At 42.4% G+C, this 62354-nt stretch overlaps 1 protein-coding gene across 1 annotated transcript; it reads right to left on the minus strand.

Annotated features, from left to right (window-relative positions):
* Positions 1–9251: 9251 nt before the first annotated feature.
* On the minus strand, positions 9252–60279 carry SYT13 (synaptotagmin 13). Its single transcript, XM_078782910.1, has 7 exons — positions 60102–60279; positions 53479–53638; positions 50361–50562; positions 21409–21546; positions 13710–14017; positions 11764–11887; positions 9252–10060 (listed from the first exon to the last, which is right to left on the minus strand). Exons 1-7 carry the CDS (start codon positions 60110–60112, stop codon positions 9759–9761), a joined length of 1245 nt encoding a protein of 414 aa, XP_078639036.1. The 5' UTR covers positions 60113–60279; the 3' UTR covers positions 9252–9758.
* Between the last annotated feature and the right edge of the window lie 2075 nt (positions 60280–62354).

Genomic DNA, 62354 nt, shown 5'->3' on the forward strand with positions numbered 1-62354 from the left:
CAGCCTTCTGTGAGGTCTTTCCCTTCAGCCTTCTGTCAGGTCTTTCCCTTCAGCCTTCTGTCAGCTCTTTCCCTTCAGCCTTCTGTGTGGTCTTTCCCTTCAGCCTTTTGTGTGGTCTTTCCCTTCAGCCTTTTGTGTGGTCTTCCCCTTCAGCCTTCTGTCTGGTCTTTCCCTTCAGCCTTCTGTCCGGTTTTTCTCTTCAGCCTTCTGTCAGCTCTTTCCCTTCAGCCTTCTGTGAGGTCTTTCCCTTCAGCCTTCTGTCTGGTCTTTCCCTTCAGCCTTCTGTCCGGTTTTTCTCTTCAGCCTTCTGTCAGCTCTTTCCCTTCAGCCTTCTGTGAGGTCTTTCCCTTCAGCCTTCTGTCAGGTTTTTCCCTTCAGCCTTCTGTCAGGTCTTTCCCTTCAGCCTTCTGTGAGGTCTTTCCCTTCAGCCTTCTGTCAGGTCTTTCCCTTCAGCCTTCTGTGAGGTCTTTCCCTTCAGCCTTCTGTCAGGTCTTTCCCTTCAGCCTTCTGTGTGGTCTTTCCCTTCAGCCTTTTGTGTGGTTTTTCCCTTCAGCCTTCTATCAGCTCTTTCCCTTCAGCCTTCTGTGTGGTCTTTCCCTTCAGCCTTCTGTGTGGTCTTTCCCTTCAGCCTTCTGTGAGGTCTTTCCCTTCAGCCTTCTGTCCGGTTTTTCTCTTCAGCCTTCTGTCAGGTCGTTCCCTTCAGCCTTCTGTGAGGTCTTTCCCTTCAGCCTTCTGTCCGGTTTTTCCCTTCAGCCTTCTGTCAGGTCTTTCCCTTCAGCCTTCTGTGAGGTCTTTCCCTTCAGCCTTCTGTCAGGTCTTTCCCTTCAGCCTTCTGTGAGGTCTTTCCCTTCAGCCTTCTGTCAGGTCTTTCCCTTCAGCCTTCTGTCAGCTCTTTCCCTTCAGCCTTCTGTGTGGTCTTTCCCTTCAGCCTTTTGTGTGGTCTTTCCCTTCAGCCTTTTGTGTGGTCTTTCCCTTCAGCCTTCTGTCAGCTCTTTCCCTTCAGCCTTCTGTGTGGTCTTTCCCTTCAGCCTTCTGTGTGGTCTTTCCCTTCAGCCTTCTGTGAGGTCTTTCCCTTCAGCCTTCTGTGTGGTCTTTCCCTTCAGCCTTCTGTCCGGTTTTTCTCTTCAGCCTTCTGTCAGCTCTTTCCCTTCAGCCTTCTGTCAGCTCTTTCCCTTCAGCCTTCTGTGTGGTCTTTCCCTTCAGCCTTCTGTGTGGTCTTTCCCTTCATCCTTCTGTGTGGTCTTTCCCTTCAGCCTTCTGTCAGCTCGTTCCCTTCAGCCTTCTGTCAGCTCTTTCCCTTCAGCCTTCTGTGTGGTCTTTCCCTTCAGCCTTCTGTCAGCTCTTTCCCTTCAGCCTTCTGTCAGCTCTTTCCCTTCAGCCTTCTGTCCGGTATTTCCCTTCAGCCTTCTGTCCGGTATTTCCCGGTCCGTTATTTCGTTAATCGACCGTTTTCATTGAATAAATAATGAATGACATGACTTCATGGTGTTTTGGCAGCAAAATATGATAATAATAATAATAAATAAAAAACATGGAGAAAGGCCTTTTTCTTGATGGCCAAATACAATTTAAATGCAGTAACTATTTTATTGACATTATTTTCTCATAATTATTTATTTAATCCTCACTCGTTCCTCATGTTCAATATCTCTTTTTGTATCTGTATTTCCATCACATTTTGACCAAGCAGAGCACTCAATAAATAAATAAATCTTCTCAAGCTCTTGGTATTTGTTTTCATTCACAATTATTATCTTTTCTAATTCTCGACTCCCTTGGTATGAGGAGTGCGAATCTGACGTGGATCGTGTTTCTCAATTTCTGTTTTCACTTTCCTTCTTCCAATTCTTTCATATTTCTCCATTCCGTCACTACCTGTGTGTGTGTTTCTTCTACTCGATCTGTGCACCGCAAATCAGGTATCATCAGTGCGAATCTTTACTCGCAGACCTGTCTGTGTGGTTATTCAGATGAATTGGAAGAACGAAAAAAAAATCATTACCGGACATAATCTTCCTTTTGGGTGGAGAAAAAACAGTTCGATTAGAAAACGGACACGTTACGCTTCACACACAATGCAAACAGGTTCGGTATATCGTGCTGGATGGAAACAAAATGGCTTCCAATTGCAAGTTGTCACAACTCCAACAACAGGGACTCGCTTTTGGCCTCCCTCCCCCCCCTATTTACCGCACGCACGTACCACGTACGCACCACGTACGCACCATTCCTGTCCGAAACGCAATATAATCCAGACAGGTAACGAGTCAGGTCGGAACACGCACAGACGGACTATAAACTATTTAATAGATTAATTATATTACATAAATAAGTAATCAATACATAATTGACTAGCAGACAACCCGGTTCCACCGGAATATTTAGGGAGTTCGATAGGAATGTCTTTTGACAGAATAATTAATGGCGGCCGTCCGTGGAAATTCCACATAATGGAAAATGTGACTTCGAGCCCTCGATCTCTTCCTCTCTTCCCACATCGCAGCCCCAAGTCCTCAACCCCACTCCCAATTCCTCAACCTTTCCCTTCCAACCCAAAGACTTCAATCCCTCTGCTGCCCTCCAGACTCCAAGCCTCCATACCCACTCCCATCAACCCCCTCCCCTCACCACAACTCCTCAACCGAGGGTCCTCAACCCCCCTCCCATCCCGCCCCCCTTTTCCAAAGTCTTAACCTCCACCTTCCAATACTTTGCAATCTTTGCTCTGACCGGACCCCAACCACCCCCACCCCCCACCCCTATAACCTCCCCTTCCTTTAACCTTCCCCCCCCCCCCACCCCTCCCCTCTTCCTGTTACCCTCATAAAAGTGAAAGCACATTCTTACATCAGATTAGATAGACAGGCAGTGAGACAGGCAACACAAAATTGCATTACACAGACAATACACAAGGCAATTTTTACAAGAGACAGATAGATAGATATACAGATAGTTAAATAATCAGACAGACAGATTGGTGGATAGACAGACAAAGACAGACAGACAGACAAGACAGATAGTATAATGCTTCATCCAATCTATGAATTTTTTCTCTGTAACTGTTGGTCTGACGGACATACAATGTTCACCATCGGAGCGCTTCCCCCTGTAGAATATTGTAATGATAATTATGACGTCATAGGTCATGTGGTACAGGCGCCATCTTTGAAAAACCGAAAAACGTTGCACCTCCATATCTCCAAAACCGCTCCATGGAAACAATTGAAGCATGGCTCATTGTAAATAACTCCATATGGGGAATGGGTGTTGTTAATGATGACGTCATTGGTGCATTCATTATGACATCATAATTTGACAGGGAAAAGACTTAGTCTGATCAATTTGAAATGTATTGAGGTGATCTACACAACAATTATATTAGAGAATATTAATTTATGATGTCATCACACGTGGTCTGGCAGCCATATTGGATCAAATAAAAAAACCTTCAAAAACAGAAGAGTTGGCTCACACCAAGTTGACTGTGCAGTGTAAGTATTCCATGAATACCATCTAGTTTGTTCAGGTTACCGGGGATAACTTGCCCACTCTTTCACAACAGACCGTCGGCCCTATAACGGTTTCCAGATGGGACAGCTGGCTTAACATACGCCCGAGAATGCAAAACACTGCCTGCTTACGCACCAAGCCGACAGTTTTATAGTCGGGTCGGGAATCGAACCCGGACTTGACAGCCCAAAGGACATGATGGGTTGGTCAGTTATGATGAGGTGGAGTTGTTGTTTATCCAGGCAGACCATTTTTCAAAAAGACGTGTCCAACGCCAGGCAAACCAACGGTTTCCGACAAAGTACGGCTGGTGCTCCTGCCTCACACCTAGCTCGTCTTCACCTGTTGAAACCAAAGCTTTCAGAATCATTGGAATCTCCCGCGATGAAGCTAACTCCGAGGGCCTTTCACTCACTCACTGCAGGCAGGTTGGTGGTCTTTCCGTCTTCTACCGACTCCTCTCCGGCCTTGCCCCCCCCAGCCCTCTCTGGGCTCTGTCCCCCAAATATTCCGACAGGTCGCACAAGATCTGCCTGCAACCCTCTTATGGTCAAACTGCCAAAATCAAGACTCTCTGCTCACCTTCACTCCTTCATTCCTCTTTTCTCCCGCCTCTGGAACAAACTCCCTCACTCTCTTCAATCCCACTCCTCCCTCCAGGTCTTTAAAACGGCTGTTCACCCCCATCTCTTATCCTCCCCCATCCAAAACCTTGAACTTTTCTACCCCCGTTAATTCACCCCAGATCCACTTTTTTGAAACACCGACTTCTTTCCTGGAAGTCCTTGCAGTGTCCTTGTTTTTTATACCTCTCCCTCCCCCCTCCCCCCCCCCCTTCCCATGCCTCCTCCCCCAAGCCCTCTCCCTCCCACAGATCTCCCGATGTCCCTGCTCTCAAATGTTGTACTTGTGTGGTTCTTTCTCTCTCCCCATCTTGTCTTCCGCTCCTTTTATTGTATGTTTTGTGTGTCCGTTTGTTTCTTTGTGATTGATATTAGCTCTTACATGAGCCTCCATCTTGTATACAAAAAAAAAAAAGTAGGCCGACAAAGCATGCCAGAGACAATGTCTATACATTTTATAATTCCATTGTTTTAATCACAGGTGAACAATGAAGCTTTGTACACACAGTGTTTCAAATTGTTTTTCACTCGAACGTGGGATGTTCCAGTCAAAAACATCGCACGGATAATGGATGAGTAGGGGGAATCGGAATATTGTTTGACATCAAGCACAGGGAAATACTCCAAACAACAGCTTGCTCACCTTGATACCATGGAGACCAAGGACCTTGAGATCATCGGTACCTTCCACGATGAAGCTGAGTCTATGGGCCTATCACTTACCGATCGCAGACAGGTCAGTGGTCTCTCTGTCTTCTACCACCTCCTTTCTGGTCTTGCACCCTCTGCTCTTCCCATGCTTTCTCACCCCCCCCCCCCCCCCCCAAGCTATCTGCAGGGCCCACATGGTCCACCATCAACCTCCTTCTGGTGACACTACCTAAATTCAGGATCAGAACTCTTGTTTGTTCCTCTTTTCTCCCACCTGTCTCTTCAATCTCATTCTTCCCTCCAGAGCTTTGAGACACCTGTTCATCGCCATCCCAGGAGATCTGCCATCCACAACCACGGTCCATTCCACCACCATTAACCCTCCCAAAACCAACCCATTTCCGGGTTTCTTGCTAGGTCCTCCCCCCCCCCTCCCCCCACCTCCATTTGTTTTGTTCTCATTCTTATTCCATTTCTGCTTCTTCCCACGTTTTCCCTTCCACTTCTGTGATCGAGTTGCCAGGTGTATCGATCTTGTTTACTCCCTCTGTCCTTCTCCATGTCCTTTATTCCTCACCTCTCCCTCCATTTTGTCCCTCCTCTCTTTCTTGCGTTATCACAGAGGATATGTTTTCACCCCTGTCTGCCTGTCGATTTTCTGTGAACAGGTGTTTCTGTATATAGCACCATTTCTCAAAAGGTTGTGAGCGAATTCGGTGGAAACGTTTGGTATGAGACAAGGACGAAATGATTCGATTTTGGTGAAGATCAGGATCTGTGATCTGAGAATTTTTAAGTGATTCTTCACCACCGAGAGATTGGGCTAAAACCGAGATATATATATATATATATATAGCATGACATCTCAAACTTGGTGGACAGGTTGTGTGTGTAACAGGGATGAATTGATTCAATCCTGGTGAAGATTTGAATCTGGATCCACATATGATAATTACCCTGCGCTCGCAAAGCGAAAGGCAGGGTTAAGCATTCGGGTACGTACGTGCGTACGTGTCTGCATATTAAAAATTCATTTTCTCAGCAACCGTTGGTCCGATTGACATGAAATTTTCACCATAGGAGGGCCTCATCTTGTAGAATATTTTAGTGAATATTTTGACGTCACAGGTCACGTGGTATAGGCGCCATCTTCGAAAAACCAAAAACATTTGCACCTCTATATCTCAAAAACCCCTGCACATAAATAATTGAGACAGGTCTCATTGCAAAGAAATCTCCATGCGGAATAATATATATGAATGATGACGTAATAGGTGCCGCCGTTATGACGTCATAATTCGACAAGTAAAAAACGTTATCCGATCAGGATGAAATTTCTTGAGCATCTACTCGGGATAAATTGATGCAAAAATAAAATTATAATGACGTCGTAGGTCACGTGGTTCGGATGCCATATTGTTTTGAGTGAAAAGCCTGAAAAACCACTGAAATCCAATTTTCTCCTAAACGACTGAACAGATCGAGGCCAAACTTTGCAGGCAGAATCGCATACCCATGACGAACAAAAAAAGTCACCGAACATGACGTCATGCATCACATGGTTTCGGAGTTATGACGTTTTTAAGCATAAACTTTTAAAACCTAGCTCCTCCCTCATTTTTGATCCTTTCGAGGGGAAACTTCACATGTTTGTTCAGCATGTCAGTCTACTAAAATTACCTTTTGGATTTTGCAAAAGGTGACGTGGTTTGGCAGATATACATAATTAAACGAAAATATTAAAAAATCTATAACTCTTGAACCGTTTCATTGATCGACGTGAAACTTTATATTATAGTAGAGGTAATGTAGTGCAATAAGTGTGCAAATTTTTAAGATGATTGGATGTACGGTCTGGAATCTAGAAGTTGTTATTGCGTGAAGAAGAAGAGTCTTCAAGCTTGGGCATGGAATTAATTATCACACTGCAAATAACGAGCAGGCAAAGTACGGAGCGACCTCACGGGGTCATTTTGACCTCAAATAAAATTCTGATTTCAGATTTGTTGATCGCTGAGGTATATTAACACACGACCAAAACAGATCTGGCGAAATTCCGACGATAATATAACATTTGTGTCTGCATTTCAGTAAAGTAAAGTGTGTGCCGTGTCAGCATTTTAAAAATTGAAACGTGGCTCATTGTAAATAACTCCATATGGGGAATATATGTTAACGATGACGTCATTGGTGCCATAATTATGACGTCATAATTCGACAGTGACAACCCTTAATCTGATCAGTTTGAAATTTATTGAGCATGATCTATGCAACAATTATTTAGATAATATAAATTTATGATGTCATCGCTCACGTGGTCTGGCAGCCATATTGGATTAAAAAAATAGAAACGTTCAAAAACAGAAGAGTTGGCTCACACCAAGTTGACTGCGCAGGGTAAGTATTCTATGAATACCATCTAGTTTTTTAATGTAATGAGTGATTCTTCCCCGTTGAGTGATTGTGATTTGTGTCACGCACAATCACTGTGGATGAAATGCCTCCATATGATGAACTGTTGTTCATGTGCAGGAACTTCCCTGAAATTATATACTTCATTTTTAGCCCAATGTCTCAAAAAGTTACGACTTATGACAAAACTTGGTGGATGAGTTGGTTAGGTGACAAGAACAAGTCGATTCGACTTTGGTTCATGTCCGAATCCAGATCCGGCCTATCGGTGGATACAATACGTAAATTGTTCACCTGGCGGAGGAATGCCCTCTACCAAGTGCCGTTCTAGTTTTCATTGTCCCCCGTCACACAGCGTAGCGAAAGGGGGACTATGGCTTTCCCCTCCGTCCGCCTGTCCGTGCGTGCGTGCGGGCGTGCATGCGTAAGCGAAGGACCGCATTCAAATTTGGTGTGTGGGTGCAACCCACGTCAAAATCCAAGATGGCCGCCACCATATATATATATATATGTCTGAACTTTGTGAGTGAAATATCTTGAAAAATAAGCGAAGTACCAACTTCTAATCTGGTGTGTGGGTGTATCTCGGCATAAGGAAGAAGGCTGTTTAAAATTGGGTCGCCACGTCAAAATCCAAGATGGCCGCCGCCATGTATGTCTGAACATTGTGAGATGAATATCTTGAAAACTAAGCGAAGTACCAACTTCTAATTTGGTGTGTGGGTGTATCTCGGCATAAGGAAGAACGCTATTGTAAATTTGGTCGCCACGTCAAAATCCAAGATGGCCGCCACCATATATATATGTCTGAACTTTGTGAGTGAAATATCTTGAAAAATAAGCGAAGTACCAACTTCTAATCTGGTGTGTGGGTGTATCTCGGCATAAGGAAGCACGCCATTGAAAATTGGGTCGCCACGTCAAAATCCAAGATGGCCGCCGCCATGTATGTCTGAACCTTGTGAGCGAAATATCATATTGTAGCATGTTTTCTGCGTCTTCCACTTTGTCAACTCACATCGCTTCACCGACGGGAGACCTAGGCGTAACGCTTGTTCTGTTTTGTCCTGGTACATTCTGCATTCCAGATCTTTTATGAGCCTCGACTCTGAATACAAAAACAAAATAGTGAAAACGTTTATCCCTATAAACAGACCTGGACTTTTTAGGCCTATGTATGGTATTCGATCAATTATAAATTAGAGTTCTCCCTCAAACAGGTAGCAGTAATCACTACATTGTGGAGCTACTACTGATCACATCGCAACACCAAATAGGGGTTTCAATTATTCTCTGCTCACCTCCCTTCCTTTGTCCCCCTTTCAGGTGCACATATACGAGTCTCCTTGCATGCTCCGACCTCAATAGTGGGGCAACTTAGCATAACAATTGTGCATTTTGTGAGGAAAGCACCAAATTTGGTACACTAGTAGACTATCATATTATGAAAAGATCTGGATATTGGGCCATCTCAGATTCAGAGATTTGATTTTTGCAAGATTTCGATTCGATTGGGATCGAAGAGAACACCTTCTTCGTCTTCTGTACAGTGAAGTTGCCAGCCCTGAATTATCTGGCTACATCTTGGTGCTTCATTGGGAGTGCAACCGTGTCCCTCAGGTGAACAGGGACCCACCTGGCATAGTGTGTGTGGTCTAAGGCATGGAACCATGGGACCAGTTCCGTCAGGGCATCAAGGTACGTCGTGAATGAAGCCTGCCGCAGAGAACGCACGTAGACCAGTACCAACATCTCTAGTTCCAGCACAGTTGCCCAGTACTGAAAGTTGGGAATGTCTTCTCCTCTCTGGTGACACCAGTCTTCGAACTCAGGCAGGTCTTCTGCATCATCAGCATACGTCATACAGTGGCGTTCATACGTACGGTGTTGCAGGATGTGCAGTGCCGCTGCAGTGATTTGATGAGCTCTTCTTGTGCGGGTGACGTGGGCAGCTCGCAGGAAGGAGTCGGCCGTCCCTGGCGTTGCAATCTCAGCGTGCAAAATCTGCAAATCTTGCAAAAATCAAATCTCTGAATCTGAGATGGCCCAATATCCAGATCTTTTCATAATACGATAGTCTACTGGTGTGCCAAATTTGGTGCTTTCCTCACAAAATGCACAATTGTTATGCTATATGTAGCTTAGCTGCTGGACTACAAGTCCTTCAAGACCCAAGGTCGATGTCCATGCCATCTCCTGTCGTCTCCGACACAGACTCATGCATTACCTTTTCCGTTCCCACTTCCTTCCATCTGCGACTTTGTCTGCCTGCTCCCCCTCCATCACCACTGCTGTTCAGCTCTTCCATGAGCCTCAACCTGTGTAATAGAAAATCAACTAACAATGCACACATTGGGTCATTGCTTGTGTTAAGATGCTTTGCTGGTTTGTAGTAAATTTTGTAATTCTGTGAAGTATTTGATATCATCATCCCTCGATGACATCCTTCCTTACATTCACAATATCGATTAATTTTCCTCACAAAAAATCCAAACTTCTTCTTCTTCTTCTTCTTCTTCTTCTACTCCTATCGACATCCGTTCATCCTGTCATTATGGCAACTCAACTGACGGCATGCCACATGGCAATTTGCTTCCGAGGGTTGCTCACCATTTCCTGCCAGTGCTTGGCACCGAGGCCGGAGGCCCGTGCGCTGACCGAGCAGCGGCCCACGGCGGAGGCCTTGCCGGCCTGTTCGAAGCTCACCAGGACAAGTTCTAGAGCTACGCTGCCGAGGTAGTCCAGTGGAACCTCAAACATGATGACCTCGTTCCACACTGGACTCAGATTGCAATGCACGCGCTTGGTCTGCTTCTTCTTGAGGCGGGTACTCTGATGCCACAGCGTCAGTTTCACCGAAAGGTCTGTGTGAAGACGACAGTTGTGTATGAATAATCATTATTATTTGTAATCACAACTATAGTGGGGTAAGGTTTGGGGTATGTAAACATGGCAGCCTGATATGCCCATCATCCCCTTCATATCCTCCATTTCCCTTCCCTTCCGACATCTGATCATCATACTTTCTCTTCCTTTTATCATTTTTTATCATAATTATACAAGGATGTATAATTATGTAAAGATGAACTCATTCGATTTTAGCATCAATGGTTAGAGCTCATGTCAGTTGGTACGTATAAGTATATATTTCCCAATAAAATGTGATACTGGAGAACATCTGAGGGGATTTAAATTAAACTTGGTAAACATCTTACTATAATTCACCAAATGTCTGTCCGTCCGTTCGAAGGTACCGCAAAAACGGCTCAACCAATCGCAACGATATTTTGGGTGGGTATTCCTGGGACCCCTGGGAGTAAAATAGGCTATATTGTTTTTCCAAGTTTTCCAATTTTCCAATTTTCCAGTTTTTCCAAACACGATGGAGTAATATTTACCGATATGAACAGCGATATGGCTTTTGTTGAAATTCTACAAATACTGTTTATTCTACGTACCAGGAGAGAGGAGATCGACTCCTGACGAACTCTTCCAAAAAAAACGTGCGGCTCCGAAGTAACACGGCAGCGTGTGCAAAGCAACTGAGAAACAGGTGTACCGGCCGCTTCCGTGTTACAGATTCGGCGCGCACTCTTCACACATAAACGTGCGACTGAGACAGACGTGGGGTGGCCGCTTCCGTTTTGCAGAATTCAATCTTTTTTCAAAATGGGCGCCATGTACTGTTTAGATTTTGATGATTTGCATGCGATATGATTCTACGGATGTTTATATGAATCGTTTAAAATAAAAAAAGCCTTCAATTTCTGATATTTTGCCTTTTCATTTGGGCTTCCCAATTGAAGCCTCGCCCATAGGGCAGGTACCGTTGCCCATAGGGCAGTTTGTATAATGATGTGATAATATGGATGAAGGCATATTGAGCGATGTCCTATATATTTCCCTAAGACTTAACTTAGTCTTAACTTAACTAAGTTAAGAACTTAGTTTTAGTTCTGAGGCCAGCATCTAAATCTCCGTCTCTCACCACAAATATCTTTTGATTCGCTAACATTTCTCCAGACCCTGTTTTATTTACCAGGGGCCAGGTATATGTGGCAATGGCAATAGCCCAGGAGCTCTTCCAAGCTATATATTTGGATACAACATATCTTTGACTGCAGGTGTGACAGCCAGCTTAACTTCCCCTCCAAAAGAACTTGTGCTCGAAGATGCCGGGCCCCAATTTTTGGGATTAGACCCCTTGATGGATGAAGCCCAGAACCAAGTAGCTCAGAGATATGGACAATCCCGCACACCATCCTTCCCCTCCCCACAGATCTATCATCAGAGATATAGCTGGGCGAGGGTCTGGGGGATAAACTGGTATCCTCAAGAAGCACTTAACGCATTCTGTGTTCATTTGTTTATCTTACTTGTTGGTATAACAGTCTCCCTCTGCCCAGTGGGTGAGCTTACCAACACAATTTAGACACCCCCTTCCCGCCTTTTTTAAACTGCCTACATCCCCGATCGATCATACACCCTCCCACATGCACCATAAATGCTGAAATGGCCGAACATGACATCCGACGATGCAAGAAGCATGTTTTTGCATGACATTTACCCGCACAGTCCTTCAACATCTTTGAGCAGAGGTTTCTGGCCTTCATTATGACAACTACCAGGCGATTGGCAGTGGGTAAATAGCCGATGGCGAATAACAGCTCCCCCATGTCCACGTTTCCACCCTGGAGAGACGCAAAGCCGCCAACAAATCATGATCAAATGCAAATCATTCGTAACCTACACCACCACACACATTTTGCACAACCAACACCACTTAAAAATCATAACTCTGAATAGACTAACAAAACACGCATCAAATGTGCTAGGCCATATGGTCTGCAAGACCATTACCACATTATTTGTCATGCAACTTACATTTAACATCCGAACAAGAATACATCAAAGGTAGGATGTTCTAATCACAATTTTAGAAAAGAAAAAAAAAAACTTCCGAGAACACTTGCCCCACGCAGTGTTGAAGTACACAATTCAATTGAAATAAAACAACAAGAAAAAGACATAAAATGTTATAGCCCCCACTGTGGTTTTAGTAATTTTGCTGTGCGGAGTTAAAGGACGTCAGTCGACCATCTTTGGTCGGATTACAAAACAAAATCTTCCGCATATGTATACACTCATGTATCGTCTTTGTGCCAAGTTTGAAGAAAATCGGTCCATGCACGTCGAGAAACGGTTGGGGACACGTTTAAGTAATAAAATGACCGTCAATCCGCCATGTTGGAACTGATCTCGAATAGAAATGACGCTCATATGTAATCAATCATTCATTAGGTGTGCCGAGATTGAACAAGATCGGTGAATGCATGTCCGAGAAAAGGTCGAGGACGTGTTCAATATCGGGTTTTTTTTACAACTAAAATGGCTGCCAGTCTATGAGTCGGCCATCTTTAATCAGATCGCAAAATAAAATGATGCGGATGTGTATACCATCATGTATTGTGCTTGCGCCAAGTTTGAACAAAATCGGTCCATGCATGTCCGAGAAATTGTTGGAGACACGTTTAAGTAACAAAATGGCCGCCAGTCGGCCATCTTGGATCTGATCTCGAAAAGCATGACGTGCATATGTAAGCCATCATTTCTTATCTGTGTGCAAAGGTTGAACAACATAAGCAAATGCATGTCTGAGAAATGTCGAGGCCGTCTTTAACATCGGGGTTTTTTTACAACTAACATGGCCGCCAGTCGGCCATCTTTGACCACAGGGAAACAAAATGATGTGCATATGTATACTGTCATGCATTGTGTTTGTGCCAATTATGAACAAAATCAGTCCATACATCTCCGAGATATGGTTGTGGACGCAAGGAAGGACGAAATCAAATCCATAAGCCCCCGTTTTGGGCTTGGCTAATATAATGATTTCAAATGTTGCATAAAAAAATTCCGGAAGTTGACTGTCCTTGTGCAGTGTCATATACACCACCCTATTTAACATGTCCAATTACTACAAAAATGGTGTTTTTTTGGAAGCGATAAGAACGTGATTTGTGTTCTGCAGTGTTCAAATATATAATTCAATTTAAATAAAAGAAAAAATTTAAAGGTCAGATTAAAAAATATTCTGGACGTTTACCACCATTGATGCAGCACCTTTTACACCACCTTAATGAACACGTTACGTTAGTTATTCGTGCCGGATGTTTGTGTCTGTCATGACATCCTTAAAAAACAGTACATTTCCTGTTTGGAATGATTTTCAATTCTGTTTAACAGACAGACAGAGTAAAATATTACCTCACCCCTCTCTGTGCATGTACACTCGGGGCAAATTCAGAGCCACAGTACGGTAAAACTACAGGTTTGTGTTTTATGTATCTTCCTATTCGTGTTCAAAACATAACATCCAAGTGAAATCAAGTTGTTTCTCGATCATAAACTGACGTTTACATACAGAAGGATGGGACAGGGAGAAAGGAGTGACCCAATTGCTTAACCCTGCTTTTCGCTTCATGTGTGTGTGGAGTAACAATCAAGACAAACCTTCTCTGGGGCTGTGAGCTGCCACCAGGTTGAGTGCCCTGTAAGGTTGACGTCTGCAAGACGAAAGCGAACGTCTCCAATGAAGTTACAACGTGAGAATTTGTCACAATCAAAGAGCGACAAGATGAGTGACCCTTCAGCTATCTCTGTCGTAGTGAGGTTGAAAGAAAACGATTCGTTCCAGGTGGGAGACAGGGTGTGCGTCTTGATGCTGGTCTCCGCCTTGCGGCACAGCGCCCGTGTGTGCAAGCTCATCACCACAAAGGGGTCACAGAATCCCAGCTTGTCTGCCTTTGATAGGCCAGAAGCTTGGGAAGTGGTGTCAGGAAGGGGATTCTCATTGGGATTGCATGCATTTCATGCCTTATTGTTTTTATCTTGTGCCAAAATAACTTCACATATACAATGTCCACCATAAGTATTGGAACAGTGAAGTCAAATTTGTTATTATTGCTATGCACTCAAGAAATTTGGATTTGAGCTCAAAAGATGAATTATGAGGCAAGAGTACAGAAGGTCAGCTCTTATTTCTTGCTATTTCTATGTAAATATGTTTTACCATTGTAGAACAATAGCACTTTATATGTTCAGTTCCCCCATTTTAGGTAAGTACAAGTATTGGAACAAATGAGTGACAGGTGTTTTTTGTTGCATTGATCATTCACACATAAAAGAGATGTGAATGTGTAGTCTTTGTTTTAGCCTTGGGAGTCTGCAGGCATAAACCAACATGAAGGCCAGAGAACTGTCTATGACAGAAAAGCAAGCTATTTGGAAGCTGAAAGAAGAGAAGAATTAAATTAGAACCATAGCACAAAAAATTAGCACAGCAAATACAACAAGAAAGCGCAATCAGATTGCAGACCCTCGCCAGGATGCGTTTTTAGTGGTTTTAAGGCTTTCGTGTTAAAACAAATATGGCGCGGCTGTACCACGTGACCGATTACATCATTTTTCCCCCTCCCCCATCAATTTATCCCTAGATGATGCTTAAGAGTTGTCATCTTGATCGGATGACATTTTGTACTTGTCGAATTATGACGTCATAGTGGAGGCACCTATGACATCATTAATATACGTTATTCCCCATGGAGAGTCCTTTACAATGAGCCATGTCTCAATTTTTCTATGCACCGCTTTTGGAGATATAAAGGTGCAAAGTTTTTCGGTTTTTCCAAGATGGCACCCATATCACGTGACCCATGACGTCATAGTTATCGTTAAAAATTCTACAGTGCACCTATGGTGAAAAATTCCTATCAATGGGACCAACGGTTGCAGAGAAAAATCATACATATTCTGTATGGACAAACATTCAAACGGACTCATACGCAATACCCTCTCCTCTGGCGAAGGAAACGAGAATGGTACGCGGTAGATAGCATACCTCCGCTAGGCTGAACAGTTTACGTTTTGTATCCCACTGATGGGTCGGATCTGGATTCAGACCTGAACCAAAAGCTATTTGGGTTGTTCTTATCACCTGACCAACTCATCCAACTAGTTTTGTCATAAGTCATCCACAACATTTTGAAATATCATGCCCTATTACTCAATGGTGAAAAATAACTTCTTTTTTTTTAATTCTCGTATCCGGATCCGGATCTTAACCAAAATCGAAACAATTCATCCTTGCCACACACCCAACCGGTCCACGATGTTTTGGCCAAATCCATCCATACCTTTTTGAGATACCATGATACATATCATTTTTAGCCCGATCACTCAGTCATGAAAAATCACTTTAAAAATTCTCTGATCCGGATCCGGATTCGAATCTTCACCAAAATTCAACCAATTCTTGTCACACAACCAACCTGTCCACCAAGTTTCGTCCAAATCCGTCCTCAACTTTTTGAGATATCCTGTTCACAGACAGACAGGCAAAAACATTACCTCCATATACCTTCGATGGCAGAGGTAACAATTTGGAATATCTTGAAAAAGAAACAAGAAGACGTCATGCAGAATACGATTCTTGCAAAATCCACCCCTCCCCTAAAAAAAAGTTGCCATGGATACATCAACTTGTCATACAGTTTGACCTCGACTTGTCATTTGACCTTTCGACCTTAAAAATAGTTGGTTTCCCAATTTAATGAGGTACAATACAATGGCTGTTTAATTGTCAAGTCAGTCTGATGAAAATTTATGATTTTTAGCTGTGACGAGCAGCTCTATGAGAGGACCGCGTTGTTGTTGTTGTTTTTGGGGTGCCTTTTTGAAAGCACATGCGCATCCACTCGGTCGTGCGTTGGTTGGTATGAGGTAATTTAATGACTGGTTGAGTTTGGTAACGCATATTGCAATGGATATCCTCATGATTCTACACGTCGCAGCTGGTGACCACACTGTGGTCATTTTTCTCTTGTTCAGATTAAAATTGATGATTTTGGAAGTTTGACCTTGAGTTGACCTTTGGCCTCAAAAATAGTTGGTTTCCCAATTCAGTGACTCAATATGCAAATGCTGTTCAATTTTCAAGTCAATCGGATGAAAAATGGTAATTTTAGAAATCTGACCTCAAGATGACCTTTGACCTCAAAATCGATAGGCTTCCTCCTTTTCACCAACTCTACAATCTGGTGAAGTTTTGTGAAGATTGGTTTAAAATTGTGACCTGTAGGCGATTGACAAACAAACAGACAGACAGAATAACAAACTCAACTGACCAATATACTTGAAAAATCTGATTTTGCAAGTAACAAACCACTCGCGTACTTATAATAATAATAATGCATTTATTTTATATAGCGCTTTTCAGGAAGACCAAAGACGCTTTGACACAGTGCAAAACATAATGCATAGCAAAACATAAAAACAATTGCAAAAGACAAGAATCAATAGGGAAATATTCAAAGCACAAAGGAGGGAGAAGGAGAGGAGATAGTCAGGGGTTAAATGCTGTGGGTTAAATGTTGAATGCAGTGTTGAACAGGTGAGTCTTGAGTGATGTTTTGAATGTGGTGAGTGAGGAGGAGTCCCTGATGGTGTGAGGTAGTGAGTTCCAGAGGGTGGGAGCAGCGATGGAGAAGGCCCTGTCCCCCCAGGATCTGAATTTGGTCCGGATGAGGGGGGGTCAGGAGGTTGGTACCAGCAGAGCGGAGGTTACGGTTGGGAGCGTGTCTGGAGAGGAGGTCAGCCAGGTAGGATGGGGCCAGGTTATGGAGGGCTTTGTAGGTCAAGAGGAGGATTTTGTACTGGATTCTCTGGGAGATGGGGAGCCAGTGAAGCTTGTAAAGGACGGGGGTGATGTGGTCACGGGTCCGGGAATGGGTGAGTAGACGGGCAGCGGAGTTCTGAATGTATTGGAGTTTATTGGTGATTGTTGAGGGTGAACCATAGAGGAGGCTATTGCAGTAGTCCAGACGGGAGGTGATGAAGGCGTGGATGAGGGTTTCTGCAGCCATGGAGGAGAGGGATGGACGGAGACGGGCGATGTTTTTCAGGTGAAAGAAGGCTGTCTTTGTGATCTGTTTAGCGTATTTGTCGAAGGAGAGGGTTTGGTCAAAGATGATGCCAAGATTCCGGATGTGAGGGGAGGTGGACACTGGGATACCGTCGATGTTGAGGGCAAAGTTATGGGTGGATTTTATGAGCGTTTTTGGGCCAATGATGATTATTTCAGATTTATCACAGTTAAGTTTGAGGAAGTTGATTTGAAGCCAGGATTTTATTTCAGTGATGCAGTTTGTCAGGATAGAGTGGGTGGCGGTGGTGATGGACTTGGTGGAGATGAAAAGCTGGATGTCATCAGCGAAGCAGTGGAATTTGAGACCATGACGGCGGATTAAGTGACAGAGGGGGGACAGGTAAAGGATGAAGAGGAGGGGGCCAAGAACTGAACCTTGGGGGACACCTTGGGGGAGGGGAGCAGTGGGGGATTTGCAGTTATTGATGGAGATGAACTGGCGTCTGTCAGAGAGGTATGATTTAATCCAAGAGAGGGCAGTGCCGGTAACGTTAAAGGTGGTTTCAAGTCGGGTGAGGAGGATGGTGTGACTGATGGTGTCAAAGGCGGCACTGAGGTCGAGGAGGATGAGAATGTTGAGGTTGCCAGCGTCAGAGGAGAGAAGGTCGTTGGTGATTTTGAGGAGAGCAGTTTCAGTACTGTGGTTGGAGCGGAATCCGGATTGGAATGTTTCATACAGGTTATTGGCAGAGAGGTGATGTTTGAGTTGAGTGGCTACAGCGCGTTCCAAAACTTTCGACAGAAAGGGTAGGTTGGAGATGGGTCTGAAGTTGTTTAGGGTGTCAGGGTTTAGTCCAGGTTTTTTCAGAATGGGGGTAACAGCAGCAATTTTGAGGGATGGTGGGACGATGCCTGTAGACAGGGAGGAGTTTATTGTTGCAATGATAAGTGGAGAGAGAGCAGGAAGGGAGGCCTTGACAAAGCTGGAGGGGATGGGGTCAAGAGTGCAGGTGGCAGTTTTCATTCCTATGAGGAGTTCAGAGAGGTCAGTAGGGGAGACTGGGGAGAATTGAGACAGGGGGTGGCAGGATAAGGGGGGGCAGGTGGTTTGAGGGGGAGCGGGTGCGGCAGTGGTCAGGCTGTTGTAGATGTTTTCAATTTTGCGTTGGAAGAATGAAAGGAAGGAGATGCAGTTGTCTACTGTGAATGACTGGGTGGTGGTGTTCAGGGGGCTGAGGAGTTTGTTTATTGTAGAGAAGAGTGCTTTTGGGTTTCCGGAGCCAGAGTGGATAATTTGAGAGTAGTAGGCGGAGTGGGCGCGGGAGAGGGCATCTTTGTAGTGTTGTAGGTGGTCCTTGTAGGCTTGGGAGTGAACTGAGAGACCTGGCCAGGTCAATCAATCAATAGACAATGGCCAGATCAGCCAAGGAAAACAACTCCAGTTGATAACAGAAAAATCACCAGAGCTGTGATGAAAATCCCTGAAACAACTGTCGGCAACATCACCAACAACTTCCAGGGTGTAGTGGTGAAAGTATCACAATCTACGGTTCACAGAAGACTTTGACAGCAGAATTACAAAGGCTACACCGTAAAATGGAAATCTCTCATCAGCACCAAATATAGAAAGGCAGATTATAATTTGCCAAGAAGAGCAGAGGTGAGACAGTAGAGTTCTGGAACAAGTTTTATGGACAGATGAGACCAAGATAAACCTTTACCAAAGTAATGGAAAAGTGAAAGTGTGGAGCAAGGAAGGAACTGCATATGATCAAAAGCAAACTACCTCATCTGTGAAGCATTGTGGAGGTAGTGTGATGGCTTGGGCTTGCATGGCTGCCTCTGGAACTGGCTCACTCATCTTTATTGATGATGTAACTAATGATGGCAGAAGCAGAATGAGTTTGGAAGTGTACAGAAACATTTTGTCTGCCTATGTACAAGAAAATGCCTCCAAACTCGTTGGGCAGCGCTTCTCCATGAAGCAAGGCAATGACACAAAACACACTGTCAACGCAACCAAGTTCATCAGGGGAAAAAGTGGAAGGTTTTCGGCCAAGTCAATCTCTTAATTTAAATCCAATGCAGCATGAATTTCACTTTCTGAAGGAGAGTAAAGTCAGAAACCACCAAACAAACAACAACTGAAAATAGCTTCAGTAAAGTCTTGGCAAAGCATCTCAAAGGAAGATACCAAGAGTTTTGTGATGTTGATGGGTCACAGGCTCGATGTAGTTATTGAATGCAAGGAATATGTAACCAAATACTAACTATTATACGACTTTAATTTAATCTTCTAATAATTATGCTTACCTAAAATGGGAGGACTGAACATAAAAAGTGTTATTGTTCTACAATGGTGAAACATATACACATAGAAATACCAAGAAATAATATGTGACCTTCTGTACTTTTGCCTCGTATTCCTCTTTTGATCTAAAATCCAAATTTATTGAGTACCAGCCGTAAGCACCCGGCGTTGCCCGGGTTCTTTTTGAATGAATTTACTACTATAATTCAGCTTTTAATTGCGAAATTGGCCCAGCCCGGACGAAGCGGCCTCCACCGGCCTCGCCACCGAGCCTATAACCTTCCCAGGGCCCGTCCCGACATTTTTAGTTTTTTGAATGAATTTACTACTATAATTCAGCTTTTACTCACGGCCATAGAAGATTGACTACAATAATTCAGCTCAGCTTTCAATTGCGAAATGGGCCCAGCTCGGCCAAGGTGGCCTCAACCAGCCTCGCCACCTAGCCTATAACCTTCCCGGGGCCCGTCCCGACATTTTTTGTTTTAGAGGTTTCCTCCTATCTTTCACCGTTCAGGAGATTAGCGCGTGCAGACAAACAAACAAACAAAACCTTTCTTTTATATATATATAGAAGATAGATATACAATATCAATAATAACAAATTTTACTTCACTGTTCTAATACTTATGCCTAGGTCACACATAGGCGGATATTTTGGCGACTACTGGCGACTGCCGGCGATCAAGATTTTTCGGCGACTACTGGCGATTTCGGGCGGTCAAATATGGTCAGGCGGCAGTATGGCGACTGCAGGCGGCCACATTGCGACTGCATTGCGACGACGCCCCGAGTGGGATGGCGACTGTTGAAGATCGACGACGACTGCATTGCGGATGCACGGCGGCAGCGTGGCGACAGTCTGGCGGCTAGATTACGACCGATGGCGGATCGCGGCGACTGCATTGGGGCCGGGTGGCGGTTTACTCCGGCATCCGCAAGTCTGCAATAAGACCGCCGGCGATTGGAGACGATTCACACAACTTTTTAAATCTTTATTTCTCTATTTTACATTTCACTTTATTCATTTCAATGATGTGTGACATGAAGCATAAAGATGTTTGATGCACAATAAGAAAGTTAATAAAGATGTATCATTGTAATGTAATAATCAAACTTTTCTGCAGGGAGAGAGAATGGAAATAAAGTCCAACAAATTATTTCCACTGGTCCCAAGTCCCATAAATAAAGTTTCCAAAAGTCCCAAGTCCAAACAATAAAGCCATATCCTTGTCGGCACCACAGGACCTCACTCCACGGAGACCCTCACACCATCCCGTCTTGCCATGGAATCGTGGTATGTCGTAATGCAGTCGCCAGGCAGTCGTATCTCTGTCGCCAATGGCCGTAACTCGGCCGCCACTAGTCCTACTGCTGTCGTCGTCAGTCTCCCATAGCCGCAGGGGAGACGTGGCAGTTCTTCTGTAGTCGATATGCAGCCGCAACAGTGTCGGCCCGTAGTCGGGAAGATGCCGCAGGAAGGCCGTATGGCATTCGCATCTCTGCCGTGCTAGCTGGTGGGGCGATGCTGGGGCGATTGCGGAAGACTATGAGCGACTGGGTTGCGGCCGCTTTACGCTCTTATTACGGATACCGACGACAGCATGGCGGTTCCATCGCGACAGCATGGCGGATTTTTTTCCATTGCGACTGAGCGCGCCGTTTGTAAACATTTTAAAAACTTTTTGGCCCCTTTGCGACTCTTGCCGACTGCAGCCGACCTGGGGAGGATAACCACGACTACAGGCGACCGTCCATTACGGTTTCATTACGATTGTCGGCGGGTGGTGGCGATTTTTTCAGTCGCCAGTAGTCGCCGACAAATCCGCCTATGTGTGACCTAGGCTTTTTGGAGGGCACTGTACAAAGGCATCAGTCATAAATAATACATCAGTAAATAAATTAATTTATTAATTGCTTGAACATTTAAGCAGCAAAATGATACATTGATTCTGTTTTGATTCTCCTGGACTTACCTTCCATAACAACTACTTTCAGTTCACGACAATCAGCATTGTACTGCACAGCAAAGTGCAGTTTGCCTTTTGAATTCCGGATGCCATTTTTTATGAACTTGTGCTCTTCCGATTGCGTCGACGGCACTGTGCCTTGTTCTGCAATCCAATCACACTTTGAATTAATATAGTAGCTAACACAGCCAGAAAAAGCAATAAAGGAATGCATTGTTATATTTAGCCCCATCCCCACTGACCCTTTCGAATAGTAGCCCTCCCCCCATTTTTTTATATTTTAAATACAAGATCGAGGCTCGTGTAAGAGCTAACACATTAATCACAAAAAAAAAACGGACACACAAAACATAAAATAAAGGGAGCGGGAGAGAAGATGGAGAGAGAGAGACGGAAGCACACAAGTACAACATTTGAGAAAAGGGACATCGGGAGATCTGTGGGAGGGAGAGGGCTTGGGGGGGGAGGAGGCATGGGAAAAGGGGGGGGGGGGAGTGGGAGAAATACAAAACACATTGACACAGCTAGGAGTTCCAGGAAATAAGATGGTATTTCAAAAAAGTCGATCTCGGGTGAATTAGAGGGGGTAGAATAGATAAAGGTTTTGGAGGAGGGAAGATAAGAGATGGTGGTGAACAGCTGTTTTAAAGACCTGGAGGGAGGAGTGGGATTGAAGAGAGTAAGGGAGTATGTTCCAGAGGCAGGATAAAAGATGAATGAAAGAGTGAAGGTGAGCTGAGAGTCTTGATTTTGGCAGTTTAACCATAAGAGGGTTGCTGGTAGATCTTGTGCGACCTGCAGGAATATTTGGGGGACAGAGCACAGAGAGAGCTGGGGGAGCTAGGCCGGATAGGAGTCGGTAGAAGACAGAAAGACCACCAACTTGCCTGCGGTGAGCGAGTGAAAGGCCCTCACAAACAGCTTCATCGCAGGAGAGTCCAATGATTCTGAATGCTTTGGTTTCTACAGCGTGAAGCCGAGCTAGGTGTGAGGCAGGAGCACCGGCCCAGAGGGGAGAGCAGTATTCCATTGAGCTGAGGATGAAAGCCTTGTATGTGGTGAGGAGCTCAGTTGTGCCAATGAAGGACTTCGCACGACGGAGGATGCCCAGTCGGCGACTGGCTTTGGAGGCCAACTTGGAAATGTGGTTTTTCCCAGGAAAGATCATGGCAGATAGTGAGACCCAAACGCTTGAGTGACAGAACTTATTGGAGAGGATTGTTGAGAAAGTAGATACCATGGATACTATAGGAGGAGATTTTGGTGAGCAGAGCGGGATGCCAGACCGTATCGAAGGCACGTGATGCGTCAAGGGAGACATCTCTGATTTCCTGTTTGACATTGAGGACCTCCATCCATTGTTGAGACAGCAGAAGCAGCATATCCAGAGTAGAATAACCTGGTCTGAAACCAAATTGATGATCAGAGATCAAGCCATTGGAGAAGAGGAAGGATTTGATATCCGAAGCAATGATGGATTCCATGACTTTGCTGATGATTGGGAGCAGGCTGATTGGTCTGTAGTTGCAAGGATCTGTTTTTGCACCTTTTTTTATGTTAAGCGGTAATGTTGGCAGATTTCCAAATGGATGGCAGATGACCTTGAGCAAAAGAGAGGGTGAAAAGAACAGAGAGAGGGTGAGATAGAGCGGCAGAGCAGGATTTTAGGACCCGTGGGCTGATGCCGTCTGGTCCAGTTGCAGAATCAGAGTAGAGGTTTGACAGAAACTACTCCACCTTGTCAGGAGAGAAGGACACAGAGTCCAGGAGCAGCTGGGTTTGACTGGGTATGGTGGGTACAGAGAGGGATGGGTTTGGGATACAAGGTTTTGAGGCAAACACAGAGTTTAGGCATTCGGCTTTGTCACGTGCTGAGTCAGCTGTATAGCCATTTGAGGTAAGGGAGGGGATGGAGGGGGAACAAACACCAGAAACAGATTTGACCAGACGCCACCAGGATTTGGAAGAGGGAGACAGGTTTGAGAGTTCACTCTTGAGAGTGGAGAGATAGTGCTTCCTCCTGGCTCTCCTGAGGGTGGACACACACTTGTTCTGAGCTTGGTGGAAGGAACTGAGATTGCCTTCCGTTGGATTTGCCTTCCTGGAGGCGAAGGCAAGTTGTTTCAGGGCAACTGCCTCACCACAATATTCCTTGTACCATGGATGGGAGGAAGGGTATGACAACTGAAGACGACATGGGATAAATCTGTGCATGAGAGAGAGCAGTTTATTTTGGAAGAATTCCCAGGAAGAGTTGATGTCAGAGGCAGTAGAGATGGGAGACCAGTCCAGATGATTGATGGCTGCTTGAAGACCGTGGCAGTTGGCCTGAGTGAAATGCCAAACTCGTCGACGCTGAGGAGGCTCTCTGAGAATGGCCAGAGAGATGTCCACTTTAACAAGCATATGATCAGATGAAACGATTGGAGCAGAAGAAGAGCAGCAGACATTTGCAGGGAAGTTTGTCATAACCAAGTCTAGAACAGAAGATGCTCCGTTGATTGAGATCCGGGTCAGGAAATTGACAGATTTTGTCAGTCTCAGTTGGTCACAGAAGTCCTTTGCTGAGATATCATGGCTGGTGTGAGAGGAACCCACACCCAGCCAGCTGGCATGGTGACAATTGAAATCACCACATATGAGGAACAGAGAGTTGGGATGAGTCGATAGAAGTTGGTCCATGTTGTCAGACAGCGAAATGTAAATGGAGTCGTCACTGTTTGGAGGACGGTACAAAACACATATGATCAAAAGGTGGAAGCAAAGGGGAAGCCATAGGCAGAGGTATACCTGGGGGTGGGGTGGAGAGAGGGCAGTGCAGGGAGAGTGAGGAAGAGAGTTTTTGAAAAATGAAAAAATGAACATATGAACTTATATAACATGAAAAACGAACATATAACTTATTTAACTTAATATAACTTGTATAACTTGTATAAAAATGAACAAATGAAAAATGAACATATGAACTTTCTTTCCATGTATTCTCTTCCTTCCACCGACCATTTCAAATACGTGACCTCCACCCCTCCCTTTCACTGACCCCTTTGAGCATGAGCCCTCCTCCTATTCTTCCACTGACCCATTCAAATATGAGCCCCCACTTTCCTTTTACATGTGAGCTCCCCCTCCCTTTTACATATGAACCCCTCCTTTCCACTGACCATTTCAAATAGGAGCTCCCTTCCCTTTTTTCTTTTTTTTTGTTCATAAAATAATAATTTGTAATTTTTTTAACCAAAGCTTACACAAATGTGGTACGTATATATTGTTGCGGTGGTTCAAATCGCCACTCCTCTTGCACAACAATTTTATTGCGTGATTCCCCTCGGTTAATACCGGAGAATCACGAATACCTTCAAGGTGCACAAATCAAGATGCACACGCGTGCCGAAGAACCGCGCAATCGAACCCTCACTTTCCCACACCTTATGGTGCCGAGCGGATTTGCACGGTGTGGAAAGCGGCGTTACCCCACGAGATTTATGGACCTGAATCTAGCCAAATTTTTTCTAGCCAACAAATTTTTTTTAGGGTTCAATCCCACTCCTGACACCAGTTGTCGTGCGACTCCTGTTAACACCAGAAGGTCGCGGTTGGACCGAAACGGATTTAATGGAGGCGATAACCAAACACGGATTCGGATATATGTCGCGCGGGAGGAAGGAGGAAAATGGAAGCTGCGCAAGTGCTTAACTGCGGACACTCCGATCCTGTAGAGGCAATTAACTCAAGCGGGCACAGATTTGAATGGGAAAGGAAAATAATACAAGGGTTTATTGAACCGGAATGCAGGAACAGGAAAACGCGGTAATAAACTAATAAAGAAGCCTAATTTGGGACGTCCCCACACACAGATATCAGAAACGAGACACAGGAATATGAATTAAAGGAAAAGAACACGTTGTGTAAAATGTAATGGGGATTGGCCTTATCTGTCCCTAGTCTTGTCTTGGTATCGTCCACCACGCGGCTCCAAGCTCCGCTCGTGCTCACGCACCACCAGGCCTTGCTCCAAATTCCAAAGCACCCACGAGGTCCCCCGCTCCAGCACCGTGCGTCCAATGCAGGCTGGCGGCTCCAAGCGAGGTCGATCTTCACACACGATCAGCCTGCCACGTCCCAGTCAGCTCCCCCGAAGCAAACGTGCAAGAAGCAAGCAAACTCCACTCGGGCTATGACTCAACTCAACTCGGGCTGCGCAAGACGAAGAAGAAGCCGGATGTCCAAAAAGGCTAGCTGCGCAAACAAGAGCACGAATGGCAAGAGATGCAAGAGCCGCAAGAGACCCGTGCTGTGTAGGACGAAGAAGAGCCAGAGAGAGAAAATGGCGTTCGGCGCTCCCTTAAATAACCTTTTCGGTGACGTCGGCCTTGGCGCGCTACCAACCAGCGACTTCCACCAAACCTTCCAGCTTCGCGCCTCTCGCACTCGTTGGCTGGAGGTTCGCGCCCAGCGTGCCGAGCAATCACAGGACCATAGCGTGGCGATAGCTCATAGCATGCAGCGTGGTGATAGCGCGTGGCACTCGATGTGGTTAGGCCTGTCGGAGGTGTAACTGGCGGCGGCACCCATCGGTGGTGCCCTGGCCTGGTTTCTTTGCCTGTTCCTTCCGAAGTCACTGTCAGGGAAGGTAGTCATTTAATGTTCCACGAAGGAGATCCTAACTAAGTGTCTACAGGTGTGCATTGCCATCCGGGACAAAGGTTTGGCTGACCAGGTGAGGCATACAGGGGCGTTAATCTTTAATCCCTAACTCTATTTATCACACGAACATCCTGGTATGTCCACAGGTATACATCTTAGCCGACAAATCGCCAACACATTAAAATTACAAGTAAAGGTAGATTCCTTACCGCGACAGACGAAGCACGTTACCTACACAGATCTATCTGGATCTACATATCACTACCCTATGGACATAACTATATACAGTATATATATATATACAGTATATATATATATATATATCTATATATATATATATCTATATATATATATATATATATATATATATATATATATATATATATATATATATATATATATATATATATATATATATATATATATATATATATATATATGTATGTATATATATATATATATATATATATAAGTAGTGTAATAATGTTGCTTCTGGGACACCTCCGTTTAACATGGGAAATCCCTATCTAATGTCATTTACCCCCTTGTCTTTTTCAAAAATCATAAACACCTCTATTTCTCCCACCCTCATCTTTATGAACCTTTTGTCTGTAGTACCTATCCTTAATGTTGTTCATTAGACCACTCAAACACTACAAATATTTGTTTTCTCTTATAGACCTATCATCCTTCTTCTACATATCATCTGGCAGATTAATCTTTGACCCACTCAAACATTGACCCATTCACTTCCATATTAATTCTTTCCCTCCCTCATTGCCCCTAAACACCTATATTTCTCTCACCCTGTTCTTTACGAACCTTCTAACCTTTTGACATGTTATCCTTATTCATTAGACCACTTAAACACCTGTGATCCTTCTGACCTCATGGACCTTTTAACCTTTTACTCTTAATATCATCTGGTGAATATAACCCACTCAAACAACGACCCTACAAATATTTGTTTATGCGTGGGAAATAATTTAATTCTCCTACAACTCTCTTCACCATCTAATATATTAACAAAAAATATGTTTGAGTTTGGTTCTTTATTAAGATATTTTAACTGAGCTAAGATAAAATGGTAAACCTCCCTCAATGTTCTTGCTTGAGCGCCTCCAGTGCCACATACCATTTTTAAATTAAAGTATATATTTTCCTGACAACCATCAAAGTTTTCCGTCCACTCAAAAATATTTCCATCTTTTTTACCCAATTCACCGGTATTTAAATTAATTCTCTTATTTGTTTTGTGAACTTTTTTACCAGTTGCCTTTTCAATTATACCTATTTGATATTTTTCACATTCATTATGTTTTCCATTTATATACCAAGGTTGATTACACCTCCACTCTTTAGTCTGGTTGATACTTGGTTCTATCATTTATATAATAGTAAAAAAGGCGGCGGTAGCCCGTTAAAATCCCCAACCCCCCCCCTTTTTAACTTATCACTTATATATATCTTATCACTTATATATATCTTATCACTTATGTATATCTTATCACTTATATATATCTTATCACTTATATATATATCTTATCACTTATATACTTATATAACCATAAGGGAGACTATCAATTCCATTTTCTAAAATAAACCTCTTATCATCAAAAGCCCCCAATGCTTTCTTATTCATCTCTTCTGAAAATAATTGATGTTTATAACTTCTTATTCCATTAATCTTTCTAAACTCTTCTTTCTTTGTTGTTAAACAGTTATAATAATCCTTAAAGTTTATTGTTTCTTTTATGACATTTTTCTTTATGCCTTTTAACTTCTTATCAGTTTTTTCAACGTTATTCACAATATATTTATAAGCATAAGCCTTAGACCTCAATCCCACAAATTCACTCATGACATTTCCTCCTAATTCATCCTTGAACTTTCCAATCACCTTTTTATTTTTGGAGGAGAACAACTCACTCTCTGGGCTGTAATTACTAGTGTCATAGATATTAATGTCCTTTTTCATGTCTGAATAAACATCATCAGTATTAATTTGCAAAATAAAACTATCTGTATCCATATAAAGTAGATTAACATCATTTTGATATTTCTTCCTCAAGTTATTATAAAAGTAATCATACATTAATGACTTTGATAAATCAAGAATTGTTGTTCCAATATAAATAGGTTTGTTCATTTCAATACTCTCTTTAACCAAATGGATCGCACAAAAGTTCTCAGTAAAGACCTCAGCTCTAGTAAAACTCGGTCTATTAATTAATTTTGATGCTTGTTCCCAAGATGTTGATAGTCTGATATTTTGTCTTTTCCTCACATTCTCCATGGTCTTACCAAAGACCGCATTATTCATCAATTTATAAAAGTCTTTCTCAAAATCGGTTTTTGACTCTGTTCTTCTTTGTGTATTGAAATCAATGTACCCCCTTAACCAATGACTTTGATTGAACTTTAGAACCCTATGGATCTTCTCTACTCTTAGACCTTTTGATAAATATTGTCGCAAATTTCTTTGGTGTAGAACATAATTTTTCTTGTTATATAATGTAGTAAGTAATTTTTCTGTTGATTCACCTATATTAAATGATCGTTGATAATCACTTAACCACTCCTTCTTTGGACTTTCTTTCTCACAAGCAAATGGGAGATCTTTGTGTAGGTTATGGAGTTCCTCTGGATATTTTAAATCAATTTCAAAATAATAACCAACCTTTGAATCATCCAATTCTTTTTGTGTAGAGATACATACATCTTGTAAAACCTTTTTGTAGTCTTTTTCCTTTACCCATCTAAGTTTTCCATAAGGAAGAGCCTGAGACATTGCCCAGCCATACAGGTTGTTTGCGTCATAGTACATCAAGTAAGAACTCTCTTTCGTTGATTCATAATTTGGAAGATATTTGTTATTTGCTTTTGCGTATCTCTTTGAACAGACTTGTGAAATTCCTCCTCTCTTTGCCTTTTCAATCATCAAAAGCATATCAACATCGGTTATCAAATCCAAATCTTGTTTTGTCATTTTCAACATCGCACTCCAGGCCAATCCAGGTGCTGTGTAGTAGTGAGCAGGATCCAATCCATATCCAGTGCGACAAACAGATCTAAAGGCTTCAAATACATCGGCCAATAAAAGGACATCAGTTTTGAGATACAAATCATGATACTCGCCAAGATTCTTGATGTTATATTTTTCCCAAACATTTTGTGCGTGTACATAATCTTTATCAGATATATTACTGTTGTTTAATTTGTTATAGAAATTTTCTTTTGAAGGAAGTTGTGTTTCATTGAATCTCTCAAATGAGTCCATATAGTCATAGGGGTAAATTCCCTTTTGTGTTAGAAAATCTTTATCTAAAAAATACTCTGAAAGACATGGAAACTCTTTTAGATTTTGAACCAAGTTAACCAATGGACTTGCCATGAATTTAAATGTATCAAGAAATCTGATATGAGTAATAGGAGATGTGTGAATTGTTTTTGTGAATGAAATGTATTTCTGATCCGTGTTTGGAATTGCTGAGATACTTCCAGAAGTCTTTGAGAGTTCCTTGATAAATAGATGTGTATCATAATGAGCGTTGTTATGAAGAAAGACAGGAATGAAAGAGGGGAGTTGATAATTAATATTACAACTTTGATGAGCCGGACCTCTATATTTACCAGTGAGATGACAATGGTCTCTAACCTTTAGACCTTTACCAATTTTCTCCTCACAAATATGACAGACATTGTTTTTTATAAATTCCCTTTTTTCTTTACTTGTTAAGGACATTGGTTTATTGGTTTCTCTCATTATCTTGGTTAATCGAACACAGTCTTTTTCTAGTCGTTTCACAAACTCCTCTGGGGTATTTGAGCCTCTATACATCTCTAACTTGTTATATTTATCACCAACGGATGATTTGATATAATAACAAAAACCACAAGGAGTATGTTTTTGATATTTATTTGTGTATGATTCTTTTGGATCTTGAGAAGCAGTATCAATTTTTTCTAAAATACTTTCAAAATCAGCATATATAACAAATGGATGTTTGATCTTTTTATTTTCATCTTTGAATGTGATCTTTGAGCCTTCTTTAGGCATATTGATTACCGTTGATTTATGTTCGCCACAATAATTTGAATGTTTATCTAATCTTTCTTGTGAATTGAAGAAGTTAAGACAACGCAAACAAATATATATTTTATTTGTTCTCTTACAGACTTGTGGTTTTATTAATTTAGCAATATCTTTGATGTATGTATAATGTGAATTTTCGTCTGAATTAAAATATAGAAGATTAATATGAGTTTGTTTACAATTGTCAGAAAGCTTTAAAACCTGAATGTTGTTTGTTTCTGTTAGACCATAAACATTAACTGATAAATTATTCATCTTTTCAAATTTAGGAATATCATTTAAAGTCATCGGAAACTTTAGATCTTTCGTATTTAATGTATTCTCATATTTTTTATAATGAGATACTCTTTCATCATGAAAATGTGGAGGATGTAAGTGTGCTAAAATAGACCAGAGAAAACATTTATTGTCTTTATTTTTGATATTGATAACTGCTTTTCTATTTTTGATAACACTGGGTAAATCAATGTAAGAAGAAGCTTTTAGAGGATCTGATTTAAGAATATGAATGTCTATGTAAATAATTTTTCCTATATTGAATCCACTTCCTACGATTGAATTATCCACATCTTGCTCTTGTTTAATAAGTTCATCATAGACTCCTGATGTTTTAAAATCTTGATATGAAGATATAAAGTGTGGCTCAGTTCTCATGTATGGTGCATCTATAACTCCTTCATCCTTTGTCATTTCTAATTTTACTCCCATATAAAATTTAAGTGGTTTCATTTCCTTTAGTGTTTTTTCAATCAACGTTTGAACAGCAGGTTTAACTATTTCTACAGCATCAACTATAGACTCTGGTTCAGGAGGTTTGAAGTTAAAGACTCTTATTTTAATATGTCCTTTGAATGCTCCATCAGAGTTTTTAGTTGTGATAAAATTTGATAAATGTAGATTTGTTTTAAGATGTATTTTGAAGCCTTTCTTGAGGATATTTTTATTACATGTAGAACAGTGTTTTGTTTCAGGTGGAAGAGGGGAAAGTTTGTTTAAAATGTTGTATGTATGTTTTGCGGTGAGAATATGTTGTTTATAATATTTTACTTCCTTCTCGCAAGTATCACAATAAACCATATTTATAGCGTGAGAAAACGTGGTGTTTTATATATATCACTGTGCTTAAAATAAAACACTTTTGAGCTTTACAGCTCCGTTTTATATATATCACTGTGCTTAAACTAAAACACTTTTTCACTCAGAATCATCTAAGTCATAACTATCACATGAATACTCAGAATCATACTCAGAGTCATCAATAAAGCTACTCTCATAACTATCATTTGAGCACAAACTATTAGTATCATAACTATCATCTGTGTTCAATGAAATACTATCATCACCATCAGCCAAGTTCAATGAAATACTATCATCACTATCGTCCGAGTTCAATGAAATAGTAAAATCTTCACTGCTGTATTGACTCATATTTAATTAGCAAGAAAAATATTCCCATCAATATCTATATACTTTCTTTCATTAACAGATTCAATCTCTACAATTTTTATATCAAAAGTTATCTTTAAATAATCTCTAACTATCATAGAACGAAATGACATTTCACCAGAAATATTAACATCATTCATTTTACTTAGATCTACACCCTTTGGATTATTAAAGAAAATACAAATGTCTCCTCTAGAATTATTAATGGTCTTATCATTCTTTTTCAAAGTATCGTGGTCAATCACTTTTTCAAGCTTTGAATAAATTGCCAGGAGTAGAGGAGAAACTTTTGTTAGATTTACTTTAATGGATGTCTTTCCAGGTATAGTTAGAGCTCTTCCTTTAAATGAAATAGAGGGGCTCATGTTATTTTCCATAACTGGTTTTACCCAAAAATTTCCATATTTATCTTTGTTCAATTTAACATCTTTGACATATTTTTCTATATCTTCCACCGAAGTAGAGATTGATTGAAATTTGTCTTTTGTGCTTTGAAACATTGTATTTATTAATGAATAAACTTGCGTTTAGTTTAAGTAAAAATTTACCACATAAATATGATAAGTTCTGAAGGATATTTAGAATTTCCAGACTCTCCATATGATAAATTAGAGAATTGTCCGGCTTGTGATAGAGTGGGGCTTAATGATGAGGATTCATATAAACAATGTTTATTCTGTGATTATATTCTAATTAATGATAATAAGAAATATAAAAAAACATATAACTCTTTTAAATTAGAACCAAAAATGAATTACTTTACAAGATTAATAAGAGAGATGAATGTTAAGCATTATGGTGATAATACACCATTTCTTACAAGGAAAGAGACTCTTTGTATTGAGGAAATGTATAAGGGTTTAATGATATTTATTATTCAAAATAATTTTAATGGAAATGTTAATACAAGATACTACATAAATAAAATAATGAATTATTTTGAAATTAAACCAGAACTCAGGATAAAATATAGAGTTTCTAAAATAGCTCAAAAAAAGTTGGATGACTTGTTTTCCAAATATATAAATGAATGATTTTTTACCCGTTTGGGAAAATAAGATAAAATTTAATAACCATAAAAACATTCCAAATTCATTGAGATGTCTAATAGTTGGTTCAAGCGGATGTGGGAAAACCTGTTTACTTTTAAAGATGCTCCTTGGTCCTAATTTTTTAGATTATGATAATTTAATAATTTTTACAAAGTCAAGTTTTCAACCCGAGTATCAACTACTCTCACAGGGTTTTAATGCAGGTCTTAAAAAGGAAGACATTATCGGTTTATTTAAACTTCAAAACAAACTGAATGATTATAATATTGAAGATATAATACAATTATTTTGTGATACACAGAAATCAAAATCGAAACCCATAACTTGTATTCTCAGTGATAATACGGATGATATACCTTCACCTCAAGATTTAGATAAATCAAAAAAGAACCTCGTCATCTTTGATGATTGTGTTAATGAGAGAAACCAAACAGTAATGGATAGCTACTATACAAGAGGGAGACATTCTTCTTGTAATTGTATATATCTTAGTCAATCATATTTTCAACTCCCTCGACGCTCAATAAGAAACAATGCCAATACTTTTATTTTATTTAAGTTAAATTCAATAGATGTAAATAATTTTTGGAGAGATAATTGCTCTACGTTATGTAGTAAAAAAGAATTTGAAAATTATATGAAACACACGATTGGAAAATATAAATATATTGTTGTGAAACAAGATGAGATACTAAATGATATTTTTCAATAAATAAATACAGAAAATGAATACTGAAGAAAGAGAAAGAAAGTTTAAGGAACATCAACAATTAGTTTCAAAAGTTGTTAAACAACAGGAAGAGATAAAGAAGAAACGGAGACAGAAACTAACTGGTGAAGAAGCCTTTGAAAGAAAACAAGAGAAATTCTTTAAACCACTTTTGAAAACTCAACACTCACCTACAGTACCCACGGTAGAATTTACTCCGAAAAAACTTCAAATGCTCAAAGATTTTAGTCAGATAACAAAACAAGAACTTGGTGAATTAGAATATGATGACGAGGGATTATTTCGGAAACTTGAGGAGGTAAATCAACCCCCTAATTATGTTGTGGAAGCTCTTCAAAACAATGAATATTCGGCGGGTTCAAAAACCAGAGCAGGTCTCATTCCAACAGAAGAACCAGCAGTGTTTCATCTTGTGGAAGAAAAGGTATTGATATTTAATGATGAATTGATGTTCTTGAGTTCTACTCAACCAAATGTTAAATTAACTCCAAGATTAATGTTTCTTCTAACAAACCCCGGATTCAGCGGTTCAAAATATTTTGAGGAACCACTTGATATGGAAAGAGAGGAAGATAGGGTATATATTGAGTTGCTAAATGCACTTGATTATGGAGTTTCTGTTGCTGGTAAAAGTAAGAAGAATGAGAAGGAGAAACATATTATTGATGCTTTAAGTAAGCTTGGTTCGGGTGTTAGTTTTCTTCCAAATGACCCATCACAATTAGTTAATAGGCTATTATTGTTGTTAGGTAGTAAGAAGGCTGGAAACAACAATTGTTTTAATGAATCCTCAGCCATTTTAGATCAGTTGATGAACATGAAAATAATTAATAAATGTCAATACAAAGATATTTTATTAGATATTAAATAAGATGAGAAGCACAATTCTTAGTTTTAATTTCACAACGAGCGATTACACAGCTTCATTCCCTTACCCACTACAACTTGACCCCCTTACCTCATATGAGGCATCTTTGTTGTCAATGGAAACTTACAATACCCTTTTTAATATCACAGAGAAAAACAACAAGTTTAGTTATAATCCAGGAAGTGGATATAAAACTATAACCGTTTCACCTGGAGCTTACGAGATTTCTCAAATATCTTCAGAAGTCTCTCGCCTTATGAAAGAAAAAGGTGATGAACCAAAAAATATTGTAATAGATATTCAAAAACACACTTCAAAATCAACTATTAAACTTAAAAATAATTATAAAGTTGATTTCACGATTGAAAATTCGTTTAGAGAGCTATTGGGTTTCTCTTCAAAAAAGATTGAAAATAACGGGACGTTTTACAGTGATAATGTTATCCAAATATCCTCCGGTATAAATTCAGTATTAATTCATTGTGATTTGATTGATGGTGCTTATAACGATGGAATAAGAACAAATACAATATTTTCATTCAGTGCATACTCAACCCCGATTGGTTATAAATTTAATATGGAACCAAAAAATCTTGTCTATTTACCTGTGTCAGGAAAAACCATATACAGAGTAAATTTTAGGATAACCGACCAAGATAATCGTATGATATCCTTTAATGATGAAATTATATCCATCAGAATTCACCTACGTGAAGTTTTTCAATAAATAAATAATGGTTATTGTGAGAAAACACGAGTTGGGAAAATATAAAATAATTACAGGGGAGGGCATGTTCCTTTCACCAGACTATACAAGGTATGTGGGTAGAGGATACTATAAACCTAAGAGACAACGAGGTGTAGGTCATCAATTTCGAAATAAAGGAGATGGGATAATTGATACTCTAATGGGTATTGGTTCAACCATCCTTAAACATAAAGACCTAATTGGTTCAACTGCTTCTGCCGTGGGCTCCGTTGCGGGTGCTATAAAGAGTATAAAAGATGCTCAAAAGGAGTCTCATAAATTACAAGCAATCAAAGAAATAAAAAAAGGTAAAACTCAACTATCTTCACAAGAACGACAAAAAATCATTAAAATACTTGGGTCAGGGTTTCAACAATTTTAATGCTATATAAATACAAGTATGGAAGCGATTGATAGTATCTATGATTTGGATGATACGATTATCATTTCAAACTCCACTAAAAAGGAAGACTATTTTAAGGTAAATGCTATAACAGGAACAGACTGGAATTCAAACGGAACAAAAAGTTTTGAAATAAATAATCAACAAACTTACTTGAATATAGCTGATAGTTTCTTGCTGTGTAAATTTAAATTCACTAAGGCTGCGAATAATACTAATGCTACACTCGTAAATGATTTCTTCTGGAAAATGTTTGACAGTGTCCGCCTGTATATTGGAACACAAGAGGTTGAAGCGGTTGATTATGTCTCTGCTACATCTGAAATGATGAAATTTACACTATATTCGTTTAGTGATAGAATGGGTAAGGGAGCTGTTGAGGGTTTTATTCCTGATATGTCAACGGGTACAAACGCAGACCCTGGTTATAGTCAAAGGAAGTCAATGTATAATGATGACGCAAAAGCTGAGAATAGTTTTACCGTAGCAGTACCTCTGAAAGGTATATTTGGATTTTGTGATTATGATAAAGTTTTGTATGGGCTTAAAATTAGATTTCAACTACAAAGGAATGATAATGTAAATAGATTGCTTTTTGGGGATGAAAATGCTTTTGGAGAAAATAATAAATTTGTTATTAATGATTTGTGTTGGTATATCAGTGAATATACTCCTAATCTTAAAACGGAAGAGATGTTAAATAGAAGACTTAACTCAAAGAAACCGCTAAATGTATCATACCTTAAAAGAAGATGTCAACACGTTAAACTGGAACACACTACCTACACTTGGAATTTAGGTGTTCTTCAAGGAAAGCCACGATACCTCTGGCTCATTTTTAAAAAACCAGATGGAGAGGACGGTACTAATAAGAATAATGCCCTGAGTGATAATGCAAAGGTGAAACAACTTCGGGTTTCTCTTGATGGCACATTTTATCCGCGAGATAGATTGGAAATTGATTGGGAAAAAAATGATTATGCGGAAGCCTACAAGTCCTACCAAAAGGTGTGTGAAAGTAATGGTAATAATGATCCTATTTTGGATATGGTTGCGTTTCAAAAACTTTATACAATCTACGCAATTGACCTGAGTTCTCAAAAGGAAACTATAAAGTCTAATCGAGTGGATACTTCTCTATACATTGAAAGAGGGGAGAGTGAAGAGGTTAATGCATATTGTTTGCTTTTGGAGGAAACAGAATTACAGATTAATACAGATAATGGTGTTATGATTAATATCACATAGGTTTTTTCTCATAAATAAATGGTTGGGGTATATGTTAATCAAATCAATCTTAATAAATTAACATCTTGTATTCAAAATCAAAAGCCTTGTATTATTAATGTTAATACAATTCAAAGAAAAGGAGCTGTAAGAATTGATGTTTTACTCACACACACACAAGTAAAAACACTAAATGATGTTGGATCACTTAAAATTAAAATGACGAAACCTATGTTAAAGAAATATTCAATAGACGAGTCAAGAGGAGGATTTCTCCCGTTTCTAATTCCTTTATTTGCTGGTTTAAGTGCGGCGGGAGCATTGACTGGTGGTATTTCAGCAGCGGTAAAAACTGCTAACGAAAGGAAGGCACAACTAAAAGCTCAAAAAGAATTGGAAAGACATAACAAGGAGTTGGAGAAACAAATTAGTGGAAGTGGTGTAATTGTAGATTTTGCTCAAAAACTTGAAAGTCTACCTGATAAAGCTAGATTGTTGGTTGGAGATATGCTTTCCTCTATCGCTCAAGCGGGTGTTAAACTAACTAAACGGGGTAATGGATTGTATCTTTCTCATAAATAAATGGATAAATGGTTTAAACAATTTGGAAAGAATACAACGTCAAATATAGAACTAGCTAAGTATTGTAAAACACTAAAAATTGATAATGTGGTTATTTGTATGAGAGATGAATTAACACATATAAATAAGAATACAAAGAATATTATTATGAATTTAGACACACAGAATGGTTCTCATTGGGTTTGTATTCATAATAGTCAGGATAAATATTATTTTGATAGTTATGGTATGCCACCACCTGTTGAAGTAATACAATTCTTACAGAATGGTGTTTATCAAACATTCCAAGTTCAAGAAATTAATTCTAAATGTTGTGGCCAATTATGTTTATATGTATTATTTCAACTCAACAATAATGAAAATTTTTATGATATCATTTTTTATCTAATATAAATGACCTATGTTGGAAAAGATGGTTCTATCTTTGGAAAATCCTCTCAGGATATTGATTTATCAAATTATTATACAAAGGCACAGGCTGAACGACAAAAATATAGTGTAAGTAAAAATATTAATATGAAGAATACTTATAAATTAATCAATTATCCAAACCCTACAGATGCGAATGACTTGATTAGATTCAGTGATTTATCACAATATATATCTTTAAAGAAAACAGCACGTTTTGTGAAACAAGTAAAATTTACAACCACAACACCTGGTTATACTGACCATACACCTTTCCTCATTGAATTTAACTACCTGCTTACAATTAAATTTTATAAAGAAGGACATTTAGTTAATATGCGAATTAATAAATGGGGGTATGATATGCCTGATTTAGGGTATAATTGGTCTTTTTCAATAAACATAGAAGACCTACATGATTTAAATCAGTCTCGTAAAGAAGAATATTATCCACTTGGTGAAGATAAGGATTTATGTGGAAGTACAATTAGTAAACAACAAATACGTGATTTTAAGAAAATAAAAATATATGATAGTATAGCGATGGTTCGCATGACAAAGAAGGAAGGTAATGAGATAAGGATAGAAAGCCGAGGAATACAAACCGATTTGGTAGTGGGAAGATGGGGTGGTATTACCTGTCATAATATTAATCTCACATATATTTCTGATACATAAATGGCAGGAAGAAGACTACAAGAGAATTATAATTTTTGTATTCAAGGATACCTACAAGAAAAGGGTGCTCGGTATTACATACCTTATGATTTGGAGCATATACATGGGAATTTTGTCATAAAAAACTGGCCTTATACTGATATTGTTAAACCCACAAATAGAGACTTGTTTAAAATATTAAATAAAAATGAACTTCTCAAAGTTATGAAATATAAAACTCTTTTAGAAATCGTCAACAAATCTTATTGGTATCCTATTATGAGAAAAATAATTATAGATACAAGAATATCTCAAAATCCAGATGAGTATATGTATAATATTCTTTGGGGTTCAAACTCAAGGGTAGCAAGGGATGAGGAAGGAGTTGAAGAAGAGAAGGAGGAAAGAGAGAAAAAGGAGAAGGAGGAAAGGGAGAGGGAGGAGAAGGAGGAGAGGGAGAAAAAGGAGGAGAAGGAGGAGAGGGAGAAAAAGGAGAAGGAGGAAAGGGAGAAAAAGGAGAAGGAGGAAAGGGAGAAAAGGGAGAAGGAGGAAAGGGAGAAAAGGGAGAAAAAGGAGAAGGAGGAGAGGGAGAAAATGGAGGAGGAGGAGAGGGAGCAAAGAGAGAGGGAGGAAAAATATAAAAAGATGGAAATCACTGAGATTCATAAAAGATTGAGTGTATTAAAGCAAATAAATCAATCTCAACGCACCGAAGAGGAAATTAAAGAATTAACAACTCTTATGAAGATAATGGTTTCAAAAATAAGAACGTCAATGTCTTCAATTTCAGAGATTTAAACGAGAAAGTGGTGAAGAAGAAGAAGAAGAAGAAGGAAAAGATTATGTGATTGATGATGTTGGTGTCATTGACTTTAGTTAGTTTTTATTTGTAAATAAATGGAGGAGAGAGTGAAGGCATTCCTTAGGATTCTTTATGTTTTAAAAATAAAGATTGAAATGTATATGTTGAAAACCAAAAAGGTTTTGATACTCTGTCGGAATTTTTCTGATAAATAAATATGAGTTATTGTCTCAAATGTAAAAAGAAAACTAAATCTAAAAATATCTCTTATGTTAAAGCTAAAAATAATAGAGTTTATCAAAAAGGAATATGTCAAGTATGTGGCTCTAAAAAGTGCCAATTCATCTCTCCTAAAAGAGGAGGAGACATACAAAAGTTTCTGTCAGGAAGTAAATTTACAACAACTGGAATTCCAGGGGAATTACACCTTCCAGGGTATTCTTTCTGTGGTCCAGGAACAAACTTGGATAAAAGATTAGATGAGGCTGACAATCCTAAACCTTGGTCTAAACCTACAAATAGGGTTGACGAAGTGTGTATGAAGCATGATATTGCTTATGGGAAAACCACTACGTTGACTGAAAAACATAAAGCCGACAGCGAAATGTTGTATAATTTGTCTTTGATACAAAATCCAACGTTGAGAGAGAAAGTTGATAGGTTTATTGTGAGAAATTTGATAAATGCTAAATTGAAACTTGGTCTTGGTTATTCCTCAAAAAACTATTAGGCTCTAATGATGCCATCAAGACTGAGGAGCTTTTGGCTGAAGAATTACACAAACCTATAATCACAAAGTTTAAAAGAAGGAAGGTTTATTCTAAATACACTGACCACATATGGTCCGCTGATTTAATTGAATTGAATAATGACAGGGGATACAGGTATGCTTTAACCGTTATTGATTTGAGGAGTAGATTTGCCTGGGTTGTCCCTTTAAAAAATAAAAGGGGTGATACTTTAATGTTAGCCTTTAAGCTAATATTTGATCGGGATAAAAGGAAACCAAAGAAGTTATGGACTGATGAGGGAACAGAGTTCTATAACAAAATATTCATGAAATTTCTTAAGGGGAAGGGTATTAAATTATACAGCACCTTTAATGAAGGAAAGGCAGTTGTTATTGAGCGTTTTAATCGTACTTTAAAAGAGAAATTATATAAAAAATTCACACAACTCGGTTCTCAAAAATGGGTGTATTTAATTCAGGATATTGTAGATAATTACAATAATACAGTTCATTCATCAACACAATCAAAACCATCAGAAACATTTACAAAATTAGAATATGAAAAGGAGATTAATTTGAGAAAGCCCAAGTTTAAAGTTGGTGATATTGTAAGAATATACAAATGGAAAAGTCATTTTGAGAAAGGTTATACACAAAAATGGACTCGTGAATTATTTAAAATCATTGATGTAATGGATACAGTCCCTTGGACCTACAAATTATATGATTTAAATGGAGAAGAAATCTTGGGTTCATTTTACTCACAAGAATTACAAAAAACACAAGTAAGCAGAAAATACCCTTGAAAATAATAAATAAATAAATAAAATGTAATGGGGATACGTTTTTAAATCTGTGAACCCCAAACACAGAATCCCACAACTTTTTAGTTGGGGCTTAACTTTTGTGTGTGTATAATGGGGATACGTTTTTAAATCTGTGAACCCCAAACACAGAATCCCACAACTTTTTAGTTGGGGCTTAACTTTTGTGTGTGTATAATGGGGATACGTTTTTAAATCTGTGAACCCCAAACACAGAATCCCACAACTTTTTAGTTGGGGCTTAACTTTTGTGTGTGTATAATGGGGATACGTTTTTAAATCTGTGAACCCCAAACACAGAATCCCACAACTTTTTAGTTGGGGCTTAACTTTTGTGTGTGTATAATGGGGATACGTTTTTAAATCTGTGAACCCCAAACACAGAATCCCACAACTTTTTAGTTGGGGCTTAACTTTTGTGTGTGTGTGTATGTGCGAGTGAGTCATAATAATATACAAACCCTAACCCAACCCAAGCCCTAACCCAACCCCATCCCTAACCCAAACCCATCCCTAACCCAACCCATCCCTAACCCAACCCCATCCCTAACCCAACCCCATCCCTAACCCAACCCCATCCCTAACCCAACCCCATCCCTAACCCAACCCCATCCCTAACCCAACCCCATCCCTAACCCAACCCCAACCCTAACCCAACCCCATCCCTAACCCAACCCCATCCCTAACCCAACCCATCCCTAACCCTCACATTCAAAATCCCAACCCTAACCCAATCCCATCCCTAACCCAACCCCAACCCTAACCCTCACATTCAAAATCCCAACCCTAACCCAACCCATCCCTAACCCAACCCCATCCCTAACCCAACCCCATCCCTAACCCAACCCCAACCCTAACCCTCACATTCAAAATCCCAACCCTAACCCAACCCCATCCCTAACCCTCACATTCAAAATCCCACCCAAACCCTAACATAATCTTTCTTTTCTTCTTTTTTAAATACGTATTTCTTTTTTTTTTTTTCCTCTTCCTCCAATTCTGTCTTTCAAGGCTTTTAAGTTTGAAGAAGTAGAAATGGGAAGAAAGAATTTTCCAGCATTTTCTTCCTCGAACTTTCTTGATATTGCTTAAATCAAGCGTCATTAAATAAAGAACATTGTTCATTGCTTTAGAATCCAAAGAGTCTCCAAGAGGAACCCCACAGGTAGAGTCTCCAAAATAAAACCAACTTTCCAAGTTCCCAAGGTATAACCACATTCCTGTTGAGCCTCCAAGATAGGTATCACATTCCGAGTCATCAAAACAAAACCCCCATTCCGAGTCTCCAAAAATATAACCATCTTTCCAAGTCCCCAAGGTAAAACCACAATTTTCAGAAATATTGGGGGTTTCCGTGATAAGTCTCACATAGTATAACTGCGGACCATCAGGGAAAACTTCCCTTTCCCAATTTTTTAGGGTTTCTATGATGTGTCTCACATAGTATAACTGCGGACCATCAGGGAGAACTCTCCTTGCCCAATTTTTTAGGGTTTCTATGATGTGTCTCACATAGTATAACTGCGGACCATCAGGGAGAACTCTCCTTTCCCAATTTTCAGAAATTTGTGGGTCTCCAATGTATGACTTGTATTCTGGCTCATCAAGGTAGAACTTGTTCAGTGGGTTTTGTTTTGATAACTCACAACAAGTATCATCATGGTAAAACTCTTTTTCAGGATTTTGTGGATCTCCAAGGTATAACTCTTTGGCTGGGTCATCAAGGTAGAACTCGTTCTGGGGGTCTTGGTTGTTCAAAATGTCTTCAAACAAAAAAATAACTTCATCCCAAGTTGTGTTAAAAGCAGAATTTTCATTTCGTATCTCAGATACAATTTCCTGTGAAAGAAAATAACAATGTATTAATTTAATACAATATTTTTTATTTGTATAAATCAAGCTCTATGAATATTAAAATAAACTTTGTTAACTCTTACACGAGTCTCATCTTAAAAAAAAAAAAAAAAAATTAAATAAATAAATAAATAAATAAACAAACTTACCTCCATTGATAAGAGGTTCGAGTCCAGTTCATCAATCTGAAGGTTGAGTTCTACACAGGTAGTAGGACTCCATGGAATAGCAAAGTTATCCCATTCCATTTCGGCATAGTAGTCCATTCTCAAGTGAAGCAGAAAGCGTGTTTGAAAAAGCCTGTGTGGTCGGTGCCTTTTATAAGGACTGGGTGTGTCTTCCTGTGGAAATTCCCTGGGCGTGTCTTAACTGGAAATGATGTGATGGAAATTCCCTGAAAATGATGTAATGTATTACCTGGAAATGATACAATGCTGAAGAGTTTATAAAGTGGGTGGGACTTAGCAAAAATGGGAGGAGCTTAGCAAAAGTGGGCGGGGCTTAGTAAAAAGTGGGCGTGGCTTAACAAAAAGTGGGTGGGGCTTAGTAAAAATGGGCGTGGTTTACCAAAAAGTGGGCGGAGCTTACCAAAAAATGGTATGTGGCACTGGAGGCGCTCAAGCAAGAACATTGAGGGAGGTTTACCATTTTATCTTAGCTCAGTTAAAATATCTTAATAAAGAACCAAACTCAAACATATTTTTTGTTAATATATTAGATGGTGAAGAGAGTTGTAGGAGAATTAAATTATTTCCCACGCATAAACAAATATTTGTAGGGTCGTTGTTTGAGTGGGTTATATTCACCAGATGATATTAAGAGTAAAAGGTTAAAAGGTCCATGAGGTCAGAAGGATCACAGGTGTTTAAGTGGTCTAATGAATAAGGATAACATGTCAAAAGGTTAGAAGGTTCGTAAAGAACAGGGTGAGAGAAATATAGGTGTTTAGGGGCAATGAGGGAGGGAAAGAATTAATATGGAAGTGAATGGGTCAATGTTTGAGTGGGTCAAAGATTAATCTGCCAGATGATATGTAGAAGAAGGATGATAGGTCTATAAGAGAAAACAAATATTTGTAGTGTTTGAGTGGTCTAATGAACAACATTAAGGATAGGTACTACAGACAAAAGGTTCATAAAGATGAGGGTGGGAGAAATAGAGGTGTTTATGATTTTTGAAAAAGACAAGGGGGTAAATGACATTAGATAGGGATTTCCCATGTTAAACGGAGGTGTCCCAGAAGCAACATTATTACACTACTTATATATATATATATATATACTAGCATGACTGGGCGCGCTTTGCGTGCCTCACCACACATCGTTTCAGAGGGGTAGGCATCTTTGACCATTTCGGTGTCTTTTGGGTCTTCATGGTGTTTTGGGTCTTCAGGGCCATTTGGGTCTTCAGGGTCTTTTGGATCCTCTGGGCCTTCAAGTGTATTTTGGGTCTTTGAGGTGTTTTGGGTCTTTTGGGGTCTTCATGGTATGTTGGGTCTTCAGGGGTCTTGGTGGTCTGAAGGGTCTTGGGGGAATTAAAGGGTCGTCAAAGGTCTGAGGGGTCTCAGCAGTCTTAATGCAATTAAGAGGGTTAATTAACAACAACACAACAACATGCATTTTAAGGCCATGTTCCCTGCTAGAGCGGGGGTTAGCCTTTCGGTCCCCATGACAATCTTCTCCATTTTGCCCTATTTTCTGCATCTCTCCTTGTTAACCCCCTTGCCCGCATTTCTTCTTCCACCATCTTTAGCCAAGTCTTTCTCGGTCTTCCCCATCCTCTACTTCCTTCTACATTAACTTCCATCACTCTTCTCAACCAGTCACTTTCATCCTTCCTCAATACATGACCAAACCATCTCAACCTGTTCCTCTTCACAGCATCAATCACAGGCAATATTCCCATCATCTTTCGCAATTCATCATTTGTCTTCCTCTCTCTCAACGATACTCCGCACATCCATCGAACCATTCGCATTTCCACCCTTTCCAGCCTTCGTTGCTGCTCTACGTTCATTACCCATGTCTCGCTCCCATAAATCATAACACTTCTCACACATGCAGCATACACCTTTCCCTTCAGCTTCAGCGACACTCTCCTCCTCATCAGCACGCCACTCAGTTCCCGAAACTTCTTCCATGCACATCTCACTCGAGCAACCGTTGCCGAGTCTGATCCACCTTCTCCATTCAGCATGTCTCCGAGGTAGCAAAATGTTTTCACACCTTCCAGCTTCACGCCGTCTCCAAGATCCAACTCAACATTTCCTCCATCTGCAGCTCCCTCTGTGCACACCTTACATTTGAATGTAGCTGCCACACTGGTTAATGACCCTCTCAGACCACTACATTTTTGATGAACCCACTCAGCACACATTGTACATTGAATGGAGTTCACTCCGACACCCTTCCTGCACACAGCACACGGCCACTTCCCAGTTCTTTCCACCTCACCACATGCTTTACCACTTGCCATCACCTTTGTCTTTCCGATATTCACCTTCAGACCTTTTGTCTCCATACATTCCTTCCACTTGTTCATCTTTTCCTTCAGTCCATCCATACTTTCCGCAATCAACACCAGATCATCTGCATACAACAACTCCCACAGTAAACCCTCCTTTACGGTCTGAGCCAGCACCTCCATCACAGCTACAAATAGTAGTGGACTTAGTACCGACCCCTGATGCACTCCCACCTTCACCTCAAACTCACCACTGTTCCCGTCCTTCGTCCTTACAGCTGTGCGTGCTCTTTTGTACATTGCCATCACTACTCTGATCAACCATTCCTCCACTCCTAACTTCCTCAATGCCCATGTCAATACTTTGCGTGGAACCCTATCGAATGCTTTCTCCAGATCAACAAACCCAAAAAACAACTTCTTCCTCTTATCCATGTACTTCTCCTGCAACTGCCTCACAATGAAAAGCGCATCTGTCATTCCTCTTCCTGGCATAAATCCAAACTGCATTTCGTCGATCTTCACTTTCTTCCTTATCCTCCTCTCCAACACCCTTTCCAATACCTTCATTCCATGCTCCAATAACTTTATCGCTTGGTACGAGCCACACTCCAGAGGGTCACCTTTCCCCTTGTATAGAGGGACGAGGGTACTCAGTTGCCAATCCACTGGAATGCGGCCTTCTTTCACCACCAGATTACAGATCTCTGTCATTCTCTTCACACCCCAACTTCCTGCTGCCTTCAACATATCTCCCACAACTCCCGTCGGCCCTCCCGCTTTTCCACTCTTCATTGCTTTTATCGCTTCCTCAACTTCCTTCTCAGTTATCTTCTCTGCCGGTCCTAAAACTGGGTTACTCTCTATGTTGCCATCCCATTCATTCTCTGTATTCAACAGCATTTCCATATATCTTTTCCATCTTCCTTTAATTCCATCTGGGTCGACAACGATTTGTCCCACTTCATCCTTCAAGCAACTCACCCCCATCACATCACACCTCTCTTTCGCTATCTGCTTTGCAATCCTGAATACTGCTTTCTGACCCTCTTCCGAATCCAAGCGTTCTCCGAACATTTTCCTACATGCCTCCTGCGCCTTTGCTACCTCTTTCTTTGCAGCCTTCCTGGCTGCCTTATAACTTTCATGCTCTGCTGTTTCTGCTCCCGTACCCTTTGCCTTCTGCCACTCTTTGAACTTCTTCCTCTTCTCGTCAATCGTCTTTCCAACCTCAACATCCCACCACCATGTTTCCGAGTGCCTCGGTGGTCCTTTTGTCCATCCACATACCTCACCAACGGCTCCCAACAGACTAGCTTTCATTGATATCCAACCACTTTCAAGCTCAACCACATCATCCTCTACCCTACTCAGCCTCTCTTTTAATGCCTCCCTTACTGTCACCTCTTTCAACCTCCACACCTTCATTCTCGGTTGGTACTTCACCCGCCGAGCTCTCCTCGCACCTTTCACCCTTATGTCGCAGACAACCAAGTGGTGCTGTGAAACAGCCTCCGCCCCCGGGATCACCTTTGTGTCCCGGAGGTGCCCCCTATCTCGCCGACGCACCATCAGGTAGTCAACGGTTGTCGTCGACCCACCTGACGTGTATGTAACAAGCTTATTGTCCTCTTTCTGGAACTGAGTATTACAAATCAACAAATCAGCTCCATCAGCAAACTCCAAAATCCTTTCACCTTCTCCATTTCTCACACCATATCCGTAACCCCCATGAACTCCCTCAAAACCATCCATACTCCTTCCCACATGTCCATTCAGGTCTCCTCCCACCACAACAACTTCCTCATCTTTCACGTTTTCCATCAGCTTCTCTATCGCACACCAGAACTTGTCCTTCTCTTCATCGCTTCGACCAACCTGCGGAGCATATCCCGAGATGACGTTCACCAAGAGCTTTCCAATCATCATTTTCACCATCATCAACCTATCACTCACTCTAGTCACACTCACCACACTGTCTACAAACTCCTCAGAAAACAGGACACCAACACCATTCACGCCCTCCGGGCACCCTTGCCACACAAACTTGTATTTCTGTCCCTGCCTACCCTTCACCATTCTCACACCACTTCCCTTCCATCTCGTCTCTTGCACACAACATATGTCCACTCTTCTTCTGACCAATACTTCCACCACTTCTCCTGATCTCCCTGTCATTGTCCCCACATTCCATGTCCCAAACCTCAGAAACCGATCTCCACTTCGGGCTGTACCCTGCCCATATGTACTTGTGATTGTCATGGTTCTCTTTTTGAGGCAATGTTTTTATGGCCGGATGCCCTTCCTGACGCCAACCCTCTTAGTCGTCTCTTACGACACGCAGGGATACGGTGTACCTATTCTGACCAGGGTACACACTGGGAAACGTTTAAAACATGTAAATTCTGGGGGGGGGGGGGGGAGGGGGGGTGTCAGCATCACGGCTGCGGTTTAAACATATTCCAACAATATCCAAACAGAACGATGAAAAAACAATCCAGGAAAAGTCTCCAAGCGAGAACGTGGATTTGAGAAAGAAGGAGCAGAGGCGGAAGAAAACGAGATACAGGGGGCGGGGCACAAGCCGAGACGAGGAGGAGAGCGAACAAGCACGTGTCCGGGAGGAGAGAAAGAATCAATATATAATTTTTTGTCTAGGGAGGTGAGGTGAGGGGGAGAAAACAAAATAAAAGAAACAAGCAATGCAGCGAAGGAAATAACCCAAACCGACAAAACACCGAAGCCTCCCGAACCGAAGGGGGGAGGGAAGCCCCAAGTCACCAGGCCGCGCACGAGGTACGACTCAGAAAACGATTAACTACACACAAGTTTGCACGAACCACAAACCAACACCAACTAGAAACACACAATAACACGTACACAGCAAAATAACCAGTGGAAATTTGACAAAGCCAAGAATGGGAAAACACTCAAACTTCGATGCCGTGGAGAGCTCGAAGCACGCCTCACTCGCCCGAGGAACCGGAAGGAACCGGAAGAGGGTTAATTAAGAGGGTGGTAATTTTATTTGAAGAATAAGAAGACGTTTTCGTCGCATATAAAGATACATACATGGTGACATAACCATATACGTTTGCTCTATTATAATAAGAGGTGTATATATATATATATATATATATATATATATATATATATATATATATATATATGTGTGTGTGTGTGTGTGTGTGTGTGTGTGTGTGTGTGTGTGTGTGTGTGTGTGTGTGTGTGTGTGTGTGTTACCTGGTTTACTAACACAATATGTTCCTAAAAATGTGTTCTTAAGCTGGATGTTCGTAAACCGGATCAATAAACCCCCTTTAAATACATGTAATTAGTGATTGATTGGTTCCTCAACACAAAATAAACCCTTTTTTTTACATGAAAACGTTAATAAATGTACTTCTTGAATTAAAAATGATGAAATCGATGCTATAAATACATACAGTAATACAGTAACCAATAATTTAAAAAAAGAATGTGTGTGTCTTTTTGGTTGTATCAATAAGAAATGCATCAATGTTGGTTGATATCTCCGAATGCAGGTTTCAGAAGGTGGAACGGAACCCTCCCAGGCCTTGAAGTGTATCCACCCACGCTTCAGTGAAGGATTGCGATTCATGGGCTAAGTTGTGAAGTTGTGTTCTTCTCAGAGTTTGTTCCAACAGCTCTTTTCAAGATCGTCACTGAGCCCCATACACCCACCAACTGTAGTTTGTTTGTTGTAATATTCCCAGGGATGATTTTTAAGATCTCTGTAAGGTTATTCTTTATCATTCCCGTTTGCCCCAATTATCACTGGTATTTTCAATATTATCAATTTCGGTGCTCTTCAGCCTCCAGGATCTTTTCACTTAATTCCTGAGGGCCTGGTATTCGGTCATTTTCTTGATTTCTGCATTATTTAGACCAAAATCGCCGAGTACTGATATCTCAATCAGCAATGCTGTCTTTTCCTTTTTGTTCCCGAGTACTATGTCCGGTTGCAATGCTTTGTCTTCTGTGTTCACGCTGGATGGGATCATCAGGTCATATGTGAGCATTATGTACTTGTTTTCAATGATTGCTTTTGGTTCATGTTTCCATGAGTTTTGTGGAACTGGGACATTTAAATTTCTGCAGATGTGCCATTGGATTACTCTACATACCTTGTTGTGCCTTTGGGTGTACAGCTGCTCTGACATGAGTTTTTTAAATCCCGATAGGAGGTGACTCGTGCTTTCTGTTTCTACCTTGCAGAACCTACACCTGTCCGATTGACTCAGTCCTGCCATCTTCTTCAAGCCATTGGTGTAGAGTCCTTGGTCTTGGGCATTAATAATAATTCATTCTCCTTCCCAGTTGAGCTCACCTCTTCTTAGCCATTCCAGTGATCCTTCTTTGTCTATCCCCAATCTGTCCAACTCTTTTTCTTTTTTTAGTCTTCCGGGAGTACAACAATCTCTGCAGCAATTCACAAATCTAGGCTTTATGGGAGAGTGGCCAGATGGAAGACTCCTGAGAAAGAAAAAAAAAGGCACATGACAGCACACCTGGAGTTTGCAAAAAGGCACGTGAAAGATTCAGAGAGAATGAGGCAAAACATTCTGTGGTCTGATTAGATGGAAATTTAACTCTTCGGCCTGAACGCAAAGCACTAGGTCTGGCAGAAACTGAGCACAAATCATCATACATCTAACACTGTCCCTACCATGAAGCATGGTGATGGCAGCATCATGCTATGGGGATGCTTTTCAGCAGCAGGAAATGGGAGACCAGCAAGGAAAGAGGGACCAATTAATGGAGCCAAATGTAGGCAAATCCTGGAGAAACTGCTTCAGACTGCAAAAGACCTTATACTACGGTGAATATTTATGTTCCAACAGGACAATGACCACAAGCAAACAGCTAACTCAACACTGGAATGGCTTCAGAACAAGAACATGAAAGTCCTTGAGTGGCCCAGCCAAAGCCCAGACTTGAATCCCATTTATAATCTGTGGAAAGACGAAGATAGCTGTTCACCGACTCTCCCCATCCAACTTGACAGAGCTTGTGCAAATCCGCAAGGAAGAATGGGAGAAACTCCCCAATCCAGATGTGCAAAGCTGATACAGACATACCCAAGAAGACTAGAAGCTGTAATCACTGCCAAAGGCACTTATACGAAGTATTGACTCAGGGGGTTGAATACTTATGTAAATTAGATATTTTTGTGGCCGTATCATAACCCAAGGCCGTATCATAACCTTAACCCGGTGGAATACAATTAACTCGAGTGATGAGGGCAGCAGATCATGGAATGGCAGATACAAGACAGTCAAAACAACCCAGAGCTGAATAATGACAGGTACGATATGTTTACTTAGGTTAATTAATTTGCACATTTATTTCCAAGATTAGGTGAGAAGAGCAGACGGTTCACACATTTGAAAAGAATCCTACCCTTTTGAGAAAAAAAGTTCTTCTCTTCAAAACAATCGGTGCCCTTTAGGCCGCCATCACTGCCCAGCAATGGAGCGTTCACCAGAGGGTCAGGTGTGTGTCCGACCCGAGTGGGCGGCTGCACACCCGTGAGAGCACCGAGTTGTGCGGGCACCGGGGGAAGCTTGGACGAGGAGAGAGGCTGGATGGGAGATGCCTTTTTCTGGATAAAACAAAAATAGGATGAAGAAGAGTAGATATGTTCAGGGCCTTTCTGGAATCATCAAACTGTGAAAGAACCCAAAATCCATAGACAAACAAAACGATAACGAATCTCGTGACAGGGAATACACTGGGTGGCTTGCCATTGCCTTTCCCAGCAGCAGTCGAGGTAGCAATTCGGCGAGCATGCAGGAACATAATGATCTGTAAACATAATGTCCGCCAGTAAATCAATGCTGGCAGACATCGCCTCCCACGGACCACACACTGCCCGTTGGTGCAGTCAACGCCCTGCTAGCCGGTTACCATGGTGAGACCATCATGAGATGGGGAAATCAACCCCATTCTCGTATACACGCACGCAGACACGGGGGGGGGGGGGGGTGGGGGGGAGTAGGTCTCACACACACACACACACACACACACAGAAACACAGAGACCCAGACAGAAACACAGAGACCCAGACAGAAACACAGAGACACACACACGGGGGAGTAGGTCACACACACACACACGGGGGGGGGGGGGGGGGGGGGGGGGGAGTAGGTCACACACACACACACACACACACACACACACACACACACACACACACACACACACACACACACACACACCACTGATGTTTATCATGCATAAACCATCTTTGTGCAATCTCCTAATGGCGGATATTTAACCCGTGTGTGACATCGTAACAGATTGATGGCGAGTGCTGAGTGTGCAGCGTCTTGTGTTCTAATGTCGTAATGCGCTTCATGGACTTCAAAACCCGCACAACCGACACTCGGAAAACATTCTCATCAAAGAGCAAGCGCTGCGTTTTCCTGTTTGCTGAGATTTTATGTTGCAAGTGTAGATCATTACAGGTGCTGAAATGGGTGGTGCTGCGCCGGGTGGATCATTGGAACTCGTAGAGAATGACCGACGGACGATGGGAAACCGGTCGGACACCCAACTCGTAGGGAATGACCGATGGACGATGGGAAACCGGTCGGACACCCAACTCGGAGAGAATGACCGATGGACGATGGGAAACTGGTCGGACACCCAACTCGGAGAGAATGACCGACGGACGATGGGAAACGGGGACACCCAACTCGTAGGGAATGACCGATGGACGATGGGAAACTGGTCGGACACCCAACTCGGAGAGAATGACCGACGGACGATGGGAAACGGGTCGGACACCCAACTCGTAGGGAATGACCGATGGACGATGGGAAACCGGTCGGACACCCAACTCGGAGAGAATGACCGATGGACGATGGGAAACCGGTCGGACACCCAACTCGGAGAGAATGACCGACGGACGATGGGAAACGGGGACACCCAACTCGTAGGGAATGACCGATGGACGATGGGAAACTGGTCGGACACCCAACTCGGAGAGAATGACCGACGGACGATGGGAAACGGGTCGGACACCCAACTCGTAGGGAATGACCGATGGACGATGGGAAACCGGTCGGACACCAAACTCGGAGAGAATGCCCGACGGACAATGGGAAACCGGTCGGACACCCAACTCGGAGAGAATGACCGACGGACGATGGGAAACTGGTCCGACACCCAACTCGTAGGGAATGACCGATGGGCGATGGGAAACCGGTCGGACACCCAACTCGTAGAGAATGACCGACGGACGATGGGAAACCGGTTGGACACCCAACTTGTACTTGTAGAGAATGACCGACGGACGATGGGAAACCGGTCGGATACCCAACTCGGAGAGAATGACCGACGGACGATGGGAAACTGGTTGGACACCCAACTCGTAGAGAATGACCGACGGACGATGGGAAACCGGTTGGACACCCAACTTGCACTTGTAGAGAATGACCGATGGACGATGGGAAACCGGTCGGATACCCAATTCGGAGAGAATGACCGACGGACGATGGGAAACCGGTCGGACACCCAACTCGGAGAGAATGACCGACGGAGAATGGGAAACCGGTCGGACACCCAACTCGGAGAGAATGGCCGACGGACGATGGGAAACCGGTCGGACACCCAACTCGCAACAGTGAACAACGTATGAGTCACTCGGTTTGACAAAACTTTGCTCTTGTTTCAGTTCAAATCCGGTCCCTTGTGGGCACGACCGGCTGGAGCAAGACATTACGTCACTGGGAATCATGCCAATAGGAATGTTGGAGTGTGTATGAAGTTAAACAATCTACATATTACGTACGTACTGGGGTCGATGATGGAGAACATTCAAATTTAACTATTGACAACCTACCAGGTTCATTTGCATTTTCCTGGAGTACTGCTCTCCCCCCCCCCCGCCCCCCCATCCCCCTTTGGGGTGGTGCTCCTGCCTCACACCTTTCCATTCGTGATGCCATGGAAAGCAAGGCCCACAGAATCTTTGGGATCTCCTGCCGACTGTCCGACTGGATAGTGCAGACATAGCTAGTCTGGATTTGATTCCCAACCCGACCTTAAAATGTAAGATCAGTACTTTGCAGGCAGGAGGTTGCGTCACAAAGTGTGCAGTCCCTTGGATGGACGTTAAGGTGGCTGTCCCCTCTGCTAGCATTAGCTGGACGTTAAATATACGACGGTCAATGCCAACCTGAGCAAATTACAAATTCCTGCCCAAATCACCTCCGGTCGAACATCGGATCTGGCCAGCCGGGAGGTGCAAGACTTGGATCAAACACATTCCCCACCCACCCCCACAAGTGGTTGGGAGTAATTGGGGCAATAAGAGAAGTAGTTGAAGTAGTAGCGACAACAAGCAGGTAAGGCTCAAGGTCTGACGTTTTGTGGTATTCCTACAGGTGTCAAGGCCACCCGGTGGTCAAAACGTTGGAGCCGAGCCTCGTCACCTGGGCAACAATAGTCAGTAGTGCCTTCGGTTTTACCAAATCAATACATGGATCATCCCAACTAAATCCTTAAGGATTACCATGAAGCCTGGAACGAGTGTTGTATGGATGATGCCACCATAAAGTTCAGGCTTTTGCTTGGCACGTCTTTTGCAGAAGCAGAAAATGCACAGCAGCAGGAGCATGCCTGTCAGGGCGCCCAACAGGCCTCCCAACAAGGTGGCCGGGAGCATGTTCAACCTGCAACCACAACAACGGGGAGCACGACACCATTAGTAATATAACAATCATCGTCATCACTACGTCATCATACCATCGCCAATCAATGACATTTTCTCACTGTGATGCGATCATGATCATCACCTCCCATCTTACACACACACATATATATATATATATATATATATATATATATATATATATATATATATATAGTTACGGACCGCGGATAAGATGTTGTGTTTGCCGAGTGGATGGCCCCGCGGCCGTACAGTTACCCCGACTAACCCAATTCCCGAACGTTGGCCGGATCGCGCCACAGATATTCAATAGGGAAAAGACTAAGGCGACATGGATGTGAAGAAGAAGCAGACAAAAAGGTTGGAAATACGAATATAATTTATTTGCTATTTACAGGCTCAAAAAAACCAAGGAGAAGGAAAGATAAGAAAATAATATACAGAAGATTTTAGACACACAGTGCAAATTCCTTATACAAGCTTAATTAAATACCCAGGACAGAACAAACAAAACAAACTCACGTACACAAGAGGATGGAAAGGCAGGAGGTGGATGGCTGGAGGGAGAGGAAGGTCCAAAGGTACTGCAGCACGATCGGCGCGTTTAACAGCCGCCGTTCCTTCGCGGCCCTGCTCAAAACCGCCGCCCAGGCCCCAAGTGGCTATTGTTGCTGCTGTGGCCGCCGCTGCTGCTGCTGTTGTCTGTTGCTGCTGCGGTGGACGGCGCGCGCTTTTCCAGGACTACAACAGGCTTCTTGCTGTTAACTACTGCTCAGTCCAACCTTGGCGAGCAAGGCAACGAATAGCAGGCTTTGTGCTTTCCGGGATGTCCTCTCCTTGGATGTTCTCTATGTTCTCTTTCTTGGTCCAACCACTCTTTCTCTCTCTTGGTCCAATCACTCCTCACCACCGACCACCCCCTTGCTTCTTGCGCGCGCGCGCGCCTTTATAACGCCTCCGGCGATCAAGCCGCCGGCCTTCAGGACACGCCCATCGGTGTGCTCACCTCGGCCCTGGTTGGTCGCGCGACCCTCTGGCTCCGCCCTTGATGACGACGGGCGCGCACGCCCGTCTCCCCCAACCCGAGCACATGTTCAATGGTGGTTTTGGAGGGGATGTAATTGGCAATCGAGGCTTGGCAATGATGAAAGGGGAAAGTGAAAGGTTTTGGGAATGGGAATGAAGAATGAAGGGGATCTATCTATTTCACTTGGTGCAATAGAGTGTCATCTTAATGGAAGACAAGGCCTTACCCTAATACACATAATAAAGATATAACTATCGGACAGGGGTATTCTATGATTGGCTGACGTGTATGCTTTATGGACTAATTATAGGACGCCCTTTGACCTTTACACTACGGAGGTATTTACAAGGAATCATTACATTTTACAGAGGGTGATATTTACCACAATTTACTATACAATACAACACAATAAAAAAAAACACAATCCTCATATCCACAACAATATTGTTGCGGAGATGAGGACTGTATATTTTTTGATTGTGTGCTGTACTATTATTATTATTGTTTATTCTGCGCCCCCCTACCTCCGGAGCTGTGTAAAGGTGAAAGGGCATCCCATAATTAGTCCACAAGCATACACATCAGCCAAATAATAGAATACCCCTGTTGATAGTTATCTCTTATTCTGTGTTTTAGAGTAAGGCTGTGTCTCCCATTAATTAAAGTACTCCATTGCACCAGTGAAAGAGAATAGATCCCCTTTCCTTCCCATCCCCAAAATCTCCATTTCCTTTTACATCCCCTTCCGTCATTGCCGGGCCTCGATTGCCGAATTACCTCCCCTCCAATAACCGCCATTGAACATGTGCTCGAATCGGAGAAGAAAGGCGTGCCCGCCCATCGTCATCAAGGGCGGAGCCAGAGGGTCGCGCGACCAACCAGGGCCGAGGTGAGCACCCCGATGGGCGTGTCCAAAAGGCCGGCGGCTTAATCGCCGGAGGCGCTATAAAAGGCGCGCACGCAAGAAGCAAGTGAGTTGGTCGCCAAGAGAGTCGTGAGGAGTCAGGCAGTGGAGTCGGTGGTCAGTCAGTTGGTTGTGTTGGTTGCGGTGAGGAGTCGGTGGTGGTGGTCAGTTGGTTGCGTTGGTTGCGGTGAGGAGTCGGTGGTAAAGAGTGAGTGGACCAAGAACGAGTGGAGGGTTTGGACCAGACGCGTCCGACGAGGCCTGGCAAAGCACGCGACGTCCACAGCAGCCAAAACAGCAGCGTGGGGCCTGAACGGCAGCTGCTAAACGCGCCGGTTGTGCTGCGGGACCCCCTTGGACCTCCCTCTCCCTCCAGCCATCCACCTGCCTTTCCACCCTTCTTGTGGACGTGAGTTTGTTCTGTTTGTTCTGTCCTGGGAATAAGTTAAGTCTGTAGATAAGCTAGTATTTGCACTGTGTCACCTGCGTCTTATGTGTTGTAAATAAACCTTGATTGCTCCTTTTTGCTTGTGTAAATAATAAATCCCATTACTCGTCTGTACGTCTTCTCGTTTTATTTCTTCTTCTTCTTCACATCCGTGTCGCCTTTGTCTTTTCCCTATTGACTAGCTGCGGTGCGATCCGGCCAACGTTTGGGTGAAATCGGGTTCTAAGCGGGGAGTAACTGTTCGGACGCGGTAATACCAAACCGCTCGGTAAAATAACATCTTTAATCCGCGTCTGTAACAATATATATATATATATATATATATATATATATATATATATATATATATAGAGATATATAGATATATATATATATATATAGTTGCGGATCTCGGATTACGGCACTCCCCTTACCGAGGGGGGTTTAATCCCCTCGTCAATTAAGCTGGCCGTCCGAGTCTTAGAAGATATCGCGCTCCTTTGCGGGGTTGAGGTTGACCAGGGTGTATGGTCAACGGGTTCCCAGATACCTTTGCCCCCCTCTCCGCAAAGCAGGGCGATACTTCTGCTCGAGCCACGGACAAGATGGAAGATTGCCGAGCAGTTTAGCAATCCAAAGCTCGAGTCGTTAGCAATAAAACTAACCCGATCCTGAGCATTGGCCAAATCGTGCCACGTATATCAATGGAGAAATCACTAAAGCGACCGGATGAGAGGAATCCCAAAGAATAAGAAGGAAGAACACAGGTTTATTAATTATGTACAAAACCAAAACCAAGGAAGAAACGAAAGGTAAGACTGTACAGGAAGAGGAAGAAGCAGAAACACAGGGCAATCCTTAAACACTTATTTTATCACACGCCCAGGACAGTACAAACACACTTACACGAATGGGGAATAGCAGGCATGAAAGGTCCAGGCGATGGGGTCCGGTCCAAGCTCCGGATCCGCCGCGAAGAATGGCAGGCAGCTTCGCGTGTCGTTGGTGCGCGACCGGACCTTATAATTATGCGAGGGACTGGGATGCCGCATACATAATCTTCGTGCCAACTCTCTCTCACCCAACGTTCGTCTCAGAGGGTACCCTCGTGCAGATCGCTCAATGCAGTGACAATCAATCGAGCGCTCCCCGCGCAGTTCGTTCACAATGACCTCCCCTTGCGCAGTCCGTTATGATCAGCATCCCCCGGCGCAGTCCGTCAAAGGGCTTGGCGCTCGCGCTTATATGATCGCGCGCCGAAATCAAGCCGCCTTCATAGGGCTACGCCCACTAACCTCGTTCTTGCCGCTCCGCCCCCTTCTTCTCCAAGCCTGACCTCGTGTTCAATGGCGTTTGGAGCCAGCGCTAAGGCAGCGATGACGGCTCAATGCAGCGAACGCTGCTAACCCAGCCACGTGATAATTTGGAGAGAGAGAGTGCATAATGAGCGAAATGGGGCCTATCTTATTTGATTAATGCAACGCAGATTCAACTATTGGGAACAGATCCTTAACTAGAACACATACTAATGAGATAACTAAAGAAGAAGCCTATGGTGTCCTATGTGTTGCAATATGACCTAACTAGGGTGCGACCTTTGACCTTTACACAAAAATGGGAATATTTACAGGGATTATTTATAAGGGATATTACAATATTTACAAAGTGGAGGGTTCTAAAAACCACAACAATATATATATATACACACACACACACACACACACACACACACACACACACACACACACACACACACACACACACACACACACACACACACACACACACACACACACACACACACACACACACGCACGCACGCACGCACGCACGCACGCGTAAAACAGTGGGCTTAATATCGCTCAGGTAGGTGAACCTTTTGATGCGGCATAGGTGTCTCCTGTTGGAACCACACTGGTCTAATTAAGCTCTTTAAAGAGTCAAATTCAGGATAAGTACCCATCTACATATTACATACATTTTACCTTTGGCATGGAATTACTGCAGTACCTGAAAAGGCCATCAAAAGGAAGGTGAGTTCATGATCATTGCAACCCGCCTCTCTCCTGACTCAAACTGTCGCAGTCCAAGTTTGACAAACTTACAGCATCGTTTGTTCCAACATTCTATTGCATTTGAGCATCGACAAACCACAAATTGATCATTACTAGCAATGGTACCTGCCCTATGGGTGGGGCTTCAATTGGGAAGCCCAAATGAAAAGGCAAAATATCAGAAATTGAAGGATTTTTAGCTGCGACGAGCAGCTCCATGAGAGGACCGCGTTGTTGTTGGGGTGCCTTTTTGAATAGCGCATGCGCATACACTCGCACGTGCGCTGGTATTGGGTAAGAACATCGCGGACTAAAATCACGATTTGTTTGAAGAAACCAGAATACATTTAATTAGACTGGTCGAATTTGGTAGCGCATATTGCATCGGATATCCTCATGATTCCACACGTCGCAGCTGGTGACCACACTGTGGTCATTTTTCTCTTTTTTTTTATTTTAAACGATTTATATAAACATCCGTTAAATCATATCACATGCAAATCATCAAAATCTAAACAGTATTTGTTGAATTTCCATAAAAGCCACATCACTGTTCATATCGGTAAATATTATTCCATCGTGTTTGGAAAAATTGGAAAAACAATATAGCCCATTTTACTCCTGGGGGTCCCAGGAATACCCACCCAAAATATCGTTGCGATCGGTTCAGCCGTTTTTGCGGTACCTGGGAACAGACGGACAGACAGACAGACATTTGGTGAATTATAGTAAGATGATGTGGTCCATCGGTGTCTGTGTCTCCCTACCTGTGTCTGTCTCCGTCTCTCAAACATAATTTGAGGTTCTGCAGATAGACAATATCATTAGATGACCCATCAGCTACACATTGGGGTGACTCCGACCAATCAGCGTCATCGTTGCCCCAATATAGATGTGGGGGAGGAGGAGGTCGAGTAATTAAAACGTAAGACACAATAGAGCGAGTAATTATGGCGTAGACTAGTTTAGGCCTAGTTTGTGTAATTAAAATACTGTTGTTGTTCATTTACAAAATCCACGTGCTCACACCAAACCGTAATTAGTTCTGAATTAGCAGCAAGTGTATGAAATGGGATTGTCCTTTGACCCCATCACATGTTATTTGTCATTATTGTTTGGAATGAAATCACAAGAATGTCAAACATGTTTGCTGAAGAATCGTAAATGAGTCCCCCTACCCTCCCTTCCACAGACCCATGAAAATAGGAGACCCCCTGTATTTCATACAAGAGCCCCCACCCCCTTCCACCAAGTCTTTCAAAGAAGAGGCCCCCTCCCTCACACCAACCCCTTAAAATATGAACCCCCGACCCCTCCTCTCCTCAACCCCTTCAAATATAAGCCCCCCCCCTCCCTCACACCAACCCCTTCAAATATAAGCCCCCCCCCCTCCCTCACACCAACCCCTTCAAATATAAGCCCCCCCCCCTCCCTCACACCAACCCCTTCAAATATAAGCCCCCCCCCTCCCTCACACCAACCCCTTCAAATATAACCCCCCCCCCCCTCCCTCACACCAACCCCTTCAAATATAAGCCCCCCCCTCCCTCACACCAACCCCTTCAAATATAAGCCCCCCCCCCTCCCTCACACCAACCCCTTCAAATATAAGCCCCCCCCTCCCTCACACCAACCCCTTCAAATATAAGCCCCCCCCTCCCTCACACCAACCCCTTCAAATATAAGCCCCCCCCTCCCTCACACCAACCCCTTCAAATATAAGCCCCCCCCCCCTCCCTCACACCAACCCCTTCAAATATAAGCCCCCCCCCCTCCCTCACACCAACCCCTTCAAATATAAGCCCCCTCCCTCACACCAACCCCTTCAAATACGAGCCCCACACCTCTTTCCACCTATGAGCTACACCGCCACCCCCCATGGACCCCTTTACATGCGAGACCCCATCCCTTTCATGAACACCTTTATGTATTTATGTATGTATGCATGTATGCATGTATGCATGTATGCATGTATGCATGTATGCATGTCTGCATGTATGCATGTCCCTACCCACACTTCACAGGCCCTTTCAGGAATATCCCCCACCCTACCCGGAGAGCATCGAGGCTTTGTACGGAGGGCGATGGTTCCAGTCGATCACGAAATCCTCTTCAAACTCCTCCTGTTGGAAAAGACGAGCGTTGCGCAAGTCCCGGATTGCCGATGTTACCGAGAAGGAAGAACATTTATTTACACGCAGCACCTGTGTGAGTTCCGCAGGTTACGGTCCGTCCGTCCTCGTACAGAAAGAAGAGCACGCGCAGCGAGGAGCGCGGGCTGTCAATCATATGACGTGGGTTCGTCTCGAGGACGCGATTCATTGACAAAACACGGAGGACACGCCCACTTGTGATTCCGAAATAGGGGACATCCGCCCCCTCCCCATCCCCTCCCACGCCTCCCCGGCGGGAGTTCCCGCCCTTCTCCCTGCTCCTTTATCTACACGCCTAATCTCATCACAACCACTCTCCCCATCATCATGACCCCTCTCCTCATTATCAGCATCCCGTCCACTGCGTTGCCCTCCTCTCATCACCTCCTCTCATCATCACCCCTATCGTCATCATCACCCCGCCTCATCATCACCTCCTCTCATCATCACCTCCTCTCATCATCACCCCTATCGTCATCATCACCCTTCTCCTCATCATCACCCAGTGCACTGCGTTCTCCTCCTCGCTCTGAACTGCAAACGATCACCACGTGATTCTGTAACGCTCGTCTTCCTCGATATCAGCAAAACACCAGCACCACTCCGCACCGAACGGAGCGCACACAGCACCCTGAGGCCTGAGCTCATCATCAACCAACACCGACCCATGGATTGGGGTCGAGCCCCAACCGGACATACTTACTCTTCTTCTTCTACATTTGGGCACAGAGAACACATCGGAGCTATGAGGTCACCTCTCCCTTTTGTGTTTTATCATGCAGATTCCGAAGGAATAAGGGTATGGTAAACAATGGGGTGGATCCATAAAGGTCTCCAAACAAAGGACACGCCTTGGATATGGATTGACAATAAATGAAAAATACACTCGTTACCCATAAACGCTTGAAGAACGTGCGATTATTTGTGGTTACGAACGTCATCATCCTCTACGAGATGACGATTTACATGACTCGCAGCGATCCGACTCTACGTGATGACGATTTACATGACTCGACCCGACTCTACGTGATGACGATTTACATGACTCGCAGCCTCTCTACTCTACGTGATGACGATTTACATGACTCGCAGCCTCTCTACCCTACGTGATGACGATTTAGATGACTCGCAGCGACCCGTCTCTACGTGATGACGATTTACATGGCTCACTACGACCCTACTCCACATGATGACGATTTACATGACTCGCAGCGACCCTACTCCACATGATGACGATTTACATCACTCCCAGCGATCCTACTCTACATGATGACGATTTAGGCTACATGACTCACAGCGACTCCACTCCACGAGATGACGATTTACATGACTCACAGCGACTCTCCTCGACGTGATGACGATTTACATGACTCGCAGTGACTCTCCTCTACATGATGACGATTTACATGACTCACAGCGACTCTCCTCTACGTGATGACGATTTACATGACTCGCAGCGACTCTCCTCTACGTGATGACGATTTACATGACTCGCAGCGACCCGACCCCACGTGATGACGATTTACATGACTCGCAGCGACCCTACTCCACATGATGACGATTTACATGACTCGCAGCCTCTCTACCCTACGTGATGACGATTTACATGACTCGCAGCGACCCTACTCCACATGATGACGATTTACATGACTCGCAGCCTCTCTACCCTACGTGATGACGATTTACATGACTCGCAGCGACCCGACCCCACGTGATGACGATTTACATGACTCGCAGCGACCCTACTCCACATGATGACGATTTACATGACTCGCAGCGACCCTACTCCACATGATGACGATTTACATCACTCCCAACGATCCTACTCTACATGATGACGATTTAGGCTACATGACTCACAGCGACTCCACTCCACGAGATGACGATTTACATGACTCACAGCGACTCTCCTCGACGTGATGACGATTTACATGACTCGCAGTGACTCTCCTCTACATGATGACGATTTACATGACTCACAGCGACTCTCCTCTACGTGATGACGATTTACATGACTCGCAGCGACTCTCCTCTACGTGATGACGATTTACATGACTCGCAGCGACCCGACCCCACGTGATGACGATTTACATGACTCGCAGCGACCCTACTCCACATGATGACGATTTACATCACTCCCAGCGATCCTACT

The sequence above is a fragment of the Myxine glutinosa genome, chromosome 8 (genome assembly GCF_964187855.1).
Source record: "Myxine glutinosa chromosome 8, kmMyxGlut1.1, whole genome shotgun sequence".
Lineage (NCBI taxonomy): Eukaryota > Metazoa > Chordata > Myxini > Myxiniformes > Myxinidae > Myxine > Myxine glutinosa.

Excerpts from the sequence above, each read along its gene's own strand:
- SYT13 (XM_078782910.1), bottom strand. Across the intron at positions 14,018-21,408 it reads GAAAGTAGTTGTTATGGAAG|CTTCTGGCCTATCAAAGGCA; the intron begins GTAAGTCCAGGA and ends CCACTTCCCAAG. Across the intron at positions 10,061-11,763 it reads GATGTTGAAGGACTGTGCGG|ACCTTTCGGTGAAACTGACG; the intron begins GTAAATGTCATG and ends GTCTTCACACAG.